This window comes from Oreochromis niloticus, linkage group LG3 (assembly GCF_001858045.2).
Source record: "Oreochromis niloticus isolate F11D_XX linkage group LG3, O_niloticus_UMD_NMBU, whole genome shotgun sequence".
Taxonomy (NCBI): domain Eukaryota; kingdom Metazoa; phylum Chordata; class Actinopteri; order Cichliformes; family Cichlidae; genus Oreochromis; species Oreochromis niloticus.
In genome coordinates, this window is record NC_031967.2 from 69,961,840 (window position 1) to 70,033,928 (window position 72,089).

Below are 72,089 nucleotides of genomic sequence, written 5' to 3' on the forward strand. Positions count from 1 at the left end.
TAATGGTATGATTTACCCTCCTGAGATGAGGAGCATGTGTCATGACTTAACGAGGCCTTTTTATTTTGATACTTTCACAGTGCACTGAAAGTTTTATTGATAATCTCTGTTTGAGCAGATCTGCACGATTAGAACGGAAGCGCTATACGACACGTCGTCGAGAAAATTGTTGCAAGTGAGTTTCTCCACATTAAAATGGGCTCAGGAGAAAGTCACTTATCTGGGACAATTAGAAAATGAGTCCCTGCCCAAAAAGGATTCAGCGAGATAATCCGATCTAAAAGTTCTTCTTTTCTTTTTTGAAATGACGTCATTTTGCTGAGAAGTGGAAGTGAAAATGCGACAATAATTTCCACTGTCAGCAAAGAATGAATGAACGAGTGAGAGAAAATAAAACTGACTGACTGGTAAAAGCGGACGGAAGCTGACAGACTGACTGACATCACTGTGCGAAGTTAACCCCCACCTGACAAAGGTGCAGATGAATCTATGTGTGTTTCTTTTTACAGGAGCAGAAAGAGGACGGCAACATTTGAGGTTGCGTGAGCTTTGGCCATACCGATTTAACCTTTTAAATGCCACTTTCTGTGTCTGTGCATCTACCAGGGGTGTTATTCACTACCTTGTGTTGCTCACAGAGGTGACTGTGAGAAAGTGTGTATACACCTGCGCAGCGCTAACTTTTCTACAGCATTACAGTTCTTCGTGTGATTTGATCATGTGATTTATACCAGGACAGCTGGTTGATGTTTTCTACAACAGGATTTCTGGGTTTATGTGTGAAGAAAACTGTGTTTACAGGTTATGAGTTGGTGATGCTGTTACACTGTGTTGTTGGGGAAATGTAAAGGTTACTTTGATGATATGAATAACATGTGAGACATTCCCGGTGTTGAAACTAGTGTCACTTCTTTCCACGGCTATGGATGGCTAACTTTATGGTCTTTTTGTAGCACCTCTGGAACCTGTCAATTTGTGCCTGACCTCCAGGATTGTCCATGTGTGTTGCTAATGTTTGTTTTTCTTTAAGAGTGCTTGTAAAGGATTCAGCACGGACAGACAAGTGACAATTGAACAAATGTGCAGTGGTTACAGAATAGTTTAATATGGGGCTCATTAGCTGGCCACTACTGAGCTCCTAGTGTTAAATACCTGGAGTGACTTTGCTTAAGGGAAGTCACCGATTACATTAATGTTAACTGAGTACATGGGATGATCCATGTTTGGGGCGAATTATGCCGATAATTGTAGTTTACTGATTTGAGAAAACCTGCACATGATACTTGTCCTGCTGATGCTGAGTGCTTTATTACTCTAAAGATTCAATTGTTTATAAGTGTGAAGGTTGATTTTACTTCCAGATCTTGTTTTCCAGGCCATGATGGTGTGTGTGCAGGCTCCAGGCGGAGCCAGGTTTTGAGCAGACTTACTGTGCAAAACACACTAACGTCTTTTATTGCAGGGTTACGGAGCTGCTCCAGAGGAGATGCCCTGATGTTGCCTGGGACATGATCTAGCTAACCTTTTTCTTTTAGACAGGAATCTGGTTTTGATGAGTTGACTCATGGGAGTGTCCATGCGTCAAGGGGAGGGGTCCAGAATTATAGAGTTACATGAAACTATCTTTTTTATGTTTTCTAAACTATGGTTTTATGATTTTTGTGTGATTAACAGTTCATTTACGGGTATTAAACTTATGTAAAGTGGTGCATCTATGTTCAGATGAGGCTTTGATGGTCCATAGATGAAGCTCACTGAACTAAAGAATGTGGTTTGATGATGGTTTACATGCTTTCCAGAGATAGGTTTTTCCTCCTAGCAAGGAAATACAGGTGCAGCAGTCAGAGTATTGCTGAAAGGAACCTCCTGAGAAATCTTCAGAGGCCCAGTGAGAAGCAAGAACCCATTCCAGGCAGAGCTGACAGTCCAGGCAGTGGTTGAGGTCAAAGGTCGAGCTGTTTGGGGCCCATCATGAGATCAGACTTTGGAGCCACAGCAAGAACCACGAAGCTGTGTTGGAATGAGAGCTGTGCCAAGGGGGCTTTCCAGAGGCCAACAGAGGAGATTGTGGACGACAGATGAGCACCTGAAGGATGAGGGGAGCGTGCCAAGCTCAATTGACAACGCAGGGGGAGTCCAAGGATGGCATCATGATTCTGTGAAAAGCACAGGAACCAGAAGCTATGGTGGTGATGACAGCAGTTTCCTATGAACATCACCTAATGCTGTGTCACTGTACTGTGCATACGATGGCACACTGAAGACTGCTGGGATCATAGCAGCAGTAAGATAACTGGATCCAGCACCCTTTCCACAGAGGGTTTTTCCTGCAGAGGATGGACAATGGAGGAGTCATAAATATCCCCCACAGGACGGAGGCCTGAAGTGAGGTGATGGGGGTTGGCAGAGAGGCCATAAAACTAAAGTGTTGACGAGGTCTGCAGCTTTGAAGATGAGACCCATGTTGACAAGCAATAAAACCACCTGGTATGTTTGACTGTTTATTCTACATACATTTGGACTCTGGTCCTATGAACAGTGATGGGAACATCTGGAAGAGACAATTATGACGCCCTATAGAGCTTAAACCACTCTACAGAGAGACATGCTCTTTACATGTCTTGCGGAGGAGCACCACCAAGCTGGAGTGTTTTTGAAGTGTTGCTTTCTTATTTTAACTATTAAAGTAACAATTCATTTGTTTGCTTATGTATAGGATGCATTTTGCCGTGTATAAGATCAATGTTAACTAAAATGATTTCTGATACATTTGTTAATTATGTACTTTTACAACAATATGAAATGACTGAAATGAATGACATGACAGAGGCCTGTGTATGAATGACGCCTGCACTGAAAATGTTAAGCAAGAGGTGCATGGCTGAGAATATACTACATAGGAATAATTTGGAGCATAAAAATCACAAAACAGGAGGGAAATGTTAGAGTGAATTGTTAAATGTTTGTCATTTTTATTCTTACCATTTGTACTTTAACTGTGTGTTGAAAGGAATTCTTTTGTTCTCCCCTCCCCAGATTCTCGAGGTTCTGAGTGGGGGGCTGTAGTGTTTTATCACAGGCAACATCCTTGTGAAGGTCTGTTTGATGTGGTAAAACTTCCTGCCCTTTGTATGGCTTCACTGTGTTATCTAGGGTGACCATAGATTGGGTGTGGGGAGGTTACCCTCTTTATGACCTAGGATGTTGTTCCTGCTTTATGACCCTTTTGGTCAGCAGCTCACACACACACAAGGTATTCCTTGTTCACATGTATACCTATAAGATGTCATATGTTAATGAACCTATGCATATTCATGTAACCACAATAAAAGAGCAGTGTTACGGGGGAACGGACGAGAGTCTGATGGAGGTCAAGTAGGTGGAACGACACTTGGCTCCAGGCAGGCCTCCCTCATGCATGAGTAACCCAAAGAACTTTGCCTACTTCGTGTCTTGCTTGCTGTGTTATTACATTGCCTTTAACGTTCCAGCGAATAGGTTCAAGCTACAAACCTATCAGTCTGCAAGAAGGCAAAGGCAAGAACCTGTAAGCAAGTGATGGGAGACTAACCTGAAGAGAGGTCAAATCCTGCTGCACCATTTGAATTCACATCTGTCGACCTGTTTGGACCCTATCATGTGAGGGATGAAAGAAGTACAAACCATGGTCAACAACTTCTGGAGGTCCTGGAGCCAACTCGCTGGACCAAACCTGTTCATCCGCGAGGGATCATTCGAGATGTGAATGTGAGGGTCTCTCCAAGTTCCAGCATTGCAGTCAAGAGTCCAAAATCCGCTACCAGAAGTCCTGAGCTGAGCACCATTTTACATCGGGACATCCGGCGTCTTGTGGTCCTTTTACCGGTGGGAGATCAAGCCAGGGACCAGCCCACCTGAGTGTGATCTTTCCATGCAGTGCTGAGAAAAGATCGAGTGGGCGGTGTCGCGCTGACCTAGTAGGTGTGGCTGTTACTCCTCTCTTCCTCCTGCCCACTACCTGCTCTGTGCTGCTGCTGATTAGACCTTGTGTGCAATCTATAACTAAGCGCGGCCTGGTGTGCACTGCTCCACCAGGTGAGCTGAATTAGAGCAATCAAGGGCGGGCATGCCTAGTAAGCCTTAAAATGCATGCAGCAGTCATTTGACCTGGGTGCGACATACTGAGAGGACAGCAAACAAGGCACAATCCACTTTCCACTGTGAGGAAGACTTTGAGCTAGACGGGCTATCGGTTTTTCAGCTACCTATCTATCCAGCAAAAGCTACCTAAGAAACTGGTCAAAAAATAAATTGAGTGAAATTCAAAGTCTGGTCTTTTTCAAGTGTGGGCACCTCACAGACACAGAACACTTGACAGGAATTGTGTTGCCAATGGCATTAACCGCATATACAAAAGGCGACCAGTGAACCTCTCTCCGCTGATGTCGTTGCCCCAACTTGTTTAATATAAGTTAAAGTAATAGTGTGGCAAGTTGTAACATTTGTATTATTGTTACAACTAACCCAGACTGTTGCTGTTACAACTGACCCAGACTCCTATCCGGTTGTTCAGTCTGACGTCACTGGCCGTGTCTGGGCCTAAACTCCGCTGCAGGTCTATATATCAAACGATCACTGTGGCATTACTGAGAGTTGAAAAACTGTCTAAAGTCTTTCATCTTTAATAAAATGATCAGTGTTCTGCTCTACCAGGTGTAACAATTGAGTTTAACATCCAGGCATCCATGAAAATGGAATTTATGACATTTAACGGCGTTAGAAGTTAGCAGGAAGTTAGCTCACTAGCTTCTATCTAAATACAATATAGCATGTCCTGACTGCGGGGTTTTGGAAACAAATTTAAACGTACAGCTCTGCTATCATTCCAACATAAATGAAGACAGAAAACTAAACAGCAGTGACGTTTGTAGGGTTACTGAAGTTTGGCTAGCTGGTATATAATGATGTGCTACGTGACCGCTAGCGACACAGCTATGTTAGCATAACATAAAAAAAGCTAACTTTTTTTCCACTCGATAAAAGTTAACGTGAGTGTTCTCAGTGGTCAGGAACAAATGTAATCGCATGGCAGGATGCTGTAAAAGGACTAAACTTCAGCCAGGAGAACAAGTGAGATAATCCATCCACAATACGAGGTTAGTCATTCATATACTGCTGCATGGGCTGTGCTGTAGTTACATCGTAAGGTTTTAAAAACTGAACTTAAATAAATGATTAGCGGTAATAAAAGCCGAGGGAGGTCAACAGTGATCACTGTCTGTTTTTAGGAGCTTTTTGAGATTAAATAGAAGAAAATACAAAACATTAAACATGTTAACAACACAAAAGCCATATTAAACGCAGACTTCTTTAGACCCGGAAGTAGGATTCGTCACATCATCACTGAACAACCGGATAGCCATGAACTAGCTAACATTACAGCCAACAGCTAAAACATTAGCACTAAAGACCTACACAGAATATATCCCCATAAACATACAAATAACATAATTTAAGTTTGATTAGTTTAACTGCAAAGCAGATAATGCTATTAGAAATTGAAATAAAGTAGAATAATTTACTTTTTGGCATACAAATTACTTTTTTTCTTCTTAAATTGTCTGTGTTTGACAAAATGTGCTGATTTTTCACATGTGACAGCAGAACTGAATTGGGCATGCACAAGATGAGTCACATCATTTAAAACTTAGCCTTGATTGGAGAAATTGGAAGTGTTACAACTAGAGATGTCACGATACCACTTTTTTATGTCCGATACCGATATCATAAATTTGGATATCGGCCGATACCGATATGAATCCGATATAGTGGTTTTTTTTTAATCAATAAAACTGTTTTTTTTAATATATGGCTGCATTTTGTATAAGTTCAAACTCAAGTTTAAAAAAAAAAAAAAACACTAAAGCTATTCTGTTATACCTGTATGTTTCTGCAGTCCCCTTCAGCCTGTTACCCACTACTCTCTACCTCACCTTTGGAGGTAGAGAGTAGTGAGGGTGGTTCATGAGGTGGGGGAACCACCCCCCAACCCCCACCTCATGATGTTTAATCGACGTAATCAACTTTAATTTGATGCAGTGTGAAAAAAAATGCACAGAAATCAATTATTTTTCAAGAATAATTAAATAGATTCAACATCTTTCTTCAACAGAATAGCAGACTGCACAGATGGTATCTTCCCAAAGGAAAAAGTACTATAGCTTACTAGGGTATATTAGACTTAACAGTTACTATATACAGTAATGGACTTCTATACATTTTACATCAGATTAAAATTTTGGGTGTAAGATTCAGATATTTATTTATTAAAAGCTAGACATTTTAAATGAGAATAAGAAAGAAAAGTATGTCTTTGTGCCCCCTTTTCCCTGTTAATGCCCTATCGGCCCCCCTGGCTAAACTTTGCTAGATCCGCCCCTGCACAGTTACCAGCTGTCAGCTACATAGAAAAGGATCCTGGTGTAGAAAGTAATATTAAATAAATTCTAACAACAGCTTATCAAGCTTAAACGTGCTGCTGTTGTTCAGCCGCTGGTTTCCTCTTTCTGGTGCAAAGTGGGCCAAATACAAAGAAGAGAGACGGAGTCGCGACAGAAAAGCCGATCAGCTGATCATTTATCAGTTTCATGATTGAAGTAGCAGCAGGAAGGGGAGGGAGAGAGAGAGGCAGTCGCTCCATATATCGGTTGTTAAGCTTAACGTGGGAATGCTTTACAAACATTCAGAGATGAACTTACACACTTGCTTTACTTCTCTCTGGGATAACTTTCTTGGAGATGAAATGCTGGTTTGCTAGCGAGGCTACAAATACACACAGCCGCTCTATCACGTGGTGCATACTGCTCCAACGTGCTACGGTTATGAGCCGAGTTACGCCATGTCGCAAGTTTTCTGAGGTGCTTTTTTGATATTTAATGGATCGGATTAGGTTTTTTATTTCTCTCCGATATCTGATCAAGTAATTTACGTCAGTATCAGACCGATACCGATACTTAATATTGGATCGGTCCATCTCTAGTTACAACTATCCCCGGTCTCCCCTACATGTGTAATTTGTAGAAATGTGAGTACGGATAAATTGTAATGCAGAAAAAACATATATAAAAATAAATATGAGTGTATATAAATATAAATATATAAATGGTAACATATGTAGATTATCATAACCACACATCTGAAATGCAGTTTTCTGAGTCTCACCTTCAGGTTTCCTGTGAACACATCGTCTCGCCAGCAGAACCAGTAACACCAGTAGAACCACAACACAGACTGATCCAACACATGACAACACAGAGAGAACAGGAGGAGAGAGTGATGGAGGAAGATTGATGGAGGTGGAACCAAGAGGAGAGGTGGATGTAGGTGGAGGTGTGGTGGGTTTGTCTAAAATAAAGCAAACACAGTCATTAAGTTGTCGTCACATTGTGAATGTTGAAAGCTGCAGAAACACAGACAGGTGAGTGTGTCACCTGTGACAGTGATCCAGCTGGATGGAGACTCTCCATGACCGCTGATGTCACACTTGTAGAGGCCTTCATCAGACCTGGAAACATGCTGGATGGTCATGTGACCTGTAGGCTGCTTCCTGATGAGGGAGCCATCTTTATAGAAAGCAGCTGGGAGGTTGGAGGGAGTGGTCTTTGTTTTACAGAGCAGAGTGACGTCATCTCCCTCCATCACAGGGAGGACAGGACTCTGCAGGATCACTGATCCACCTCAACACAGAGACAAACTACAGCATTTCATCCATTTACACACAGCTTCATCAACACTAACTCCACACACTCAGCTTACCAGTGACTGTCAGGTTAACCATGTTACTGATGGGACCCTCTCTGGACTCACACCAGTAAACTCCACTGTCATGATGCATCATAGTGATGTTACAGGAAGAACCAGCTGGTTTTCCCCACACATCTCCACACTGAGTCCTCTGTCGTTTACTTGTGTTTCTCCTCAGAGTCCATCCAGTAGAGCTGTCGTCCTCCTCACAGCTCAGAGACACAAAGTCTTCCTTAAAGAACTGAGAACTGCTTGGACTTACAGTCAGACGAGCTGTGAGGGTTAAAATGGAAAAACCGATGTCTGTGTAATTAGTCCTTCACATATAAAACTGATCAAATGAGCTCCATTTTGAACCACGAACCCAATCAGGTCATATCAGTGAGCATTTCTCAGGTTTAAACTGTGACAGAAGAAGGTTACTGACCTTGGTTTGTTGTGCAGCTCAGCAGTGAGATCAGAACTAAAGAGAAATGACACTCAGGTTACTGTGTTATTTACATTATCTCAAAACGTAAAATTTTCGGAGGAACTTTGTTACTGACATGATAGTATTCACGTATACCTCAGTTTTTATTTAAAACCAACACATAGTAATTATTATGCACAGGGACTAAGCTTTGAGTATACACACAGTAACCACTACTTTTAATTATCACAGTACAGTCATGTGTCCACTGTGCAGCTGTGTTGATATAATGAGTGAATGATTTGATCTTTTCACTGCCTGCTGTGTTTCCTCGACTCCTGAGCAAAGATAAAGAGTCAGTTCAGACCTGCAGTTGGTCCTCGTGGTGTTTTGAACTTGAATTCAGCCTGATTTGTTTTTCATGTCTTCTCCTCCATCATCAGTTATCAGGAGAGCAGACAGTCAAAGTACAAGAATTCAAACAAACACAGAGATTCTACTTACAGAGCAGACACAGCACAGATGTTTCCTTCATCGTCCTTCTCACTCATTTGAGCTTTTTTTCATTTCTCTCACTGACACCAAGTAAAGCCCGCCCTCTTCCTCTGAGCACCAGCTTTTCTATTGGTTCGAAGACAGTGGTGAAATCTATTTTTCTAACGATTTCTGCTTTGCATGCGATGTTGCAGTTCCACATTCCCACAAGAAGCTCTTGGAGGGAAGTCCTGCTCGTTTCAATCAACTTATTTTTGATTGTTTTGCGACATAGCCCAAACAAAAATACGGTCCTATGTGATTGGTCACTTTGATGGCGTGCGTGTGTGTGTGTGTGTGTGTGTGTGTGTGTGTGTGTGTGAGTGAGAGAGAGACTCAGTGACCTGGTCAAACTTGTTCAGCTGGGAGTGCTTGTTGTTGGACTGACTGTGATGCCACATGAAAACAGAGCTAACATAGCTGGTTGGATGTTAACAAGGTGGTTATCTCAGCCTGTCTAATAGCAATAAAACCACATAGTTCAGAAATCTTACAATGGAACATTAATATTATTATTATCTACACTTAGACTTCAGTGACTTTACAAACTATATATCTTGCCCACACTAGACATACGGAGATTAAATATAACATACAGTCAGTTTTTAAAGAGGTAAAAACAAAATAAACAGACAAAAACTGCAGCTTCCTTGAATGTAAATGTTTATGATTCTGCTCCTGAGGTGATGACAGAGACGGAGATATGACTTAAAGACATTAGGACACATGACTAAAAAGCATAAGAGAGTTGGATCAAATCAAAATCATCAAAATGTTGATTATTCACTGTGACAACACTGCCACCATGAGGTGAAAGTGATAAATTACAATTGCAGCTGTACATACAAACTTATGCCTATGTCATTTCCTGTAACCTCAATCAAAACAATACTGTAGGAACATAAAATCTCAGAGCCTTTTATAAAAATGCCATCCAAGTGTGAAAAGAAAAGACTAACATATGAAATTAAGGAGCTCATGAAACATGGAAACACCAAGGATGTTCAACTCAAATTAGAGAAACAGACTCAGTTGTTTGAGCATGCAAAGGCAGCACATAAATAATTTAATTAATTTGAGTTCTATGGAGGCACGAGAGTCACAGAGTGCCTGGTTTAAACCTATAACCAATGCAATACAGATTTTATAAATGATGTGAAACAATAGAGTTTTGGCAATTGGTAATAGGAGCTGGGCCATGTAATGTTTTGTTTTTGTTTCCTTTTTCGGCCCAGGTAGACAGGGCAGTGATTGGTGGGATCCCAGGCAAACCTGCGGCACATCATCATCATCGCAGCATCAGCTGGACCTTTTTAAGGAGCTGCATGGCTGATATCTAAGGTTAGGTCATGGAGACTTTGGCACAGATACCACACAAGATTTAACAGAGCTGTGGAACTCTCCCCAGGTTAAATCTCAGGTTGAATTGTGCTTCATTACCCCACACAGTTGATCTGATTGAGCTGATGCATCCTGACCCACTGCCTTCTTGGTTTTAATCCAACTCAGTTCCCTCCTAATCTGGATGGTTGAGAGAGATAAAACCACATAGTTCAGAAAAAAAAAACAAGCTGTTCTATGGACATGAAACATTAAACATTAAACAGAGGGAGCACAGAGTTCAGGGACCAGAATGACATGAGGAGCAGAGGAACCAAAACCTAAGAACTGAAAAGTAAAACAGAAACCAAAAAACTAGTAAACATGAACCAAGAAGAACCACAGAATAATAAAAAAAATAATAAAACAAAATTAAAACACTTAGTCACAGACCCAGGACCATGACAGGTTTTATCTTTTGTTTTATTTCTTGTTTTATTTTTGTACAACACTTTGGCCAAACTTTGTATTTTGAATGTGCTATATAAATAAATTGGATTTGTATTTTGTACTTGTACTACTCATTAATCTATAAATCAACATTAAACTTTCCAGGTGAAGCTTATCTGATCATTTGTGACCTCTAATTGCAAATTATTCAGAAACAGCATTATTTCATATATTTGACGAACAGCTCTTGAATTCTCTCTAAAACATTCCCATCTTAAGTAAAAAACAAAACCCATTAAACTCTGACATGTTAAAGAAAACATGGGAAAAATATTCTGTATGGTGTGGAGGGCAAAATATTACTGAATTCAGTGTGAAATTACTGCCACCGTGAGGTAAAGGTGAAACATTACACAATTAAAAGAAATATAACTATTTAGAAAAGAACAGACACATTTGTGGGATCATAAATTATGCTTAATGCAGTGGGTATAACTTGGCAAGTGATTAATTCTTCCCGAGATGTAATTTTTGTTAATTTCTTCCATTGTGCAGGGCACTATACCAAAAACAAAACAAAATCATGTTGTCAATTTTATGATTAAGCTCCAAACTCATATTTAATAAAGTTGCAATTTGGCCCACAGTCGCTTCCAGCTGAACAACTGCAACATATAGCCTCTACAAAATGCCTTGTGTAGATGAGCTAGTGAAACACATTGGTCTTATTGTGTCTTGTGATGCATCCTTGCATCCACTTCCAGCTATTTCATTTTGCAGAAATCTGGCTAACTCTTTCATGTTTGTGTGTTTTTTCCTTTTAACTAGATGTAGATTTGTGCGCCATCTCTTCTAACTTTGTTATACTTATCACCACATTGTGTTGGTTACTGAACACATTCTGAATAATGATATCAATTCAATTCAATTCAATTTTATTTATATAGCGCCAAATCACAACAAAAGTCGCCTCAAGGCGCTTTATATTGTACAGTAGATAGCACAATAATAAATACAGAGAAAAACCCAACAATCATATGACCCCCTATGAGCAAGCACTTTGGCGACAGTGGGAAGGAAAAACTCCCTTTTAACAGGAAGAAACCTCCGGCAGAACCAGGCTCAGGAAGGGGCGGGGCCATCTGCTGCGACCGGTTGGGGTGAAAGAAGGAAAACAGGATAAAGACATGCTGTGGAAGAGAGAGATTAATAACAGATATGATTTGATGCAGAGAGGTCTATTAGCACATAGTGAGTGAGAAAGGTGACTGGAAGGGAAAAACTCAATGCATCATGGGAATCCCCGGCAGCCTACGTCTATTGCAGCATAACTAAGGGAGGATTCAGGGTCACCTGGTCCAGCCCTAACTATATGCTTTAGCAAAAAGGAAAGTTTTAAGCCTAATCTTGAAAGTAGAGATAGTGTCTGTCTCCCGAATCCAAACTGGAAGCTGGTTCCACAGAAGAGGGGCCTGAAAACTGAAGGCTCTCCCTCCCATTCTACTTTTAAATACTCTAGGGACAGCAAGTAGGCCTGCAGAGCGAGAGCGAAGTGCTCTAATAGGGTGATATGGTACTACAAGGTCATTAAGATAAGATGGGGCCTGATTATTTAAGACCTTGTATGTGAGGAGCAGGATTTTGAATTCAATTCTGGATTTAACAGGAAGCCAATGAAGGGAAGCCAAAACAGGAGAAATATGCTCTCTCTTTCTAGTCCCTGTCAGGACTCTTGCTGCAGCATTTTGGATTAACTGAAGGCTTTTCAGTGAGTTTTTAGGACATCCTGATAATAAAGAATTACAGTAGTCCAGCCTGGAAGTAATAAATGCATGAACTAGTTTTTCAGCGTCACTCTGAGACAGGATATTTCTAATTTTAGAGATGTTGCGCAAATGGAAGAAAGCAGTCTTACATATTTGTTTAATATGTGCATTGAAGGACATGTCCTGGTCAAAAATGACTCCAAGGTTCCTCACAGCATTACTGGAGGCCAAGGTAATGCCATCCAGAGTAAGAATCTGCTTAGATACCATATTTCTAAGATTTTCAGGGCCGAGTACAATAACCTCAGTTTTATCTGAATTAAGAAGCAGAAACTAACTAATCTACACAGGATATAGGTCCTTTGTACATTACTCATTTAGCCTCAAATGCAAAACATTCCAATAAAACAAAAAAAACCAAAAAACAAACAAAAAAAAACAAAACAAAAAAAAAACAATGACATACAAAATATAAAAATGTGTTTTATTTTTTTTTTCCCCCACTCTGGTCTGAGGTGCTGGGGGGGGACCAGTTAGAGACCAGCAGCTGGACGTCACTGGTTGGACTGGTGGACTACTTCAGTGAAGAGTAGACGACGTCTGGCTCTGGTTTAAAGTCTGAACACAAACACACACAGTTCAAACAGGAAACATGATTACAAGCTTTGCAGTTCAATCAAGACCTCCAATCTCCACCTCTCTACATCACACAGTTCAGATGTTGCTGAGAATGACATCTTCCATACTGCCCACACTTTAGTGGCTTGTTGATGTTTACAAGAGTAAAACCTGGAACAGAGCTGAAACAGTTGCTGTGACAGTCCCAGTGTGAACTGGGTCAGAGTTTGATCCAGGATGAGGTTTGAGCAGCTAGCTTGTCTCTATGCAAAGTGAAAGATAAAGAGCAGCTGTACCTGGGCCTCCTTGTTCTCATGCTTGTTTGTCCATAACTGACGTCTTCATTTCTCACTGCTGTGTAGACCACAACTACAAAATAAATATCTGCAAAATAAAACAAAACTCATTGAAGGTACAACAACTACACCAGTGCAGCTACACACAGCAAAACATTTTTACTGTTTCATCATAAGAGTACATGATAGTGCCAGCCATTGCAAGAGTCACATTTTTAACCAGATTAATTTGTGTGACCTCTCATTGGAGTTTTATTGCCTAAGACAGCAGACAAATTACCAGAACATACATGTTAGCAGATACATGTAAGACTAATCAGAGCTGGTCTAAGCTCCTACTGCTCAATTACAACACTGATAATATTCTGAGTGTCACAACGCACCTGACATCTGGACCTGAGGCTGAGTCATTAGTTAAAATCAAAGAGTCCCTAAAGAAAAATGCTGATCTGTCACATTTCTGCTTATTTAGAGCCCAGTTGCAGGGAAAGCAGCTTAAGAAGAGAAGCCCAGCCCAGCCCTCCCCCTCCTTGGCCACCTCCTCCAGTTTGTCAGGGGAACACCATATCATTCCCAAAGACAGCTGAGAGATTATCTCTACAGCATGTGCCATACTCCTTCCATTTCTGAATGATGGCTTGAACAGTGCTCCGTGGGATGTTCAAGGCTTGGGAAATCTTTTTGTAGCCTAAGCCTGCTTTAGATTTCTCAATAACTTTATCCCTGACCTGTCTGGTGTGTTCTTTGGACTTCATGGTGTTGTTGCTCCCAATATTCTCTTAGACAACCTCTGAGGCCGTCACAGAGCAGCTGTATTTGTACTGACATTAGATTACACACAGGTGCACTCTATTTAGTCATTAGCACTCAGCTAATTAGCACTCACTTAGCTCTGTTCTCTGTTGGACTCATTACTTCAGAGTGAAACATCCTTGTTACAGACTCATCTGAGTGTGATCTCTCAATCTGCTCCAGGACAGAGACAGCCTCAGGATTATTTGAGTCTTACTCTTGTTGATTTCTGCTCAGAGAAAATCTGCTTCAACAACCCAAAGAAACAGATGACCAAAGACTAGTATTTTATTAGTAAAATTTTATTAGCAAACTTAAAATAAATAAAACAAAAATTTGTGACCACCTCTTGAAATATTTAAACTGAAGTAACATCCAACCAGAAGAGTCTCCTTTACTGAAAGGTAAATTTAAAGAGAGTTTTGCAGTGGGGGGAAACACCTGAGCCCTCATTGAACTCATGAATACTGATGAGAAAGCAAACTATGAACAGAGTAAATTACTGACATCCATGGAAATAAAATTTAGCTTCAAACAATTTGAGTCAGAAACAGTATATTTCGTTGCTAATGCCTATTCGAGAGAAACATACATGGAAAAGTGATATAACAGCCGTATATAATGTAACGGAATATTTTGTTTGGAAATACTCTTAAATAGTTAAAATGTGGTTTACTTACTTTTGTTTGAAAATATGAGCTCGTGTGTCTTCCACACAAATGTAAAGAGTAAAACAAGTTAAACTGATATGAACGGCTAATGTCACAAACACAAATCTGACATACAACTTTTCTCTCTCTAATTTAACAAACATACAATCAAATGATGAAAACCTGTGTGTGCTTAAAACCACATCAAAACAGAATACTACTACTGATAATAATAACAATAATTTGCAATATTACAATAGATCAGAAGCCAAAAATGCTCAGTGTTAGCAGTAAATTCATAATAATAGATGTACAGAACATGAAATGCTAACAGTAAAGTGTAGACAATAAGATTTTTTCAACACCTTCCATTATTCAGTATCTTCTAAACTTCTCACCTTGCAGATTAAAAAATGTCTTTGATCTTTCTTGGATCACTTTGGGTTTATTTCCTGGGAATTACCCACAGATGCTGGAGAACATTTTTTTTTTTTAAATTGTGGTTTCCAATTTTCAGTTGATAGATTTGCTGCTCCTGGTCTTTCACTGTGTTCCTTCAGTTGAATGTCTGTTTTATTTGTTTGTTTTTTCCCTTTTACTTGAGGAACTGTTAGCTCCTTATTTAACCATTGTCTCTGCTGTGGAATCTATTTGAAATTAAGCAACTCTTTTAGTTTTCTATTTGGACTCTATTGTTTTACTTTCTTCAGTCAGGCTCACTTTTGCTTTTCTGCCTTAAAGATGCTGCCATCTTTAAGCATTCTTATGTAAAATCTCTGAGACATTTCAGTTCTACTGCACTTCAAGAGGAGACTAGTATGAATCCTGACTCTGAGTTTAGTCATGTTTTCTGTAGAACAAAATTCCAACAACAGCAGCAACAAGAATCACAGCAGAAACCGACAGACCGATGATCACTGAGACATTTCAAACTTGTTGATCATCAGGATGCTAGTTTAAAATAATTTTCTGTTCTTTATATGTCTGTAGATGAAAAACCCAGCAGCAACAATCAGACCGATGATCACTCCAGCAGAAACTCTGAGGCATTTCAAAGCTGCTGCATGTCACTAGGATGCTGGATTGAATCCCGACTCCGTCGTTGTTTATATTTTCTAAAGATCAAAAAACCAACAGGAGCAGCAACAAGAAGCACAGCAGAAACCGACAGACCGATGATCACTCCAGCAGATGGTCCTGTCTGACCTGCAGGTGAGAAACAGGTGTGAGGTGTCAGCTGTCAGGTAGGTGATGAGTGAAGAACAGAACAGAATCCATTTCCTCTTCAAACTGCTGTCAGACATTATCTACTGCACTCTGATCACATCACTCAGACCAGCTGCTTTCTACAAAGTCTCATCAACAACATCTTTAGAAACAAACATCAACAACCAGGAAGCAGCTTCACCTCTGATCACACACACACTCAACTCTACTCACTCACCTGGAGGAACAACAACACTCAGGGTGATGATGCTGATGGGTTCACCACTGAGATTAGCTCTTTTCCTGCGATTATTTCCTGTCTTGACACGGCACTCATATGATCCAACATCATTAATCGTCACATCCTTCAGAATCAAAGACACGTCTCCATCCTTCATCTGTCTGTCCTGCAGATCCACCCGGTTCTTAAAAGATGGATGCTGCTCATCTGGATCAAACTGCCCATTCCGGTACAAAAGAACATATTCATCTCCCAGGTCAGCTCTGCTCCACTCTACAATTGAGATGCTGCTGCTGTTTGGAGCTCGACATGTCAGAGTGACGTCCTGTCCAGACTCAGCTGTGATGATTTTCTGGTCTGAAAGAGGAAAAACGTCAAAGTACACACACACATTATGTTTTGCTATCATTAGAGTACATACACATAATAATACATTACAAACATAATAATTAGTGGCTAATATACAAAAATATGTTTCTCTTATTGTTGATGAAGGTCTGTCAAGCAAAAGAAACCAGAACAACTACATCCAGCAATTCTGTATGTTCTCTCCCTCTTTTTCAGTGTTTTATTTTGTTATCTATTTCTATTCAATTCAATTCAATTCAATTTTATTTATATAGCGCCAAATCACAACAAAAGTCGCCTCAAGGCGCTTTATATTGTACAGTAGATCGCATAATAATAAATACAGAGAAAACCCCAACAATCATATGACCCCCTATGAGCAAGCACTTTGGCGACAGTGGGAAGGAAAAACTCCCTTTTAACAGGAAGAAACCTCCAGTAGAACCAGGTTCAGGGAGGGGCGGGGCCATCTGCTGTGACCGGTTGGGGTGAAAGAAGAAAAACAGGATAAAGACATGCTGTGGAAGAGAGACAGAGATTAATAACAGATATGATTCGATGCAGAGAGGTCTATTAACACAGAGTGAGTGAGAAAGGTGACTGGAAAGGAAAAACTCAATGCATCATGGGAATCCCCGGCAGCCTACGTCTATTGCAGCATAACTAAGGGAGGATTCAGGGTCACCTGGTCCAGCCCTAACTATATGCTTTAGCAAAAAGGAAAGTTTGAAGCCTAATCTTGAAAGTAGAGATAGTGTCTGTCTCCCGAATCCAAACTGGAAGCTGGTTCCACAGAAGAGGGGCCTGAAAACTGAAGGCTCTGCCTCCCATTCTACTTTTAAATACTCTAGGAACAACAAGTAGGCCTGCAGAGCGAGAGCGAAGTGCTCTAATAGGGTGATATGGTACTACAAGGTCATTAAGATAAGATGGAGCCTGATTATTTAAGACCTTGTATGTGAGGAGCAGGATTTTGAATTCAATTCTGGATTTAACAGGAAGCCAATGAAGGGAAGCCAAAACAGGAGAAATATGCTCTCTCTTTCTAGTCCCTGTCAGTACTCTTGCTGCAGCATTTTGGATCAGCTGAAGACTTTTCAGTCAGTTTTTAGGACATCCTGATAATAAAGAATTACAGTAGTCCAGCCTGGAAGTAATAAATGCATGAACTAGTTTTTCAGCGTCACTCTGAGACAGGATATTTCTAATTTTAGAGATGTTGCGCAAATGGAAGAAAGCAGTCTTACATATTTGTTTAATATGTGCGTTGAAGGACATGTCCTGGTCAAAAATGACTCCAAGGTTCCTCACAGCATTACTGGAGGCCAAGGTACTGCCATCCAGAGTAAGAATCTGCTTAGATACCATATTTCTAAGATTTTCAGGGCCGAGTACAATAACCTCAGTTTTATCTGAATTAAGAAGCAGAAAGTTAGCGGCCATCCAGGTCTTTATGTCTTTAAGACATTCCTGCAGTTTAACTAATTGGTGTGTGTTACCTGGCTTCATGGATAGATAGAGCTGCGTGTCATCTGCATAGCAGTGAAAATTTATGCTATGTCTTCTAATGATGCTGCCTAGGGGAAGCATGTATAATGTAAACAGAATTGGTCCTAGCACTGAGCCCTGTGGAACGCCATAATTGACCTTAGTGTGTGAAGAGGACTCTCCATTTACATGTACAAATTGGAGTCTATTAGATAGATATGATACAAACCACTGCAGTGCAGTACCTGTAATACCTACAGCATGTTCTAATCGCTCTAATAGGATATTATGATCAACAGTATCAAACGCAGCACTAAGGTCTAGCAGGACAAGCACAGAGAGGAGTCCACTGTCAGAGGCCATAAGAAGATCATTTGTAACCTTCACTAAAGCTGTTTCTGTGCTGTGATGAGCTCTGAAACCTGACTGAAACTCTTCAAATAAGCCATTCCTCTGCAGATGATCTGTTAGCTGTTTGACAACTACTCTTTCAAGGATTTTTGATGTGAAAGGAAGGTTGGAGATTGGCCTATAATTAGCTAAGACTGCTGGGTCTAGAGATGGCTTTTTAAGTAAAGGTTTAACTACAGCCAGCTTGAAGGCCTGTGGTACATAGCCGATTATTAGAGATAGGTTGATCATATTTAAGATCGAAGAATTAATTAATGGCAGGACTTCTTTGAGCAGTTTTGTAGGAATGGGGTCTAAAAGACACGTTGATGGTTTGGAGGAATTTCTATCTTTCACTCTCTCTTTTGACAGAGATTTAGATTTAGACCTTAATCTATTCCTGCTGAGATCAAAGGCAATAAGATGAAATATACACATTTATACAGTGAAACATGTGCTGATAATAAGTGACCATAATGTGTGAGAGAAAGCAGCCTCTCATTATAAGACACTGTGAGTCTCTGCATGCTGCCTTTATGGAGCTACAGCTGTTTGTATACACTGAACAAAAAGCTTTGTAGCTGTATACTGACTCCTGACACTACAACACATCACACTGACACACACATTACACTTCTTTGTCTCTGTGCTGGAAACTGCACCGCTGACCAAGCGACTCCACCCAACATCGTGACATCTTCCCACAGATAAACTGAATCAAAATGAAAGTAAATGTTTAGGAAGTTTTGGTAACCTGCATTCCTCTTTATCTCAGAGGGAAACACCGTTTGGTTTATAAACCTCACCTGCAGAGACAAACACGAAGACACCGACAAACAGCAAAGTCGAGCAGAGCGACGCAGTTACAGGAAACATTTCCGTGTTCTCTGTTTCTGATGATCTGACTCTTAGATTATTGTAAATGTCTGAGTTTGTTGGTATTTTCAGTGAATACCAGATCTTCAAATTAACACTTGACTACATGAGGTTACATTTAAGGTTTATACAGTGCTGAAAGTTTTGGTTTTCAGTCACTCGTTCAAATTCCACACTTCCGATGTGTCTTCAGGAAGTCGCATTAAAGTGACGTTGGGTAGGTTGGACTGTGGGACGATCATAAAGTGCGTCATAAGAAAAGTGCTGAAATTTAATGTAATGATTTCTTTGAGACATAATAACTTGATTCTCTTTCACAGAGAAAAACACTGTTTGATTTTTAACAACTAAATCTCTCCTGCAAACACAAAAACTGATCAGAGTAAATCAGACATCCGTCTGTTATCTACCTGTGATGATCTACTTTGTTCTAAATCTCTGAGTCTGTTGGTTTTTTCAGTCAATAACAGAACATGACTTTAACACTTTACTACGTGAGATTAACCCTTTCACACATACTGGTCACTACAGTGGACAGCTATTCAAAGGCTGTTTTCTTGTATTTGTGTCAGTGTTGATGATATACTTGCACATAAACCACTGCATTGAACACTGATGTGTCCATATCCTGCCACTCACTGATTGTTTAATGTTACTATAGATGTATGATGTGTGCTTCATTGTAATTATTGTTATTTAACCCTGTCATGCATGAATTATGACAACTTCAATCAGGATTTTTTCTTAAGTATTTGTATTCATCTTTTCATACCTAAAGATGAATACAAATACTTAAGAAAAAAATCTGTCTGAGGCTGTCACAATTCATGTATGAAAGGGTTAAATTTAAGAATAAATAAAGAGCTCTCTGTGCCATGTCCACACCTCCAAGGTCTCTTAGGGAAGTTGTGTTAGTGTGAACGTTGGTAGATATTATTGTAGGACGATCATAAATGTAAAGCTGAGTGTTTAACAGGTTCAGTTCTTGAATGATCTCCACAGAACAACACAAACATAACTTATCTCATCATCAATCATCAGCTACATACTAAAGACCATCATCAGCCAAAGGACTTCAAAATGACGTCACTGTATAAAAATGTATATTGTACTATGGAGGAGGCAGCATTTAGCTGTAGCCTCCATAAAACCACAGACAACTTTGTCCACCTTTGTCCCTAAAAACTCTAAAATATAATTTTAAACACTTACTGTTCTTCTGAAGGAATCTCTGAAATCCTCAAAGTCTTTTCTGATCATCATGATGGAAAAAAAGAAATAATAAATATTTTAAAAACGTAAAGAGCAAAAAAAGGTACAAAAAAATTAAATAAATAAAAGTAAGTACGGACCTCTGTACTAAACATCCAGAGAACAAACTGAGCTGTGTTTCCTGTCAGCTGTTTTTATACAGACACACCTCAGATCTGTGACATCAGCGCCCACAGTGTCACCTTAGCAACCACATTCCTCCACCTATCAGCTGTGAGTTCACATATTTGACAAACAAATACCACAAAAACAAAGTCACAGCTGACTCTGAGCCCTCACAGTCAGCTGATCTTTCTGTCAAATAACTTAATGAAACCCTGAAATACAATAAATATTTTCAGGTCCTTGAAGTACACACAGGTGGAGGGAAACCCACTCCACCTGTCACAGTCTGAAGACAGAATGTGGTTTCTGTTCAGTGTGTGAGGATCAGTATGATGTATAATAATGTGAGTAAACTTCAGCAGGTTCATGTCTGTGATGTAGAGAACAGGAACAAGCAGAGGTGCCCTGGATGTTTGATCTGTGCTCTGATAATTCAGCGTATCACCATGTGGGACAGGAGACTGTCCAGTACAAGTTACAGCCTGTCAGAGTGTCGCTCACATTTACTGACAAACAACACATGCATCTGTTACTGTTTCTGTCTGCTTTTATTCTAAGAACACCTTTTATTTCCTGTCCTCTTCTTGTTTTGTGCTCATGGAATTGATGGAAGATTGTGTGTCTCAGTATCCTGGTCAGACTGGTTCAGCAGTACAATCATGTGTCTGTCTGTGAATCATATCAGATTTCCTCTTTGGTGTTCAGCACATTCATCAGCTCTATTTGAACTTGGAGCTCCATTATTTTTTTTTCTGTTGTTTTGTTCTCGTCTCGTTTGGATGTAAAGTCATTTCAAAGCTTCATAAGTAACATACCTGTGGTTAGCTGTGCCAGTCTAACAGACTGAAAGAGTTTAAAGAGTTTAATCCTCTTTGGCATGAATTAAAGTTTTTTAGAGAAAAAAATATTTCACTGAACTTTCTTGGAGTTTGGAGCTGCTGGTTTATATTTGAATCAATAAATTTGCAATAAATAAATGTGCAATGCGGCTCCCAAAATGTCACAGTTTCTCTAATTCAGGACATTTATGAAAAAAAAACAACTAACTGATTGAAAATTGTAATTTTTTTAAACAAACATCACGTTGATTTTCATAGAAGTTTTTTATAAAACAATTAAATAAATGGTAAAATGACTGTTTTTATATAGCACGTTTATATTGTACTTGAGTATCAAAGTGCTTAATGCAACATGCCTCATTCACACAAGCACCTTTTATCCATGTTTTTCCCTCTAACATTCACACTCTGAGAAACACTTCAGGAGCAACTTGAGTTCAGTATCTTGCCCAAGGACACTTTGGGATCAGGTGGGCACAGGTTGTGTGCAATATCATGCATGATGCAAGGGTCTGTATGTGTGATCGTGTTTGTCTCTGTGTTTCTGTGTGTCTGAATGTGTGAAACTTTATCAATCAGAGGTGGACATCACATTTCTGTTGTTTGGAGTACCATTACATCCTGGGACTTTACATCTCCCTTCATTCTGTCCTCCTATGACATGTTCTTGTGCTCATTTTCTGCAATTTGTACAGGCTTGTTTTAGTGCATGGTTTGATTGCTACATATCCCATCACTCAGTGCTCTCAAAACTGGTCCCCATACCTGCTCCAGCACACCTGATTCAAATGCCCAACTGGGTATTATGAGCTGCAACTGCCTGATAACACACTGATCATTGGAATCAGGTGTTTTGGAAACACGTAAAAACCTAAAATGCGGCGTACCAAGGACCAGCATTTAGAACCACTGTTTTACTATTATTGCCCAAAGAAAAGTGGCCTAAATGCACATTGTTGCCCTCAGACAACAAACCAAAATGTTTTGTTTTATAAATAAATAAAATCAGAATCTGCTTTTTGCTTTATTCTGTTTTTAATGTACTTCAATTTAAACATGCAGAAAAATACCATCAGCTAGCACTGTGCCTCATGCAGATTTGGCACCTGAAAGGATTACTCTGCTCACAGGTCAAAGGTCAAATCATCTGTTACTTCTCATTTCACTGAACACTGAGATGTTTTGAGTCACAAAATAAGTGAATTAATAAAAAATACATTTAAGGGACAGTATAGTCACCAATTTTCCTGTATATTTTTCTTCCTCTGAGGCAAGAACAGAGACTGAAATATGTCATCATGATCATTTAAAAGACTCCAGAGCCAGTTTGATGAAAGCTCAACAGAAGTTAAAGTGAGACCAAGAGGAACCATTAAATATTAACTTATCATTTATGTGCGACAGCGAGTGAAGATTAAATAGGAAATTGTTTATTTTCATCTCTATATTAGTGCTGTCAGTGTTAATCTCGTTAAAATGACGTTAACGCCCTGACCGCATTAACCTCCGCACTAATCTCCATTAGCGAGTTAATGCGGATCGGCCCGTGCGTGAGGCTGCACGGCGTCAACGTGTTAGCGCGGTTAGCTTGGTAACGCGTTAGCACTATTCTATATATTATGTATACATTTTATATGATTGCTCTTTCATAATAAAGCGTTTTTGTATGAATTTATGCTCCATGTTAAGGACTATGTTCACATATGAAAAGAAAAACAATGTTTTTATATAAAATTAAAAGTGAATTATTTTAATAGTTAGAAACCTTCTAAATTACCTTTGTGGACATTAATGAGACAGCACGATCTTGATGTCAGACTGAAACATAAACCTTAAAACCTCCACACCTTTCTGATGCAAAAACTTTTGAAAGAAAAAAATTCTATTTGTGATTTATTGGAGAAACATTAACTTGTAAACCAGGCTGATTCTATTTTACAGAAACAAACACTGTTTGGCTTTTAAAAGTTTGCCTGCAGACACAAACACAAACACACCGACAAACAGCAAAGCTGATTAGAGCAAAGCAGACATTTCTCTGTTATCTGGTTGTGATAATCTACTTTGTTTGGAGTCTGTTGGTATGTTTAGAGAATCTGAGTTTCATAAATCTAACTAAGATTAAATTCAAGGTTTAAATGAAGTCACTGATTACGAGAAGTAACTTTGAGCTACTTGTTTGACTTTCCCATAAGTGTTGAAGAAAGAGGAAGTTATAACTACATATAAATGTGTCATAATAAAAGACGTGAATGATGGAGGAGGCAGCATTTAGCTGTAGCCTCCATAAAACCACAGCTGTTCTGGAGAACTTTGTCCACCTTTGATTGTCTTTAAGTTGTGTTGGAGCCACAGAGAGCAAATCTTTGTTCTTTATGGAGAACCAGTGAGGCTGTTTGGACTTTCCTATGAAACATCAGTGCAGGAGTCTCTCAGTACATCTGTTTACAGTGAGGACGAAGAAGCAGCAGGAACACACACAGAGAAAACATGGAAAAGAAGAGCAGCAGCAAATAGTCTGCAGGGAGAGAGAGCATGCAGCTGCTGCAGCACTTCCTGGGAATCACATGACTGTAATCAGAGTACAGGAGAGTAACTGAGTACATTTCCTCTTAGTGATTGAGGGGATTTTCTTCTTGATATTGTGTCAGATAAAGTCTGAGAGGTTTTGGTTTTTCAGATGATAAAACACACTGAATTAATTTAATATGATGTGATGTAGATCAGCGGTCCCCACTCCTCCGGGCCACGGTCTGTGAGTCGTTTGGTACCGGGCTGCAAGAGTTGAGGCTCACAACTCTATGGTTTTCAGGGTTTTTATCGTTAACTCAGTTTCCCTGGGTCTTTTCCCATGTTGTAGTTGTGCGTCTTTTTTTGAAAGAAATATTTACACATTACCATAGCGACCAGGAAACATTAAGGGGCAGAGAGGAGGACGTTACTCTCAGTGTTGTTGGCGCATTTCAGGAGGATGCTGCTAATAAAGTTACACAACTACACAGTAAATTTGTGTTTAGTATTATATTTACAAAATACCACCGTTTTTGTCTTGGTCGTATCATTTTATTTTGTTGTATTTATCTGGGATACCTTAAAGGCTGCTCCAAATATTATCTGTGGCACAAAAAAGGTTGGGGACACTGATGTAGATTACAGAAAAGGCTGAAAAACATCATTTTTTAACACTTAACTGTTGTTCTGAAGGATCTCTGAAACCCTCAAACACTCTTCTGATCATCAGGATGGAAAAATGATCCACTTAAAACAACAAGCCCTTCACCTCTGTCACACCATAGCAGCCATGTTCCTGTCCACTCCTGCTTTACATACAGATATTTGACAAACAAATAGGTTTTTTTGTTGATCCTTTACACAATACAAAAAACATAGGAGAAAAAGAAAGTTCAAAATATATATTAAAATTGAAAAGTTATAAAAACACTGATCACAAATCCAGCAGGTCTGATCGCTCAAACAACATGAAGAAATAGTTCATGAAGGCAAAATGTAAAAAAAAAACAAAAACACTTACTCTGTTTAAAACCAACAAACTTGACTCTGGTGTCGTCTGTCTCTGGCACTTTGTTCCCTCATAACTTCATAAGATATGAAATCTTCAAGGCTAAAACACACATGTCACCTTAACTAAATGAATACATTTTACAGCACCTACTACAGCTGTCAATACCTATAGACAAAATCTTCATCACAATATCGTCTGTGAGGAATAGAAAGAAATGCAGGTTAAAACAGTGCATTCAGGGGAAACAGGGGAAGACTCACATGACCATGTGGGAAATGTGGCTGCTCAGAACAAGTTTCAATTTAGAGTAAAAGAAAAAACAGCTGATGAGTTACTGATTACTGTGAGTTTTCACTGTTGAAAGGTTTGAAGGAATCTGTAAAGTCAGCTTTGTGTCTGTGGAGAGACTTTGAAAAGTCCTCACCTTCAAAATAATTATTTGATATTCTGATTATTCATCGAGTCCTCAACAATCTTGTGTTGATATAAAACAGGTGTGTGTGTGTGTGTGTGTGTGTGTGTGTGTGTGTGTGTGTGTGTGTGTGTGTGTGTGTGTGTGTCAGTATCCTGGTCAAACTGGTTCAGCAGTGAGTGTTTGCTGATCATACAAATGGGCTCTGTTTTGTTTCATATCACATGATCTGTTGGTATGTGCAGCAAAAGTAAAAACACTCAAAGCATCTTTCCTTCTCCAGTTTTATTCTTTTTATAAAAGTAGAGCTGACATAGTTGCTTAGATGTTAACAGGGTGATTATCTCAGGCTGTCTAATAGCGATAAAACCACAGTTTAAAAAAATCTTGAAATGAAACAATTATCTATGCTAACTTAGATTTTACTGACTTTAAAAAACTATATTTTGCAAACATTACTCATATTGTTACGACCCGGCTCAAGGCCGCAACAAAAAAAAAGATGAATACCAGGTTGTGGGTGAGAAGAGGCTTTATCTTAAACTGGACAACCAGGTTGGCTAAAAAATGGCTGGTGCCACTAAAGCAAACACAACAAAAGAGATGGACAAAATGGTGAACGGAGAACTAAACTATACTGGGAAAAACTAAACTACTGACCCTGAACACAAATAACAGCCAGCAGAAAACAGATGACGGTTGGGCAGCAGGGAAACACACGGATGAGACATGGTGGATACACAGACGGACCAGCCCAACTACAAAGACAGAGGACGCGACTTAAATACACACAGGGAAACACAGGGAGATTGCACACAGGTGGGGAACACAGCTGGGAATAATCAACAAGACGAGACAGAGGTAAAACTGAACACACTCACATGAGACGCAGACCTTCACAATAAAACAGGAAACGAGAACAAATCCTTAAACATAACACAAAACAAAACACTGACAACATTAAAGCGTAACAATATACAGAGTTTAAATATAATTTATTTTATTATTATATTTTAAAATATATTATTTATTTTTTTATTTACTTGTCAAAGAGGGAAAACAAAAATAAACAGAACTGAAAACTGCAGCTTCCTTGAATGTAAATGTTTATTATTCAAATGCTGAAATGATGACAGAGATGGAGATATGACTTGAAGACATTAGGAAACATGACTAAAAAGCATAAGAGAAGAAATGTGGATCAAACTGTGACCAACAGGAACCATTAAATAGTCATTTGCTTTCTTTGTGCTGACAGTGAGTGACCACCAGAGAAGAAGCCGTCTGTGGTCATCAAGCAGTCAGAAACCACTGTGGATATTAGTCACTGGAAATAAGACAGGAACAGTGCTGGATTCAGGGCTGTGGGAAGAAAGATGCTGAAATGCACCCGTGGTGGATCGTAGAGACTCCGCTCGAACTCAAAGACAAATGAAAAATAAATAAACATTAAACTTTTCCTTTATTTATGTATATCTGATTCTAATATCTAACTTTAATGAACAGGCTTTGAATCAGATTTAAATAATTTCACCGTGAAAACCATCAAACTCTGACGTTAAAAGAAACGTTAAGTGTTCTGTGGAGAGATAAATATTCATGTTTCATTGTAACAACACTGCCACCATGAGGTTAAAGTGAACAATGACAATGACAGCTGTGCAGACATAATCTATTGACTGGAACACAATGATTCAGATGTATGAGCTTTATAAATGGCTGCATTTTATATAACTGTGGATGAAGATTCCTTTATTTTCACTTTACTTGTATTCAGGTTAATCATGAAATAGTCAGTGAAATAAACATGACTGTACTCATGATTGGACAGTAATACTTCTAATATGAACCAAAGAACAACATATTTATTTAACAGTACAGTGAAAATATTTAAAATGTGTTTAATATTTCTGTTGGAAAGGTTGTCAACAGTGTGTGAGAGCACCCTTGTGGCGAGAGAGCTCAATTGCACTATTGAGCACGTGGTCCAGAGCACAGAGGTTGAGCTAACATATAGCAAAGGCCACTTTGCACACTGGCTCAACAGTGGATGTCTAGGCATGGTGTGAGTTGTGTGCGTTGCTAAAGAACTGTGGGTAGACATTGATCCCTGCTTAGAAAGACAGTCTTGAGCCTTTTATGTCATTCAGGCATTAGGTTTATGTAAAAAAAAAAAAAAATGTGTTGCATCTTTGTTATAATTTTGCATTCTGGTCTGAGGTGCTGGGTGGACCAGTTACAGACCAGCAGCTGGACATCAGTGGTTGGACTGGTGGACTACTTCAGTGAAGAGTAGATGACGTCTGGCTCTGGTTCAAAGTCTGAACACAAACACACACAGTTCAAACAACAGGAAACATGATTACAAGCTTTGTAGTTCAGTCAAGACATCCAATCTTCACCTCTCTGCATCACACTGGAGTTCTGAGCTTGAGTCAGGATGTGTTTTGATCAGCTTATCTTAGCATGATGGATGAAAACAGCATGAGCAGCTAGCTTGTCTCTGTGCAAAGGTAAAGAGCAGCTGTACCTGTTCTGTCATCTTGTTGTAATGGTTGTTTGTCCATAACCGATGTCTTCAGTTCTCACTGCTAAGTAGACCACAGTTGAATAAATGTCTATAATAAAATAAATTTAAAAAACTTCAACAAACTGCAACTACACCAGTGCAGGTAAACATGGCAAAACATTTTTACTGTTTCTAATGTTCCATCACGAAACTACATGATTGTGCCAGCCATTGCAAAGGTCAGGTTTTAGTGAAGCCAGATTAATTTGAATCTATTCGACTGTTTTTGTGACTTCTCAGTGGAGTTTACTCTTTTTAGATTTCCTTGCAATTTATTGTCTGTACTGGACAGAATATATCTTTCTTTCTGTTCTTCACACGGTTCAGTAACCTGAGAACTGTGATGGATCATGAACAGGAGGAGCTACATGTCACTGATGTTCTGCTTTATAAACCGCAGCATCTTCATAGTTTTTTTTTCTCATCTTAACACCTCTGCTGTGAAACACTGAGTGACCACAAAGAACTGTGTTTCTGAGAAAGATGCAGGTGGACGACCACAAAGCTGCCATCTTTTTCCACTGCAGACTGACACTCTTCACCACAGAGCACAAAGCAAACACATTCTCACAACATGATCACTGTTATTAGACAAACCAGTAAAAACTGTGGTTAGAAAGTTCATGTGTGATGATGGATGAACTGTAATCAACAACAGGAAGTTGCTGCTGAAGTTTTACATGAAGAATTTCAAAATAATAAACGATTGTGAACTTTTTAAGAAGACATCTTGTCCATTCATGCTTCTTTTATTTCTCATAGTGAAAATAAATTCATGAGCACCAAAAACCAGACAACAGATACATGTCAGACTAATCAGAGCTGCTCTAAGCTCCTACTGCTCAGTTACAACACTGATAATATTCTGAGTGTCACAACACACCTGCCATCTGGACCTGAGGCTGAGCCATTAGTTAAAATCAAAGACACCCTAAAGAAAAATGCTGATCTTTCACATTTGAACCAAATTTCTATTTAATTTTTGACACAATTAAATAAATATTTGTTTCAGCTGTTGATTGACTCTTTTTGGGGCATGGGAATCATAATGTTTTTTACAGATTTCCATTCAAGATTCAATTCTCTTTGAGATGTCTCTTGGTTTACACGTTTTTCCAAATCTTTTTTTTTTTTTAAGTATTGCTGTTGAAAACGTGCTTCACAAAAGCGTGGAGTCAAGGAGGCCACTTCCCTGAGCCTGGTTTTCTGCCTTTTGACTGTCAATAAAGGTCTGGTTCATGGGGGGTTATGGTAAATGGTAAAAGGCCTGTATTTATATAGCGCTTTTCTAGTCCCTAAGGACCCCAAAGCACTTTACATATCCAGTCATTCACCCATTCACACACACATTCACACACTGGTGATGGCAAGCTACGTTGTAGCCACAGCCACCCTGGGGCGCACTGACAGAGGCGAGGCTGCCGGACACTGGCGCCACCGGGCCCTCTGACCACCACCAGTAGACAACGGGTGAAGTGTCTTGCCCAAGGACACAACGACCGAGACTGTCCGAGCCGGGGGTCGAACCGGCAACCTTCCGATTACAAGGCGAACTCCCAACTCTTGAGCCACGATCAAGAGTTGGGTTATATGATTGTTGGTGTTGGATTTTTTTTTCTTTCTTTTTGTTTTCTTTTTTTTTTTTTTACAATACAGCCAAACAATAGAAAACACCTTGAGGCAACTGGTTTTGCAATTGAACTCAACTGAATTGAATACATTTAGGAAACCAGTCAATGTAAACTCAATGCCTTTGAACTTCTGCTGAAATTATCAAAAATGAACAATAACAAAAATAAAACATGTAAACAAATTTACATTTACAACTTGTTACTGTGATCATAATAAATGTGAACTTTACTCTACTAAACAAACTCATACATGAAATATCAGGAATTCTGAGTCTCACCTTCAGGTTTCCTGTGAACACATCGTCTCACCAGCAGAACCAGTAACACCAGTAGAACCACAACACAGACTGATCCAACAAATGATAACACAGAGAGAACAGTGGGAGGTGTGGATGTAGGTGGAGGTGTGGTGGTGTGTTTGTCTAAAATAAAGCCAACACAGGCATTAAGTTGTCGTCACATTGTGAATGTTGAAAGCTGCAGAAACACAGACAGGTGAGTGTGTCACCTGTGACAGTGATCCAGCTGGATGGAGACTCTTCATGACCGCTGATGTCACACTTGTAGAGGCCTTCATCAGACCTGGAAACATGCTGGATGGTCATGTGACCTGTAGGCTGCTTCCTGATGAGGGAGCCATCTTTATAGAAAGCAGCTGGGAGGTTGGAGGGAGTGGTCTTTTGTTTTACAGAGCAGAGTGACGTCATCTCCCTCCATCACAGGGAGGACAGGACTCTGCAGGATCACTGATCCACCTCAACACAGAGACAAACTACAGCATTTCATCCATTTACACACAGCTTCATCAACACTAACTCCACACACTCAGCTTACCAGTGACTGTCAGGTTAACCATGTTACTGATGGGACCCTCTCTGGACTCACACCAGTAAACTCCACTGTCATGAAGCATCATAGTGATAGTACAGGAAGAACCAGCTGGTTTTCCCCACCAATCTCAAACACTGAGTCCTCTGTTGTTTGCTTGTGTTTCTCCTCAGAGTCCATCCAGCAGAGCTGTCGTCCTGCTCACAGCTCAGAGACACAAAGTCTCCTTTAAAGAACTGAGAGCTGCTGGGACTCACAGTCAGACGAGCTGTGAGGGTTACAATGAAAAACTGATCATTTCTTGTGTACGCTCTCAGCTGTCATTTGAGAGTATCCATATTCAAGTTGGATGAAGGGTTTACGAGTTTCAGCTACCCAACATCTGCCACCGTCTTTATTGAGCGACCAAAAAATTAACTAGATGATTTGAGTTGTTGTGCTTGCATTTAGAAGATTTTGCTGTGGACCAACAACATGCTGTTAAAGCAGCTCTCAATGCAGGTGAATCAAACCACCCTTAAGCTGCAGAAGGAAAAAAATAAAAGCTTCTGAGAAATTACCTTGAACTGAGAGATTCAAAAAGACCTGGATATCCATGGAAAACAACAGTGGTGAATGGTTGCATAATTTCAATACTGATGAGAAACAATCCTTAATACAACTGACGGAACAATGCATTTTCTACCATTCTCTTTATGTCCACCACAAAGAGAATACTGCATGAAAGTAAATCCACAGGGTTCACTGAAAGGTGAAAGCCACTCATGAGCCTCAAGTAGGAAGACTAGATTTGACTTTACTAAATTTAAAAAAAAAAAAAATCATCTAAAAAAGCCAGCAGAGTTGTAAAAACGTCCTTTAGACTCATGAAACCAAGATCAACCTCTACCAGAATCATCCAAAGCGTAGTGTGATGGCTTGGGAGTGCATGGGTGGCAGTGGCACTGGGAAACTAGCATTTATTGATGATGTGACACAGGATTTACATTTATGGACCTGACTGTATGTTTTTCCTTATCCTTCATTTCATCAGTTTTATATGTGAGATCCATTGTGAAACATGAACCCAATCAGGTCATATCAGTGAGCATTTCTCAGGTTTAAACTGTGACAGAAGAAGGTTACTGACCTTGGTTTGTTGTACAGCTCAGCAGTGAGATCAGAACTAAAGAGAAATGACACTCAGGTTGATTTGAGGTGAACATAAAGAACAACTCCACACAAACAGCTGACAAACACAGAAATGACATTGACACAGTGTTTTGAATTTTGTGGTGATGATTTATTTTTGGATTTATGAGGTAACTCACATACTAGTGTTTTATTATTTAGTCATTTTAGTTCAGTATGAGTTTCAGTGCTTCTGAGTTTTGTGTCTGTGTTTGCAGTTCTTAGTTCCTTGTTTGCTGATGTTAGTCTGAGTCGGGTCTCTGTGCATCTCCTGTGTGAAGTCAGTCTTGTCTCTTGTGTTAGTGTTTATTTCTTTATGCTTGTGTCTTATTGTGTTTAGCTTTTTCTTCCTCTTGTCTAGTTACTTAGCTTCGGTTCACCTGTGCCCTATTTTAACCAGCTGTGGCTTTTCTCTCTAATTGCCTCATGTTTTTATTTAAGCCCTCAGTTTTCTTCAGTTCCCTGTCCTGATCGCCTGCAATCTGTTTGCTTGCCTGCTTGTCTGCTAGGCAGTCCATGTTAGTTTTTTTTTTTCTCTCCCCGGTCATTTAGTGCCAAAATTCCTCTGATTATGTTTTGTTTAAAGAAAACATATATAAAACTGTGTTTTCACACGAGTCTTTCTGCCCAGTTCTGGATTTAGCTCACACTTTGCCTGTATCACAAAGACACTAACCACTGCACTCTCTGCTACCTGTGCTGTTAAAACTAATTTAAATAACATTTTTATACTGTTTTAATCAACAATTCTGGAGGAACTTACTGACATAAGTATTTACAGAGTGCGGACTCAGCTTTTACTGCGATCATTATGTACATGCTGAGTATATACTTTACAAATTATCTACTACTTAAACTTATTCAAACAGTCTGGCATCTCCATCTGCTATCCCAATTTTTATCTAAAAAGCAGCTCTTACTGTGATCACTTATACACTGACTACTCCGAGCATAAATATCCACAACTTATAATAACCCAGTGAAGTCATGTGTCCAGCTGTGCAGCTGTGTTGATATAATGAGTGAATGATTTGAGCTTTTCACTGCCTGCTGTGTTTCCTCGACTCCTGAGCAAAGATAAAGAGTCAGTTCAGACCTGCAGTTGGTCCTCGTGGTGTTTTGAACTTGAATTCAGCCTGATTTGTTTTTCATGTCTTCTCCTCCATCATCAGTTATCAGGAGAGCAGACAGTCAAAGCACAAGAATTCAAACAAACACAGAGATTCTACTTACAGAGCAGACACAGCACAGATGTTTCCTTCATCGTCCTTCTCACTCATTTCAGCTTTTTTTTTCATTTCTCTCACTGACACCAAGTAAAGCCCGGCCTCTTCCTCTGAGCACCAGCTTTCTATTGGTTCAAAGAAAGTGGTGGGGGGCTCACTTTTTTCTAATCTAACTAAAATCACAGTATAGCCCCTTTTTAAAAATTAAAATTTCAAATAACCATTGTTTTAATATGATGCTGTATTTTATATAGACAACTTATAAAAATCTGAGGAATAAGATGCCCTCTGTTCTCAGTGATCTGTAGATTGGTTGATAATCAAATCCATGTCCATGTAGTGGATGTCCTCCTCAGTGAGAGAGGCTGAAACAGGAATCAAACCAGGGACGCTGCTTTTATGGAGCTGAACTGGAACCATTCAGACACTGAGGCCCTCTGAACATATTTTAATTACATGTGTCCAAAGACACAGTGATTTACTTTTTTACAGACATATGTCTTCCTGCAACTGTTAGCAGCACTTCAAATGAGCCATAATGTGCAAAGGGGCACAATTTGTCATAGCTATATTGAGACTCTCTCTCCACTCCATTACATATTCCATATGTATGGGGTAACTCTGTAAGACACCCCGTGAAGAGACAGTGCAACCGAGCCCAGAATGAATGTATCAACGAACTATTTACAAATGTACATAGATGCATGCCACCCTGTCCAGGGCCTTGCCAGATGCAAGTCCAAGTCAGGGGGCAGAGGCATCAGTCCACAAGATTGGCCTGAACCGGTCCTGCAAGATGCAAATACCAGGCAGACCAGGGAATGACAGCTCCCACCAATGGGCACCCAGCACCCACTTCCCAAAGAGGGGCTGGCTGCCACGTTCAAGTGGAAAAACCACGTAAAGGTGGTGGCTGAGGACCACGTGGCAACCACACAAACTGCGGAGAGGGAGGCATCTCTCCAGAAGGCCCAAGAAGTGGCCAACCCACGTGTTGAGTGTGTTCGCACACCCGAGGGGAGAGAGATTCCTGCTGAGAAGTAAGCCTGGCGGATGGCCTTTACAACCCAACGGGACAACTGGGACTTGAACAGGGGCCTGCCCAGGATCCTGGGATGGAACAAGACAAACAGTTGTTCCGTTGTCCAAATTGAATGAGTACATGCAACGTACAGTGCCAGTGTTTGTATGGGGCACAGGCCCCGGAGACGCTGTGCCTCTTCCCAGTCCAAGACTTCTGTGGGAGCTGACCGCAGCTCAACCGACTGAGGACTTACGGCAAGAAGGTAGGGTTCGGCCAGAGGACCACCCCCTGACCATCTGGCAGCCACCTGCAGCATTCATCATGGACCGACAGCACCTGGAGCTCACTAATTCTTCTGTCGGATGTTATGGCCAGAAGAAAGGTGGTCTTGAGCGGGAGCCACTTCAACTCTGCCTTTTCCAGAGGCTCGAAGGGAGAGCGCTGGAGGGCACGCAGGGCAGGTCCAGATCCCGGGGGGACTGGGGATCCTGGCCTATGATCTGGGCACCCCTCAGGAACCGCAAAATCAAAGCAGTGTCGGCGTCGCTGAGTGCTGAGCGACCAAGATGAATGGCCTTAAACGCAGCCACCAGCCCACATAGGGTAACATCGGCTTTGCCTGCCTTTAGCTGGGACTAACTTTCACCCCAACCGGTCGCAGCAGATGGCCGCCCCTCCCTGAGCCTGGTTCTGCCGGAGGTTTCTTCCTGTTAAAAGGGAGTTTTTCCTTCCCACTGTCGCCAAAGTGCTTGCTCATAGGGGGTCATATGATTGTTGGGTTTTTCTCTGTATTTATTATTGTGCTATCTACTGTACAATATAAAGCGCCTTGAGGCGACTTTTGTTGTGATTTGGCGCTATATAAATAAAATTGAATTGAATTGAAACTAACTGCAGCCATTAGGCCCACGAGGCGGAGACACAGGCCCCAGTTCACCCAAGAGTGGAGGCTGAAGTGGTCCAGGCACACCCTGAGGACCCTAAGCCCCTGACGGAGTCCAGGTACATGCCTAGAAAGGTGGTACTCTGAGATGGTTCCAATCTGCACTTCTTGGGATTCAGGCGGAGTCCCGGAGCCTGAACATGGGAGACCAGAAGGGCAACATGGCTGCGGCACTGTTCTGTTGAGGAGGTGCAGACCAGCCATTCTTCCAGGTAATTAAAGATCCTGAGGCCCTGCAGCCTCATAGGAGCGAGGGTGGTGTCCACACACCTGGTGAAGGTTCGGGGTGCCAGGGAGATTCCCAAGGGGAGGGCGCAGAAATCTAAGATCTGCCCCTCAAACCCGAATCTGAGGACCATCAACATCTTGCACTTCAGGGGCCGGAGATAACAATTGAGGCCCCTGTGGTCCAGAATGGGACAAAGACCCCCATCCCGCTTGGGGGACCAGGAAGCAGTGGGAGAAAACCCCCGACTTGCGGTCCCCAACAGCCACCTCCCGTATAGGGGGCCAGTTCCTCCCGCAGCACCAGGGCCTGCTTCAGGTTGCTCAAGGGGTTAAAGGTTGGGACATTAGTTACAGGGGGTCTGCGGAAAAACTGCAGGCGATAACCCTGGGTCATGGTAGAAACACCCAAGGGTCCGCCTCCAGGGCTGACCAGGCCACCATGCGCTGCTCTGGGGATAGGGAGGCGGGATGGGTGGCCTGGCTCCAAGAGATGTTAGGAGGGAGGGGGCAGCTGGAGGACTGAGAGGCTGCACATCCTTCGCGCCTGTCCTGGGTGTGACTGCCGTGTCTACGAAAGAGCTCCGGACCTCCCCACCATGTCCAAATGCCTGCGCAGGACTCGTGACACCTACTAAGCGGTACGGTGAGTCTCTGTAGCCTGCTGCAGGAGCCAGGCCGCACCTGAGTTGAACATGGCTGTAGGGTCAACCGGCAGCCTCATAAGGCAGTCCCGGTCGTCCGACCTGGAGCCAGGACTGAGATAGCCAAAGGTGGCGACGTGCTACCCAGAACGAGGTTAAAATGCAGCCCATAGCAATGGCCTGCTCTTTCATAATACTGTCCAAGATAAAGACAATGTTGGATAACACCTCCCACCCACTCCATGACATGCTGGTCAGTCACAGGAGCACGTTCAGTGAAAGACTGAGAGTACCGAAAAGCACCACTGAACGACACAGGAAATCATTCCTGCCTGTGGCCATCTCCCTGTACAACTCCTCCACCTAACACACTATTTACTGCAACAGCTACAAGTTTCTTTTTTACCTATTTATTAATATATGAATAAATAGCTAAAATAAAATAGCTCTATCTATCTAGTGCTATTCTTAGTTAGTGCATTGTCTTTCTTTGTGAATGTCTGTTTATAATGGAGCACTGTAACAAAAAATAATTTCCCCTGGGGTTCAGTAAAGTATTCTGATTCTTATTCATAAGTGAGGCTAGGTGAGAGGAGGCAAACAGCAGCTCCCCTACACTGTCTAGGTCCCCCAAACTAGCCTGCAAGTGGCAGGCCAAATGTCGTACATGAAGCGACATAATGGCTGTCTAATTGGATTGGCAGGCCTGCGTTACCATAGCCCTGTTCAACTTAGCCAACAGGACATCTATCACCTTCACATCCCTGTTAGGGCATGCAGCCCTCCCCAGGAGGGAGCCCGAAAGGGCACCAGAGGGTCCAGGGCCTGCATACCAGGTCCTGAAATTCAGGAAGCAGTGGAACCTGCAAGAGACTGCGTGGCATCATCAAACATTAAGGGTACTGAGACGGGTTATCCTTAAATCTAATGGGGAGTTTGAGAGTGCCGATTGTACATGTATGGGGGGTGTGGCAGAGAAGTGTGTACATGTGGCAGCTCTCCTGTACAAAATTGACACTGCAGTGCATCTACGAGGGAACATCACACATACAGATGTCCAGGCTTACTGGATGATGCCCTCAAATATGAAGAAAATGCAAGGAGTCCCAGGCCAGCATCACTGCGTCAAACATACATGCGGTTGTGTCCACCTCCAATGCCACCCCTGCGTTATCAACTGTGAAGAAAGTGTGCTACCAACAAAAATTGTCACATCAGCTCTCAGACACTGAACCACAACAAATCAAATGGGGAAAAGAAAATGAAGACAGAGCTACAGAATGTTATACCTCACAGAGTAGGCTGCAGCACAGAGAGCTAAAGTGGAGAAGTGTGGTTTCATCATCAACCCCTCATTTCAAGAATTGGGTGCCACTCCTGATGCTCTCATTAACTGTGAATGTTGTGGAAAAGGCTGTGTGGAAATCAAGTACCTGTCCAAACACAGCAACCACAACCTCCTGCAGGCCTGTGAAGATGACAAGTTCTGTCTGAGCTTAACTGATGGAACGGTGGATTTGAAACAGACACACATCTACTACAACCAGGTCCAAACCCAGATTTTTGTCACACTTTTGTGACTTAGTTGTGTGGACAACCAAAGCTTTTTGTAATTACACATGTGATGCCAGATGTAAACATGTGGGGTAAAGTTTTACCAGTGGCTCAGAATTTCTTTTAAAAAGTTGTCATGCCAGAGCTCTTAGCCAATCACTACACTGATCCAGAACCCAGCGTTTCACGAGGACAACCTTCCGTGGATGTTGCAGTGACAATCAAAAAAAGAGAGAGAAAAAAGCTTGCTAAGAAAACTAAGGAGACAGTAATCCAGTTACACCCGTTTCGACACAACTCTAATATTGCAGGTCTGTTTTAAGATTTCTGGTTCAGTGTCACATTAGGGTGGACCCATCTTCCTGTACTCTGCACTTCATGTTTTATTTTACCTGTTTTTCTATCAGTCACTGTGAATTAGTAGATCATGTTTAAAATACTACAAATGTCATACACAACATACATACTTTGGTGTATCTATTTTCTGATAGATAAAAGGACTTCTTTAAGTTGCTTAAAGATGTTTCACCTCTCATCCGAGAAGTTTCTTCAGTTCTAAGGATCAAATGGTGGAGAGTCCCAGATTTAAACCCAGTGGAAGTTTCCCCCCAAAGTGGGACTAAGGGCCTAATGACATGAGCCAAGGACTGAAAACAGGTGTGGGACCTAATCAGCCAGGGTTTCGGGTGAGCTCATTGTGAAACCTGGCCCCACCCTATCATGTGATATCCTGAGGTCAAATGGCCCAGGATGTGAGTGGGCGTTAAGGCGTCTGGGGAGGGATCTCAAAACTGGATTATAGATGGCAGACAGTTGGTGTCGTAAACCACCGCCTCTGTTCAAAGATGGTCGCTCACAGTGGACGTAAATGGCTTCTTTCACTCCTCTTTCAAACCATCTGTCCTCTCTGTCCAAAATGTGAACGTTGGCATCCTCGAAAGAGTGACCTTTATCCTTTAGACGCAGATGAACTGCTGAGTCTTGTCCCGTGGAGGTGGCTCTTCTATGTTGTGCCATGCGCTTGTGAAGTGGCTGTTTGGTCTCTCCGATGTAGAGGTCTGAGCATTCCTCGCTGCACTGTACAGCATACACCACGTTGTTCAGTCTGTGTTTAGGAGTTTTGTCTTTCGGGTGAACCAGTTTCTGTCTGAGTGTGTTGCTGGGTCTGAAGTACACTGGGATGTCGTGCTTGGAGAAAACTCTCCTGAGTTTCTCTGATACACCGGCTACATAGGGGATGACAATGTTGTTGCGTCTGTCTTTCTTATCCTCCCTCGCTGGTGTCTGATCTTCTTTTCTGTGCCTCTTTGCTGACTTTATAAACGCCCAATTAGGATAACCACATGTTTTGAGTGCTTCCTTTACCTGTGTGTGTGTTCCTTCTTTTTCCCTTCAGGCTTAGAGGGAACATGTTCTGCTCGGTGGTGTAGGGTCCTGATTACTCCAAGTTTGTGTTCCAGAGGGTGATGGGAGTCAAAGAGGAGGTACTGGTCCGTGTGTGTGGGCTTCCGGTAAACTTCAATGTTGAAGTTGCCATTCTCTTCAATGTGCACAGTGCAGTCCAGGAAAGGCAAACAGTTATCCTTTGTGTCTTCCCTGGTGAACTTGATGTTTTTATCCACGGCGTTAATGTGCGCAGTGAAGGATTCCACTTATTGTCTTTTGATTTTGACCCAGGTGTCATCTACATATCTGTACCAGTGGCTGGGTACTCTCCCTTTGAAAGAGCCAAGAGCTTTTCTTTCCACTTCCTCCATGTAAAGGTTGGATACAATAGGTGACACGGTGGAGCCCATGGCACAGCCATGTTTTTGTCTGTAGAAGCCTTCGTTGTATTTGAAGTATGTTGTGGTAAGGCAGAGGTCTAACAGTGTGCAGATCTGATCGGGTGTGAAGTTGGTCCTGTCTTCCAAGGAGCTGTCTTCTTGTAGTCGTTTCCTGACAGTCTCCACTGCCTCTGTGGTGGAAGTGAAGAGAGAAACTACATCAAAGGACACCATGGTTTCATCTGGGTCCAGGGTGAAGTTGGTCGAGTTCTTGATGTCTAAACATAACATACAGAAAAAACTGACAAGGTGACATCTAGCAGCATACATAAGGTATCAACCTAAAAGTGGCTCCTACAATCAGGTAAAAAGAAAAATCTTTGTTTTTACATTCATCGGGTCCCAATCAGCCAAATATTAAAAATGCATGACATGAAATAGTTTGGGTCAGGAGGAAAAAACTACTTTCTGCTTTCAATCTGTACTCTGCTGATCAACACAACACCATTATAGAGTTCCGGAACAGAACAGGGAATGATAGTGGAGTTCATCAAATCATTAAATGAAGTATGAAATTGACATTTTTTTTATCACTCTGTTTCATTTCAGCTCTTTGTATGTTAGAATTTCACTCTCCTTTGCAGCTTGCTTATGGACCAACAACAGGAGCAAGAGGAAGCCCAGACCTCCCTCAGTCTAGGAAGTCTGGGCTTCCCAGACTGAGGGAAGTAGCCTTTTCCGATTTTCAATTCCTTCAATTAATTTTCAATTTTCCAATTCCTTTTACAATTTCCCTGAAACACCTCACCCATTAGACATCATAGTCAGATCTCCAGATCACCTCAACTGGCTCCTTTCAATGTAAAAGATTAGTGGTTTACATCAACTACAACTCTAATGGCCGAGTTCCTCACCTTATCTCTAAGGTAGAACCAAGCCACCTTTCAAAGCTAACTCGTTGCTGCTTGTATGTTCAACTTTATTCTTTTGGTAGCTACAATCAGCAGCTCCTCTTTAATACTAACTTTTCTCTTTAGTAGATTGGTACCACTCCAATCCATCTGTAAGTCGCAATTTCACGCTCCACTTTCTCATCGCTCATCAACATGGCCCTGAGATTTGGGGCAGCAACTTGCCATGGGTTTGTAGTGGCCATGTCGCCCTTTTTAATTTGAGAACCATGCTCTCAGACATCCTGATCCTAATCCCCACCACTTCACACTTGGCTGCGAACTTCAGTGGAATCTTGAACTTACCACCTGATGAAGCCAATAGAACCACATCAGCTGCTTAAAGAAAAGATTAAACCTTTAGGCCATGAAAGGGGAGACCGTTCACCACCTTGACATACCTAGATTTTCTGTCCGTAAAAACTATGAACAGAACTGAATGAGTCCAACACCTAAGGGAAACAAGTTCAACTTACTGCAGTAATGCAGACCAAGCTCTTTCTATCCTTAGCACCCCCCTCAGGATCATTATGACTTGTTTTCTCTGTAAAGCATCAACTTTCTGTTGATGAATCTGATTACTCTTAAGCTGATTCAACCAATTACAATATAGTCCATTGGACCCTAGCCCTGAAGAGGACAATATGACTTCTGAGATGCTAGTTTTCATCCCAGAGTGCAAACTGTTCCCTCATCAGTGTTGGACGGCACTGAAATCACCAGGTGCGCATCATCACTAACAATCAAGGATTTGATTGTGAGGTAACAGAGCCCTCCTTGATTAAACTGAACCACCGCCAGGAAATTCTGAACACGTACACCAAAAATAAAGGTGAAAACCATTGGAAACAGTTGGAGATTTATATTTAAATTTTTCACAGCAGATTCAAAACAACTTTCCACTTGCTGTCTTCTTGTTACAGTAACAACCACAAATCTCAGTTTCATCTCTGTCTGATGCAGTTAATCAGTTTCTGGATTATTTAAGGTAGATTCTTGGTTTTCTATGATCCGTTTGGTCTGGCTGTAGATGAGATTAAATCTGCATCAATTGCTTCAATAGAGAAAGAGAAAAGAGGGAAAAAAAACATAGCCACAAAAAACACATGAATAGACTCAAATAAGACAACAATAAGGCAAAAAAAAATTATAAGTAAAAACATTCAAAAAGAGTAAAATAAATGAATAACAAAATGTGACCAGCTCTTGAAATATTTGAACTGACAACCAAAAAACAGAATGAAAAGTTCAAAAAGCTTCACCGATCAGAGGAAACATCTAACTGTTACAGAAATCATTTCTATCTTTGGTTTTATGACACTGTCAGAACATTCATTCAGTTATAGTTGGTAAATAGATCCCAAACTCCGTCAGATTGTTATTGATAAACTATAATGCACAGTAATTCATATGTTCATCATCACATAGTGTTTCAGTTCTTAGCTGGTTCAGTTACTGTCTGTATTAACAGCTACATGAGGATCAGTCTGTGTGGTATAAACAGCTGCTGAAGATTCAGATTCATAAGGTACAAGACACTACAGTCCAATTTTCCAATACATCAGAAGCCAAACATCACCTGTGTTGAAATTAAGCACACAACAATATATGTAAAGAACATGAAATGCTAACAGAAATGGTTTTGTGTTTTATTCCGTATTAGGCAGCATCTAGTATAAACTTTGCCTGTTGATTAAAATGTCTTTGATTTGTCTCGGATAATTTTGAATCTAATTTCTTAGGTCTCTCCCACAGATGCTGGAGAATTTTGAATTGCACTGTGATATTACAGTTAAAATAACCGACAAAATAACCTACAAGTAATTGCAGTTTCCCATTATGGATTGATTTACTGCTTCTTGTCATTTTGTCTGATACTACTACTACTACTACTACTAATAATAATAATAATAATAATAGTAGTAGTAGTAGTAGCAGTAGTAAAATAATGTCTTTTTTTATCCTATTAAGAGACAGTTAGCTTTTTATTTAACATCGTTTCTGCTGTAAAATCTTTTTTTTTCTTAATTAAAGCAACTCTTTTGGTTTTGTAGATGTTCTTGTTTTAGGTTCTTCAGTCAGATTTACTCCTGCCTTTGTTGCTTTAGTGATACAGGCTTATCTTACCCAGCATCACCATGTAAGAAGCTCTGAGGAGTTTCAAAGCTGCTGCATTTCACTAGGATGCTGGATTGAATCCCGACTCTGTCGTTGTTTATATTTTCTGAAGATCCAAAACCCAACAGCAGCAGCAACAAGAAGCACAGCAGAAATGCACAGGATAACGATCAATACAACAGATACTTCCTCCACTCCTGCCTCCTTCTCTCCTTCATCCTTCCCTCCATCCTCTGTGTGTCCTCCTGTCTGACCTGCAGGTGAGAAACAGGTGTGAGGTGTCAGCTGTCAGGTAGGTGATGAGTGAAGAACAGAACAGAATCCATTTCCTCTTCAAACTGCTGTCAGACATTATCTACTGCACTCTGATCACATCACTCAGACCAGCTGCTTTCTACAAAGTCTCATCAACAACATCTTTAGAAACAAACATCAACAACCAGGAAGCAGCTTCACCTCTGATCACACACACACTCAACTCTACTCACTCACCTGGAGGAACAACATGAAGGCAGATGATGCTGATGAGCATCATAGGTTGTCTGACTCCCTGGACGACACGACACTCGTATGTTCCAGTGTCATTAATTATCACATTGTTCAGAATCAAAGACACGTCTCCATCCTTCATCCGTCTGTCCTGCAGATCCACCCGGTTCTTAAAAGATGGATGCTGGTTGTCTGGAACAAAGTGACCATCTCTGTACAAAACAACATATTCTTCTTTATGGTCAGCTTTGCTCCACTTTACAGCTCCTTTGTTGTTGTTTGGAGCTCGACATGTCAGAGTGACGTCCTGTCCAGACTCAGCTGTGATGTTTTTCTGGTCTGAAAGAGGAAACAACACCGTATTGGACACATGAATAAAGTGACATACAAAAAAGCACTGAAAGTCAGCAATCCTCGAGACCATTCCAGCCTAATTGTAGTTTCCCTTGACAAGTTTCTCCACACAGGAGGTGTCGTAAAGCTGTCATCACTAACAAAGGCTTTTGTACAAAGTATTAAAGAAATTGTAAGTACTTCTAAGACCCTGTGTTATTTCTCATTATTACACAACTTCTTTTATGGATGCCTATAGAATGATTTCTTTACGTGTGTGGATTGGATGAGTCTTTACAGACATCCGGTGAAAATGTAATGTCAGTAGCACATATAGGAATCTATATCATTGGAAAATTGGTGATGTAATAAGTGGACATAATGTGTGAGAGAAAGCAGCCTCTCATTATAAGACACTGTGAGTCTCTGCATGCTGCTTTTATGGAGCTACAGCTGTTTGTATACACTGAACTAAAAGCTTTGTAGCTGTATACTGACTCCTGACACTACAACACATCACACTTCTCTGTCTCTGTGCTGGAAATTACACTGCTGATGAAATGAGCAAATCCACACCACCAGAATTCACGATGCCATCACAAACAAACTGAAACAATATGAAAATAAGTTTTTGGGAAGTACCATGTAAACCAGACTAATGGTTATTCCTCTTTATATCAGAGGGAAACAGTTCGGTTTATAAACCTCACCTGCAGAGACAAACACGAAGACACCGACAATCAGCAAAGTCGAGCAGAGTGACGCAGTTACAGCAGACATTTCCATGTTCTCTGTTTTTGATGATTCGCCTGTTAGATTATCTGAGTCTGTTGGTATTTTCAGTTAATAACAGACTTTGAGTTTAACACTTGATTGCATTAAACTTTAACTACTATTAAATTTAAGGTTTAAATAAAGCTGAGAGATTGATTCTCAGCCATTTGTTTCAATTCTACACTTCCGATGTCTCTTAAGGAAGTTGTGTTCGCATGAATGTTGGTAGGCTGGACTGTAGGACGATCATAAATAAGTCATAACTAAAGCGGTGAAATCTAAAGCAGGTCTGAGTGTTTAACAGGTTCAGTTCTTGAATGATCTCCACAGAACAACACAAACATAACTTATCTCATCATCAATCATCAGCTACATACTAAAGACCATCATCAGCCAAAGGACTTCAAAATGACGTCACTGTATAAAAATGTATATTGTACTATGGAGGAGGCAGCATTTAGCTGTAGCCTCCATAAAACCACAGACAACTTTGTCCACCTTTGATTAAAAGACAAATATATTTTGTACATTTTAAAATACTTAGCGTTTATCTGAAGGAAATCTGAAATCTTCAAAGACTCTACTGATCATCATGATAAAAAAAGAAGAAAATATACAGAACTAAAGAAAAGACAAAGAAAAAAGAAAGCAATCTGTGCACTCAACAGCTATAGAACAGACTGACTTGAATTTCTCTATCAGCTGTTGTTGTTTTGTTTTGTTTTGTTTTGTACAGACACACCTCAGGGCTTTGACATCATCGCCCACAGCAACACTTAGGTGTGGGTACACCTATTTGACAAATATTACAAATGTAAATTAACAGCTGAGTCTAACCCCCTCACAGTCACCCACTCCACCTGTCACAGTTTAGAGACAGAATATGTCTTCAGTGTGTGAGTGTCAGTATGATGGGACACGTCATAATTTCAGTAAGCTGCACGTCTTCTGATAATTCACCATACAATGTCATTAGGTAGGAAACCGTTGTTACAAGTTACAGCATGTGAGACTCTCTTGAACAACAGATGCATCTCCTTCACTTAGCTTCATCTTCATGTGAGTCATTTTTAAAGGCAAAATATATGTCCAGCTTCTTTGAATTTGACAGTTTTCTTGTTCATTATCCTTCTACTGAGAAATAAGTATGACTCTGAAGAATCCCATACAGGTGACAACACAGCAGAAGAGGAGGAACCATTAATTAGTCACTTTCTTTCTCTGTATTTTTAACTCACTGTGAACACAAACACTTTTGGTCACCAAGCTGTTGGTAAACAGGAAAAGTGTTGATTCAGGGGGTTTTAACACTTTTGATGAAGACTGTGGAAAGAAGTGAAGAAGTTGTAGCACGACCTGATGGATGGTACAGGACATGCAACAGAGGCAACAAAAACCAAAAGCAAATGAATGAAGGTTTGACCCAATTTCCTTCAGCACTTTTTTATATTGAAATTATAGTTTTTATTTAAAACATAGATTTATTATGTTTAGTTAGTCCCTCACTAAAGTATAGTCACCAAATTTGTTGCAAACAGCAACAGCAAAACACATTTTTGGACGTCTCTGATTCCATCAAAAAGGGCAAAACTGAGCAGACAGCTGCACCTACAGTCAACCTGATGACACCTCTGCTAACTAAGACAGCAATGTATCGTAGGCTACAGACATTTACTCAGTCCTTTTACACTTGCATACATTTCTGAGAAGCTTTGATGCTGGATGGGCATGCTGGGAAATATATCACTTGCACTTCTTCACCTTACTCTCCATCATTTGTTTAAAATCCCTAAGCATCAACAATTCTCCAATTCTCTTGAGCACTCAAAAAGCTCTATACAACATGAGCACCAATGATCATACAATGAATGAGAGTCTTTGTTACAGTGACTGTCCAGTCAGTCTGTAAGGACCTGATGTTAATGGGCTTGTCTCGTCACAGCTGTCTTTATGTTATTTTAACAAAGCTGAATCCATTTTGGGGCTTGTGGTGGTCTGGCTGAAGAAGATGGTGTGAGTTGAAAGCATGAACCTAAATGAAAGCATCTGTTCCCCTGATTTCTGATCAGCTGCAGCTGTCCGTGGTGCTGGTCAAAAACTGAAACACTCAGCAAGGAATTAGAAGAAAACTAGGTTTCAGAAATATAAAATAAATCACACGTGAACCGAGCTGACCTGGGGACAAAATTTCCCTTTGTGACTTTTCCACAACATCTGCTGCATGAGGACGGTAAAAAAATAGAATAAAACTATCAAGCACTCTTCATATTATGGGATGGGTAGGACTACAGCGGAGGAGTAAGAAGGACGAATATTATCTTTTAACAAACCCAATTTAGGTGTGAAGAAGAGTTTTCTGTACAACCCAAACATGTGACACATTTACAGGATGAGCAGAAATGTTTTTGAAATGCATCGGGACTGTTAAAAGTTTATATTAGGCCAGAATAAAAACAGGCAAACACAAAGACAAGAATGAATGCTTGATTTTAACACAACAATAAGCATAAGTATCTCCATCTGACAAAAAGGAATGAACCTGAACTTACTCGTTCATTTCTACTGATCACTCATTTTTGACCGGGAACACTAAGCGTGTAAAAATGTTGAATAAAACACACAGAATTGTAAGCAAACTAATACAGTTTATTTTGTGTGTTGAAATCCTCTTTGATGCACAGCCATGAAATCTCAGGTCAGTCTGATCAAACTACATTTTTCAGAGAAAACTTTTTAATTATCAAACTGAACTAAAAAACAACATGAGAGTCAGACTGAGAACAAACAAGTCAAATCAGCTCCTGTTTTATTTCTATAAAGTTTGGATGCAAACGGTTTGTCTGTTCTTTAGCCGTTAAAGCAGTAGAAGAAAAGGTTACACGGTTAGCATTTCAAACAGTGGAACTGTAATACCTGGATATAACAATAGGTGGCAGCAGATGTCAAATGAACTAATTGGCTAGCTCAAGCTTCAGAGTAGTTTAACTCAAGAGGTGGGACTCTGTGCGGTGTCAGGGAAAATGAGTCAGCCTGAGTGACATGTTCATGTGTTCGTAGTTTATCAGACACTTTGCTGAGAAGGTGAGATTTAATTTAAAAAAGAAGAAGATTTGAAGTGACTTTAAAGTGTTTTAGTTTACACCTTACAAACAAATCCCCAGTTCAGTCTCAGAACGAGACACAAATCTCCTTTGGGGTTGTATCAGAAACTGCATATGGTGGATAAACTCAAAGTTAGCTTTTAATTCATGAAAACTGTCAGCTATTGCTGGGTGGTATAGAAAATATAACTTGTTTTCTCAAACGTATACATCCTGCACTGAAGCTATTCTGTTTTCAGCTACTGAATGATCGAAATGAGGTACATCAATTAGCTGCAACCAAGTAAGTCAAATTATATATCTTTTCCAAGACCACACACAAACATGTGAGAATAATACTGCTGCAGAGAAACTAAACAGATCGAATAAGAACAAGAACAAAAGGCAACAAACATGAATAAATTATACATAACAACAAAGTTACTGAGGACATAAATCATATTAATGTAGAGGGAAAAACCCTTAAAACTCAAGTTAAAATACAGCGTGAGTCATACAGGTTTAAAATTCAGTGAGAACAAGAGGAAGAAGGAAATGACCAGCAGTGGTTGGACTGGTGGACTACTTCAGTAAAGAGTAGATGGGGTCTGGCTCTGATTTAAAATCTGAAAACAAACACACACAGTTCAAACAACAGGAAACATGATTTTAAAAGTCATTATCTCGTGTTTTTGTTGGTTGTAATACACAATTGGACAGTACGGGACTGTATTTATATAGGAAGGAGCCATTGCAGGTTTTGGCCACTGGAGGAGCTCAAGAGTTTACATTGATATTTCTATAGCAGGTATGAGAGCAGTGACTATGTTATGTAAAGGGTGCATGATTAATGCTGAAGAACCAATAAGATCAATACAACATAGTGTGTCTGTGAACAAAGCAGCAGCAGCAGCACAGCTGTTTGGACTTGTAACTGTTTTCAGCAAACAGCTTTCAAGGTGTATGAAACATACAAACTGTAACACAGAGTAGCAACTTTTAGGAAAATTGTTCCACTGATCAGCAGCTAGCTTGTCTCTTTCCACAGTTAAAGATAAAGAGCAGCTGTACCTGGGCCTCCTTGGTCTGATGGTTTGTTTCATGACATCTTCAGTTCTCACAGATGGAGAAACTGCAGCTCGATCAGCGTCTGCAGAATAAAGCACATTAAAGTTACTCAAGGTAAAACAGCAACAGTACAGCTATATAGAAAAACATGGTTATTGTATGTAATCTTCCACTATAAAGAAAATCTGTGATGATCATTATAAACAACAACAACACCTTTTCACAGACTTCTTAACACCTCTGCTGTAAAACCAAATTGACTACAAAGAACTGAGGGGGAGTTTATGTGAAAAACAAGGTGGACGACCACAAAACTGCCATCGTCTTTCAGTGCAATCTAACACCTTTAACCACAGAGCAAACAAGTTCTCACAACAGAAACTCGGCCATTGGTCAATTTGGAAAAGACTGCAGTAAGAAGTCTCACCAGCTGCAGGCTACAACTACAGTTAACTGGTATCATCATCAAAGGGATGAATGTTCAACATGTCAGGATGTTACAGAAACTACAAAATTAGATTTTATTGAACTGCTTTTCCAGATGATGTCTCCGCGATCTTTCCTGTGTTTAAAATGAACAGTCCTGTGTTGAAACAGCTGCAGCTGAAGTGTTTTCTTTCTATCAGAAACAGGATGCTGGACGACTGCAGAGCTGTTAGCTTCAGTTAACCACAGACCACAAACACACAGTCCAGCTCACAGTGAACAACACTCAGTAAGTACAGAGTTAAACACACGTTACATCTGATTGAAATGATCACATTTTAGATCAACGACACAAATAAAATAAAAAAAATGCAAATATGAACATTAATCGTTCATCCCCCAAACCGGCTACTCTTAATAAATCTGCAACTTATGTCAAGTCTTTTCTTGAAGATTATAGTCTTACGGATCCCTGGCGGTTTCTGTTTCCTACTGGTAGAGACTATTCTTTCTTCTCACATGTACATCACAGCTACACTAGAATAGATTATTTTTTCATTGACAATTTGCTAATTAATAGTATAAGATCCTGCAGCTATGAAAGTATTACTGTCTCGGATCATGCCCCCCTTGTGCTCAAAATAGCTTTTCAAGGCTGCGACTCTGTGAGAAAGCTCTGGAGATTGGATCCATTGCTGCTCACGGATGAACAATTTGTTTCTAACATCTCTTCTAAAGTTAAAATTTTTCTTAACGAGAATAGAACACCTGGTATGCCAAACAGGACGGTGTGGGAGGCTCTGAAGGCATTTCTGAGAGGAGAAATCATCTCAGTGGCAGCATTTAGAAGACAGTGTGCACAGCGGGAACAGAGGCTTATTTCAGACCAGATTTTAAACATCGACAGGCAGTACGCTCAGTCACCATCACCGGCACTATATAAAGAACGCTTAAGTTTACAAACCAAACTCAATCTACTTTCCACTCGACAAGTGGAAGGATGTCTGATTAGGAATAAGAGCGATTTTTACGAACATGGTGGAAAGACCGGTAAGCTTTTGGCCACTCAACTGCGTGGTATTAGGGCTAAACAAATTATAACTGGCGTAAAGGCGGACAATGGAGTGGTGACTAGGGATCAGAAGGCGATTAATGACATTTTTTCTTCATATTACTCTAAGTTATATACATCAGAGTCTACTGTTAATACAAAAGATTTACATGGTTTTTTTGACTCCATTGATATGCCCTTGCTCTTCCCAGAGCTCAGACAGACTCTGGAAGCCCCTATCTCAAAGGCGGAAATTCAGGCGGCAATAACATCTATGCAATGTGGGAAATCTCCAGGTCCTGATGGATTTTCTGCAGACTTTTATAAAAAATTCTCGGACGATTTGGCTCCTTTTCTTTGCGAAGTTTTTACAGAGTCGCTAGACTCTGGGGCACTTCCTTCATCATGCTACCAGGCCTGTATCACAGTGTTACTTAAGAAGGGCAAGGACCCGACTGACTGTGCTTCTTATAGGCCTATATCTCTGTTAAACACGGATGTTAAAATTCTGTCTAAGTTACTGGCGCACAGACTGGAAAAAATTCTACCTGCTATAATCTCTCCCGACCAAACTGGCTTTATTAAAAATCGGCATGCCTTTTTTAACATACGGCGACTTTTTAATATTATCTATGCCCCTGGCCATGTCGTGCCTGAATGCCTTATCGCTATGGACGCGGAAAAAGCATTTGACAGGGTGGAGTGGGAATATTTGTTTTTTACTTTAGAAAGGTTTGGAATGGGCCCCTTATTTTGCTCATGGATTAAACTTCTTTACGCAAGCCCCACAGCTTCAGTGGTAACTAACTGTCGCTACTCTGATTATTTTAAGCTCCACCGCGGAACGAGACAGGGCTGCCCTTTAAGCCCTTTGCTTTTTGCCCTCGCAATTGAGCCATTAGCAATTGCAGTCCGTGGTAGTGGGGACATAAAAGGCATATGGAGGGGGGGGTTGAACATAGAGTTTCACTGTATGCTGATGACCTTCTCTTATTTCTTTCCAACCCGCTTACCTCCTTACCTGCTGTACTTAATATACTGAACGGTTTCAGTCAGCTCTCTGGATACAAAATTAATATGAATAAGAGTGAACTGTTTTTGATTAATGAGAGGGCTCGGAATCTGGATTTGGTAAATGTTCCCTTTAAAATAGTCACAGATCACTTTGATTACCTTGGGATATGTGTCACAAAGCAATTTAATTGTTTGTTTAAGAAGAATCTCCTCCCCCTGCTGGAACAGTGCAAGTATATGTTGTCTAGATGGTCCCCATTATCCTTATCTTTAATAGGTAGGATTAACTCAGTGAAAATGATGCTACTTCCAAAATTCTTATATGTCTTTCAATGCCTCCCTATCCTGATTCCAAAATCCTTTTTTAAATCTTTAGACTCACTAATCACTTCATATATTTGGAATGGTAAAGCTCCCAAATTGAAGAAATCTATTCTTCAAAGGCCCAAGTCGGTTGGAGGTTTAGGCCTACCCAATTTCCAGTACTATTATTGGGCCGCCAATATTAGGTGTTTGTTATATTGGAGACACTATCATCTCGAACCGTCACCACCAGTTTGGGTTGCCATGGAGTCATATTCAAGTGGGAAAATTTCTCTACCTGCGACTTTGGGTTCATCACTCCCTTTGGCATCGCCTCTACCCAGTAACAATAGAGTTGTCCAGCAGTCTCTTAGAATCTGGTCTCAGTTTAGGCAGAGTCTGGGTCTCCGGGCTTTCTCACTTCAAAGCCCAGTTGCAGCAAACCACTTATTTGTTCCCTCAATGGCAGATAATGCTTTTCATATCTGGCATAGAAAGGGCCTAAAATCCTTTGCAGACTTATATGAAGACAGACAATTTGTAAGTTTCTCTCAAATATCCACCAAATTTGGCATAGCTGCAGCTCAGTTTTTTCGCTTTTTACAGGTCAGACATTACGTGCAGAGTGTGACAGCAGAATTCCCCCAAATGCCTCCATACAATCCAGTAGATGATTTTTTAATGCTCAAACCAACTTCAAGGGGTATAATATCAGCCTTGTACAGTTTAATTTCCAATTTACAATGCTCTTCAATAGCTGCTATCAAATCTAAATGGGAAGAGGACCTTACCTTTCATATTACGGATGAACTGTGGGACTCTATCCTTGGCCAGGTTCACAATATATCAATGTGTGCTCGACATACACTTATCCAATTTAAGATAGTTCATCGGGGGCATTGGTCCAGGGATAGGCTGGCACACATATACCCAGGGGTGGACCCAGCCTGTATAAGGTGTGGGGGTGCTCCTGGTACATTGTTTCATATGTACTGGTCCTGTCCTTCGTTGTCTACCTTTTGGAAATCTGTTTTCCATACGATGTCTGAAGTCGTGCAGCATCAAATTGAACCAGAGCCACTCTGTGCTATGTTTGGTGCGGTCCAGAATTTGAATCTGTCCAGTTCCAGACTCAGAATATTAAACTTTTCATTACTGCTGGCTAGGCGAGCTATATTGCTGAAATGGAAAGACTCTTCTCCCCCTTCACACACACAATGGCTAAAAGATGTATTGTCCTGTATGGATTTAGAAAAAATTAGATATACAGTTCGAGGGTCTAAAAATAAATTTTATAAACTGTGGTCTCCCTTTCTGGACTTTTTTGAAAGGCCCACAACTACTGTTACCGAGTAGTCCAAGGAAACACCCCCCCCCCCCCCCCCCCCCTTTTTTTTTTCTCTCTCTCTTATATGAGTCTATTTGTTGTTTTTCGTTTTTGTCTGTTTTTTTTTTTTGTTTTTGTTTTGTTGGGCCGCAGGCAGCCAACTATTTGTTGTTTTAAGGGTTAGGGTGGGAATAAGATTGAAATTTTGGAAAATTCTGAAGCATTTTTTTTTGTATACATTATATTGAAACCTTTGTTTAATAAAAAGACTTTTGAAAGAAATATGAACATTAAATATTGTGATTAAAGATTTTGAACATCAAACATTTATTACATTTCTGATCACCCCCCCCATGCTATGTAATGTCCTCAAAATCCATCAAAGTCAGCAACAGTCCTCATGAACCTCTGACCTCATACCCTCAGTTTTTTTTCCTTTATATCTTCCCACACTCTAAAACTGAACCAGAGTACTTCTAGAGGCAAATTTAACATCTTTGTTATGATATACAATATAAACAGTACTACCTTTGCTTTCTCTGATTAGCTGTACTTTACAATTTGATGTTTTGATGATGTTGTACATGACAAGAGTGATGATGTCATCTTCTCCAGTTTCTTCTTGATCTGCTGAAATGATTCAAAATTAACAATAATATAAATTAAATACCTAAAACAGCAATTGCATTTAATAAAGTTGTTACTGTGATCATAATGAATGTGAACTTTATTCTACTAAACAAACTCAAACATGAAAGATCAGGAAGTCTGAGTCTCACCTTCAGGTTTCCTGGGAACACATCGTCTCACCAGCAGAACCAGTAACACCAGTAGAACCACAACACAGACTGATCCAACACATGACAACACAAGTATGATAGAGGAACCAGGGTTAGAGGTGGATGTAGGTGGAGGTGTGGATATAGGTGGAGGTGTGGTGGTGTGTTTGTCTAAAATAAAGCAAACACAGTCATTAAGTTGTCGTCACATTGTGAATGTTGAAAGCTGCAGAAACACAGACAGGTGAGTGTGTCACCTGTGACAGTGATCCAGCTGGATGGAGACTCTCCATGACCGCTGATGTCACACTTGTAGAGGCCTTCATCAGACCTGGAAACATGCTGGATGGTCATGTGACCTGTAGGCTGCTTCCTGATGAGGGAGCCATCTTTATAGAAAGCAGCTGGGAGGTTGGAGGGAGTGGTCTTTGTTTTACAGAGCAGAGTGACGTCATCTCCCTCCATCACAGGGAGGACAGGACTCTGCAGGATCACTGATCCACCTCAACACAGAGACAAACTACAGCATTTCATCCATTTACACACAGCTTCATCAACACTAACTCCACACACTCAGCTTACCAGTGACTGTCAGGTTAACCATGTTACTGATGGGACCCTCTCTGGACTCACACCAGTAAACTCCACTGTCCTGAGTGAATAGTGTACTAATGTTACATGAAGAACCAGTCCCTCTTCCCCACACATCTCCACACTGAGTCCTCTGTTGTTTGCTTGTGTTTCTCCTCAGAGTCCATCCAGCAGAGCTGTCGTCCTCCTCACAGCTCAGAGACACAAAGACTTCCTTAAAGAACTGAGAGCTGCTGGGACTCACAGTCAGACGAGCTGTGAGGGTTAAAATGGAAAAACCGATGTTTGTGTAATTAGTCCATCACATATAAAACTGCGCAAATGAGCTCCATTCTGAAACATGACCCCAATCAGGTCATGTCAGTGAGCATTTCTCAGGTTTAAACTGTGACAGAAGGTTACTGACCTTGGTTTGTTGTGCAGCTCAACAGTGAGATCAGAACTAAAGAGAAATGACACTCAGTAAGCACAGTAAACTCATGTGTCCACTGTGCAGCTGTGTTGATATAATGAGTGAATGATTTGAGCTTTTCACTGCCTGCTGTGTTTCCTCGACTCCTGAGCAAAGATAAAGAGTCAGTTCAGACCTGCAGTTGGTCCTCGTGGTGTTTTGAACTTGAATTCAGCCTGATTTGTTTTTCATGTCTTCTCCTCCATCATCAGTTATCAGGAGAGCAGACAGTCAAAGTACAAGAATTCAAACAAACACAGAGATTCTACTTACAGAGCAGACACAGCACAGATGTTTCCTTCATCGTCCTTCTCACTCATTTGAGCTTTTTTTCATTTCTCTCACTGACACCAAGTAAAGCCCGCCCTCTTCCTCTGAGCCTTTCTATTGGTACAAATGCAGAGGTGAGAACTATTTCCTTTCATATAGTGGATGTCTCCCTGCGCCTTATGGCCACTAGAGGTAGATGTTGGACTTTACAAGCAGATCATTAGTTGATAGTTCCTCGGTTTTATAAATAACATTTTTCTGTGGGTTGACAGTGTTCATTTCTTAACAAACAGACTTGTTTTGTGAAAGTACTGCAGGAGCATTAGTTGGAAAACATGATCTGATGTCAAATAAAGATCTTGTAGTTACAGAAGTTATCTTTGCGTGCCACATTGAACTCTAACCACAAGGTACTGAAGTCAATGTTATCTTTTCACATCAGAGAATAAAAGAGAGAGAGAGGCGGAGATATTTGGCTGCATTCATAACAACATGCCTCACTCTGAGGGACAGTGAATGAGCCAGACACACAAACACATACAGGGAGTGCAGAATTATTAGGCAAGTTGTATTTTTGAGGAAGAATTTTATTATTGAACAACAACCATGTTCTCAATGAACCCAAAAAACTCATTAATATCAAAGCTGAATGTTTTTGGAAGTAGTTTTTAGTTTGTTTTTAGTTTGAGCTATTTTAGGGGGATATCTGTGTGTGCAGGTGACTATTACTGTGCATAATTATTAGGCAACTTAACAAAAAACAAATATATACCCATTTCAATTATTTATTTTTACCAGTGAAACCAATATAACATCTCCACATTCACAAATATACATTTCTGACATTCAAAAACAAAACAAAAACAAATCAGCGACCAATATAGCCACCTTTCTTTGCAAGGACACTCAAAAGCCTGCCATCCATGGATCCTGTCAGTGTTTTGATCTGTTCACCATCAACATTGCGTGCAGCAGCAACCACAGCCTCCCAGACACTGTTCAGAGAGGTGTACTGTTTTCCCTCCTTGTAAATCTCACATTTGATGATGGACCACAGGTTCTCAATGGGGTTCAGATCAGGTGAACAAGGAGGCCATGTCATTAGTTTTTCTTCTTTTATACCCTTTCTTGCCAGCCACGCTGTGGAGTACTTGGGCGCGTGTGATGGAGCATTGTCCTGCATGAAAATCATGTTTTTCTTGAAGGATGCAGACTTCTTCCTGTACCACTGCTTGAAGAAGGTGTCTTCCAGAAACTGGCAGTAGGACTGGGAGTTGAGCTTGACTCCATCCTCAACCCGAAAAGGCCCCACAAGCTCATCTTTGATGATACCAGCCCAAACCAGTACTCCACCTCCACCTTGCTGGCGTCTGAGTGGGACTGGAGCTCTCTGCCCTTTACCAATCCAGCCACGGGCCCATCCATCTGGCCCATCAAGACTCACTCTCATTTCATCAGTCCATAAAACCTTAGAAAAATCAGTCTTGAGATATTTCTTGGCCCAGTCTTGACGTTTCAGCTTGTGTGTCTTGTTCAGTGGTGGTCGTCTTTCAGCCTTTCTTACCTTGGCCGTGTCTCTGAGTATTGCACACCTTGTGCTTTTGGGCACTCCAGTGATGTTGCAGCTCTGAAATATGGCCAAACTGGTGGCAAGTGGCATCTTGGCAGCTGCACGCTTGACTTTTCTCAGTTCATGGGCAGTTATTTTGCGCCTTGGTTTTTCCACACGCTTCTTGCGACCCTGTTGACTACACTGTTAAAAAAATCCGTAAATATAGGGGTCCCTTTACCGTGGATTTGCTACGGATTCTCTCCGTTTTGCGAAATACGGAAAGTTTGCTGTTGCGCAAGGCAGAATTTTCTCCCCCATCCAGAATATTCCGACGCCATTACTTTCAGTGCGGTCAGTGCCTACCTAAATTTCTGCAAGTCACAAGGAAAGTTGGAAACAGGTTGGTTGTGTGGAATGAGAATGAGAATGTAGTGCCACCTTGTTCCCCCTCGTACATTAAATTGGTCTCGATAGGCAGTTGGTAGTGGTGTGTATGTGAGTGGACGTTTGCTGCTAGCTGCGTTAGCATTAGCCAGCCGCCTGCGCTTCGTAAGTACGTCAAAAACCATTTTTTCCCTCCCTCTTACATGAAATTTGGTCTCGATAGTCAGTTGGTAGCCGTGTGTGTTTCATGGTAACATTTGAATGTGTGGGTTTTGCGTTATTTTTAAGCGTGGTTTGCCCAACTAAAGTTAACGTTAGCCCATACGTTGGATGCGCGCGCGCGCGTGTGTGTGTGTAAATTAGCCACATGTGTGTATTGTTATAGCTCGCTGTGTTACGCTAGCATGCAACTGAACATGGTAATAATTAAAAGGGGTGATAGTTAAGTAGAATCAGATTTCATTGCAGAAAACATTGCAGCCCAAAGAGAGTGGCCCATGCAGCCCAACGCAGATTACTTATTTGAAGGTACCTGAAAAGTGAATGTGCTTCACTGTGCTGATATAAATTTATTGTTTTCATATTGATTCTGTTCTGATTCTGGCTATCCTTCAATTGGCAAATTCAATCTCTTAAAAATGTTGACTTGTAACATTTGTGGCTTTAACGCTCGTTCTTCGACTGATTACTTGAAACACTCATGGCTAAACTGGAGGAATTAGGAGTTATCTCTGTAGATGACCTGAGCCTTGTGGACCCGGAGGACATTAAAGACACACTGCCATTCATTCAGTACAAAAGATTCGTCAGAGCTGTCAAAGCATTGGAAGCAGGTGAGTTTTTGCCCCTCTGTTTTAATGCAAGTTTTCTGAAACTACAAAGGTTTATTCCAAAAATGCAAAAAAAAAGTTGCCATCAGCTGTACATGGCAATAATTACTCTATAATTGGTTTTCATAATTAGGTCCATTTGTATTCCTGGTTGACCCAAACTGGACATTGAGGACCAATGTATTAATTGATTTGCAACAATTGTGATGTGTTTAATTTATGGAGATGTTTGTCATGTCATCCATAGATTCACAAACTCCACCGCAGTTCACCCGGCCTGGCCCCTCATCAACACCTGAACCACAGAGGTTTCAGCTGCCCTCAACACCACCTGAGACAGCCGACTCCCCATCCCAAGACACATATTCTGTACCATGGCACAAATTTCCCTCAAAAGTCATGGATGAGTTGCGTGAAAAAAAGTACATAATGGGGAAAGACAGACGAGAGATGGTTCGGATCGTCCCTGAAGATTACCTCCATAAACACCCAGGAAGACCTGGTAGACAAAAGCTGAGGGAACTCGCCAGTATGATTGTAGGACAATATCCTGCCTCCTTCAAGCTGACAGAGCCGTTTGGAAACAAACCTTTTGCAAAAGATGGTTCTGAAACTCTCTTTCGTCAGCTGGAACACAGAATTGAAAATATGAAGAGGCCACAAAGCTCACTGAAGAGGCAAGCAGGGGGTGAAAATTCAACAAAGAAAAGGCCCAGGAATTCAGATCTGTATGGATGTGTGGCGTGGGATCCAATCATTGAGGGGGCCGTGTGTAGAGAAGACCTGCTGTCTAAACGAGATGAGTTGAAACGTGCCTTTCAAACCCAGGATCTTCAGGTGGGTCTGCAATCATCCATTACAGATACAGAAAGCTTTATTAATCCTCGAAGGGCAATTCGGTTCCTACAGTCCACCATCTAGACATACAACCATTCACACAGCAATAGTATATAGCAGGAGTAATGCGATAAGGTCTGGGTCCAAGTACAATTTAGGACACATTGTGAAATTGTAGATCGTCTGTAGATCACTATGCCCATAGTCAATTGAAATTGATACCCTGTTTTATTATTTTAATTGGTTAGTTTGACTAACTGTTCGACTGTTTGTCTAACTGCCTCATATCTTTAGGAGTCATCTGTTCGAAAATTGATGACTGAAACATATCCCATTCAGCGTGAAATCCTCAACGATGATGATACCACTATTGCCGTTGTAAAGGACGAGTGGCCGTTCCTGTTTGAAGTTCCTCACCTGTTTGATCATGCATCTAAACTCCTTGGCTTCTCTGTACAAAACAAGCTGGCACAGGTGTGTTGTTATTGTTATTATTATGATTGTGCTGTGCTGCTCCATATGGAGAGAATTTTGTCTTTATTAATCAATCAAAAAAAGATTTGCAACCAAAAAGAGAGTTGAGACCAAAAAAGATAAACTGGCAACCAATCAAATAGAATAACTTGGATGAACAATCAAATGGAATAGATTTGAGACCAAAAATCAGGAAGTGACAACCAAAAAAGCAGGACATTTGAGATCAAAACAGAACAGGTTGCAAATGAAAATGAAATAATTCATTTTTATTTTAATTTTTTTCAAAATTCTCTCCATAGCTCCAAACGAAAATGAGTGTTAGTCTTATGTACTTGTACAAAATTAACACCTTGAACCTTGAACAGGAACTTTCCAAAAAAGAAAAGGGGATCAATGACTTCCTTGACTCCAAAGGGATGAAGACGGGCGAAGGTCCAATACAGCTCATCTGTGGCATTTCAAAATACTTCAAGGAAGACTCTTATAAACTCTTCCACAAAAAAGAGGTAGATGTTGTAGATTTTAAACTGTGTGCAAGATAATTATTTGCATCCAGTGGTGAACCAAGTAACCAACCACAGTAGGAAGTATAGATTCCCCTAATTGTGCTGCTGATATTCTCTATAAACTCTCTATCTATAAACTATTTACATTAATGTTTATGCATAATGGCTACCTCTGTCTGATGAAGACACTAGCAGATAGTCAATTTGCCAGCAGGTTTGTGTGCACTGGAAACATTAATTCATGTATCATGTCTGTCACCAAAACAGATCTCTGCAGATCCTGAAGTCGAACTCCCAGTGCATGCATCCTGATCAGAGGTTTGTAGTTAAATCTTTTTTTGTATCCCAGCAAGCTGTTGTTAGCTGTTGTTATAAGCTGTTGTTGTGTCATATTTATTAAAGAAATGTTTTGCTTGCCTTAAAATATAGGATTTTTTTTTTTTTTTTTTGTAAATCGTACATGATTTTTATCTGTGTTTAAGGTGACCAGCAATTCAAGATTGCTGTTGATGGGTTACTTGTCAATGACCACATCACCTCTCCCATTGTGGCCTTGAGCTACGTCTTCTCCATGTTTTATGTCTGCAACGTCCAATACCCACCGGAGATGGCTTTTACTCTCGAATTCATGCAAAGGTAAGCGCTCATTGTTTGGAAATACTTTGTAAATGTGACTTTGCCGTGCCTTTCTGCACCTGACCTGCTTTTTGTCAATCTACACTAAACCCGTTTGTCTGAGATGTACAAGCTCAAAATGTGTCGCCACATGCTGTGAGCTTTTAGATCAGCTGTTATTGGCTTATGATCCCCCTGAATATGGATTTGTTCGGAGATTTTGTAGCTCCCTGTTGAAGACTATTGTTGGAATAAATGTGTCATATCTTTTTAAAGGGCAGGTAACATGCTTTTTGCTTTAAATAGTGTCCTAAGTCAATCAATAACAAAACAAACATAACATGATTCTAGTTGGGAAATGGAGCAAAAACATATTTTTTTCAGAATGGTTTGTTGACACAAAATTCGTTTGAGCTATCTCTTTAAAACCATTAGCACCTGAGACCAGGTTATGTCAGTGGTGGTCAAACCTTTTCATGTCAAAGACACACAAACTGAAATTTATTTGGCTGCAGACCCCAAACTCAAAATATGTTGTTCCAGGGACCCCCCCCCCCCGAAAGAAAGACTAAACATATTAATTTAAAAAATACTACATAGTGGATTCATGCCCAAATGTTAATACTTGTACTGATGTGTAACGTGCACTGAATGTCACAGTTTCTCCACTCCATGTTTGAATAACCCCCAGGACAGTCCGTGTTCAAATGTGCTGTTACACCTTTTGATAGGACAATGTCAACTGTGTTTTCTATCCCCTTCTGTGTTCTGTGCATTTATAATATCCCTGCATACACATTGAGGATGCATGCTGTCATGTGTTGGTGATAAGCAGACTTCTCGCCCTTGCAAACATTTCTGTATATGCGCAGTGTGAATGCATGTGTCTTGAAAACACAAAGGAAGAGATAAGCTTAGCCACTGGCACCAGCACCACAACAACATTGGGTTCTAGACAGATGGTCAATTAGAATGATAGAGAGGTTCACACATAGGGGCATATTGAAGAAAACAAATGTAGGATTTTATTGAACTGCTCCACTCCTGTCAAGCCACACTACACGTGCAAACTTTGTCTGCATATCACTATTGTTTTTTTTTTTTCCTCAGAGTTTTCTTTGGGGTCAATCCTGAGCGAGGCTCCAAGGCAGAGAAGAAGGGGAAGAAACGGCACTTCATACCTCCACAGGTGTGCAAGCTGGTTTCTCAGCTGAAGGAATTTGAATGCAAGCAGAAGGAATCTGAATGGGCCATTTGAGCTGTTCTCAGAGCTCAGAAAATACCTTTTTGGACTGAATGTACACACACACACACACACACACACACACACACACACACACACACACACACACACACACACACACACACACACACAAAGGCAAATCCAAAAACATGGGGCTTGGGAGTAGAAATACAGATTTTTACAGTATTAGGTGAGTTCAGATGTTTTAACTAGATGCCCACAACACACATGCTGCAGTTTCAAATCCCCCATGTTAAGGGGAAGGGAAGGTGGGCGATATTTGTCATTCCGGTTAAGCTTTTCCTGTCATTGTGGAGTTGGAGGTGTAAGTTTTAATTTTTTTTTAGTTTTAAGTTGTTTTAAGAGTTTTAAAAATCTCTTTATGGCATGTTGCACAGTCATCCTTCTAAGGTCATGGTTGTTATTGCTGCACTGATGTTTTATAGAAAAGTTGTATAATGTAATACTTCTAATGTTCTATTTGTTTTTTGTAGAAAGGTCAGCCACTGGTTGCAGAGCTCTGCCTGTCGGTGTGATATGTGGAGTTGGAGGTGTAGGTTTCTGCATCCTCCTGGAGGGGGCTCCTCATTTTGCACTGACAGGTGAGACAGCAACAGCAATGCTGGCAGTTTTATTGTCTTATTTTGTCATTGTCTTTAACAAATCAATTTGTTATTAATGCCTGTCAGCCTGTGGATGCTAAAAAGTTGCTAGATTTGGCATCTCCCTGTTAAAGGACATGGCTGTACTTCTTTGAGAGAACAGCTGGTTTATGTATGTAAAATTTCTCTGAATGTGAAGGTGATGTTCTGAATGTTTTAATGGTTGTAATGTAAATATTGCAAATCATTCACCACAAAAAGTGAAATCACTTTAAAGCACTGGCAGCTGTTAAAGGAAATAAATAATTGCTGTGATTCTACATTTGTGCTTTATTGATGGTAAACGGTATAGAGAATGGTACAGAATTAAACATTTTAGGATGACTGAAGTGTCCGTAAATGGTATGGATTGAGTACTTAAATAATACGGAATATTCCATTTTAGGTTTGATGGAACTGTCCGTAAATGGTAAAGAAAAACTCGGGTAAATCTACAGAAATATCCGTTTTAAGGTTTACGGAAGTGCTCGTACAATAACGGAAAAAGTGCTGGTAATTAATTACCAGCACTTTTTCCGTTTTATAACGGAATTTTTTTTAACAGTGTATTTTGAATGAAACGCTTGATTGTTCGATGATCACGCTTCAGAAGCTTTGCAATTTTAAGACTGCTGCATCCCTCTGCAAGATATCTCACTATTTTTGACTTTTCTGAGCCTGTCAAGTCCTTCTTTTGACCCATTTTGCCAAAGGAAAGGAAGTTGCCTAATAATTATGCACACCTGATATAGGGTGTTGATGTCATTAGACCACACCCCTTCTCATTACAGAGATGCACATCACCTAATATGCTTAATTGGTAGTAGGCTTTCGAGCCTATACAGCTTGGAGTAAGACAACATGCATGAAGAGGATGATGTGGACAAAATACTCATTTGCCTAATAACTCTGCACTCCCTGTAGTTTGTTTCTCCTGTGTCTGCATTTGGGTCCACTTCATCATCACACCTGCACCTCCAGCTGTGACACTCAGACTGCAAACGTGCAAGGAAAAATACAATGAAAAAATTTCATTTCACAGGGGCAATAAAATTCCTTGCTCATACATTCAACAGCCATGTGCTTATAATTTAGCAGCCATATCTACAACGATTTCTGCTTTGCATGCGATGTTACAGTTCCCCACTCTCGCGAGTAGCTCTTGGAGGGAAGTCCTACTCGTGCCAATCAACTTATTTTTGATTGTTTTGTTGCATAGCCCAAACAAAAATACGGTCCTAATGTGATTGGTGTGTGTGTGTGTGTGTGTGTGTGTGTGTGTGTGTGTGTGTGTGTGTGTGTGTGTGTGTGACTCAGTGAACTGGTCAGACTTGTTCAGCTGTGAGTGCTTGTTGTTGGACTGACTGTGATGCCACATGAAAACAGAGCTAACATAGCTGGTTAGATGTTAACAAGGTGGTTATCTCAGCCTGTCTAATAGCAATAAAACCACATAGTTCAGAAATCTTAAAATGGAACATTATTACTATTATTATCTACACTTAGACTTTAGTGACTTTACAAACTATATATTTTGCCCACATTACACATACAGAGATTAAATATAACATACAGTCAGTTTTTAAAGAGATAAAAACAAAATAAACAGACAAAAAATTCAACATCCTTGAATGTAAATGTTTATTATTCTGCTCCTGAGGTGATGACAGAGACGGAGATATGACTTAAAGACATTAGGACACATGTCTAAAAAGCATGAGAGAAGAGAGTTGGATCAAATCAAAATCATCAAAATATTGATTATTCACTGTGACAACACTGCCACCATGACGTGAAAGTGATCAATTACATATGCAGCTGTACATACAATCTTGTGCCTATGTCATTTCCTGTAACCTCAATCAAAACAATATTGTAGGAACATAAAATCTCATAGCCTTTTTATAAAAATGCCATTCAGTTGTGCAAAGAAAAGACTAACATATGAAATTAAGGAGCTCATGAAAATCTATGGAAACAACAAGGATGTTCAACTTGTTGTTTGAGCTGTAAAGACAGCACATGAATAATTTAATTAATCTGAGATATATGGAGGCACAAGAGTCACAGAGTGCCTGGTTTAAACCTATAACCAAATGCAATACAGATTTTATAAATGACGTCAAACAATAGATTTTTGGCAATTAGGAGCTGGGGCGTGTAATGTTTTGTGTTTTTTTTTTCCTTTTCGGCCCAGGTAGACAGGGCAGTGATCGGCGGGATCCCCGGCAAACCTGCGGCGCATCAGGCAACATCAGCTGGACCTTTTTAAGGAGCTGCATGGCTGATATCTAAGGTTAGGTCATGGAGACTTTGGTACAGATACCACACAAGATTTTACAGAGCTGTGGAACTCTCCCCAGGTTAAATCTCAGGTTGAATTGTGCTTCATCACCCCACACAGTTGATCTGATTGAGCTGATGCCATCTGGACCCACTGCCTTCTTGGTTTTAATCCAACTCAGTTCCCTCCTAATCTGGATGGTTGAGAGAGATAAAACCACATAGTTCAGAAATCTTAAAATGGAACATTATTATTACTTTCTACGGTAACTTAGACTTTCGCGACTTTACAAACTATATATTTCGCCCTCACTAGACATACAGAGTTTAAATATAATATATAGTCAGCTTTTAAAGAGAGAAAAACAAAATGAACAGAATAGAAAACTGCAGCTTCCTTGGATGTAAAGAAGAAGCTGTCTGTGGTCATCATGCCGTCAGAAACCACTCTGGATATTAGTCACTGGAAATAAAGAACAGTGCTGGATTCATGAATTTGTTCTGTAGTCAAGGCTGTGGGGCAACAGATGCTGAGAAAGACTACGTTTGAACTCAAAGACAACTAAAAACAAAGAAATAAAAATTAAACTATGTGATTCTAACATCTAATTTTAATAAACAGGTTTTGAATCAGTTCTGTTTCACTGTTTGGTTAAAAACCACGAAACTCTGACACTTAAAAGTGTTCTGTGTTGTGTGGAGAGCAACATATTGATGATTTAGTGTGACAACACTGCCACCATGAGGAAAAAGTAATAAATTACAATTGCAGCTGTACAGAGACACACTCGACCGACTGGAACACCAGTGATACAGACTGTGTAAACGTGACTTTACTTCCTGATTGGGCAGCAATACTTCTAAAATGAACTGAAGAACAACAAATTTATTCAAAAGTACAGTGAACATATTTCAAATAAATTTTAGTTTCATCTATGTCAGCTTTTTTTGTTTTAACTAGTGAAGAAAAAAGGGGGTACAATGTGGCCCCTGACTGATTCCCCAGATTTACTTTTTGTTAGTGCTTCTATTATCCACCAGGGGGCGCTATAGCACCATCAGGATCCTGTGAATATCACTGTAGTACAGACATCATTTTTCCCTCAACGTTTTCCACATCCTCTGAAGATGCTCCTAGCCAAGCCAGAGGAGATCCTTTATTTTGTGGCAGTAACCACAGAACATTCTCCAGATCATGAGTGAATTGTTTAAATTTAGTCTTAGGTTCTCATTTATCCCTGTATATGAGATTTAACCCAAAAGCACATCCACTAGTTTCTGTTTGTATTTTGATTGATTTGTATGGATGTGTCATTGCTAATTTTGTCTCAAATGCATACATGCATGCACTCCTGTGCTCCAGTGAATAGGTTAGCAGGTTAGCAGGTGGACGTCAGTGGTTGGACTGGTGGACTACTTCAGTGAAGAGTAGACGATGTCTGGCTCTGGTTTAAAGTCTGAACACAAATACACACAGTTCAAACAACAGGAAACATGATTACAAGTTTTGTAGTCAAGTGCTCTAACAGTGGGAAGAAGGAACTGCAATCACAACACAAATGCTATGGCAAGCACGTCAGGTCAAAGGGGAGATATCATAACCAGCACCAGAGATTGGATACCAAGCCCCAAATATGACAGAAGAAGCATTGAGTGCAATGGCAGCTGACCTGAAAGATGGGATCATGGCAAAGCTGGAAACCTGTACCCTCTGTAGCTGGTTAGCAAGACTAAGTGAAGTACCCTCTGAAGGTCTACTAAAAGATGTGAATGCAGCATTATGAAGCAGCTGATCTACACTATGGCAGCAGTGATCACAAACATGCTTGACTACAAGAGGTATCTTCCATGCAAAAGGAGACTAGAGGCCAAGATCAAGGTAGCAAGAAGGGAAGTTAGCCAACTAATTAACTAAAGCATCTTTAGGAAAACTTATGACCTATGCTGCAGCAAAGTGAGTGAATACTTTGAATATAATTAGCAGCCAGATAAGCTACATAAGACAACACTGTGTGTTGTAACAGGAACAGGAAGTGAGACTGTCCCACACAGAGAAAGCGAATTTAACACATATGAACTACTTTGTTTTTGTTTAGCAGAAGTACCAATGGTAAAGATTGACATTTAAGAAGCTGCTACCAAATAATTTTCAGGTTATTATTATTATTTTTCCTGTAAATTGAACAGCCTGCTGCTGGGTGGCTTCCCAGTGAAGATCAAGGTAACTTTTCCTATACTGAAGTTGTTCGATGAAGTTTACAGCAACTGAAAAGGTTTCTGCTGCTGTGGTTTAATGCTTTTTTAAAAGAGTGACTGCATCGATTAGCTACAACCAAACCGTAAGAAGTCAAATTTTCCATGTGACATCTTGGTGAAACCCACAGAACCATGTGAGAAAAACATGAGAACAAAAGTTTATTAATATTGCAGAGAAACTAACTTACTGCTGTGAGAACAAGAGCAAAGAGTTTGAGAATTCATATTTGTATTATAAACAACAATTAATTTACTGTACCTATGGAATATATTAACATATTTTTTAAAAATCATATGAGTCTATATAAATGAAAAAATACAAAGAAACAAAACATAAAAAAAAATATGTTAATGAATAGTTGTACTCTTGAGGTGCTGGGGTGGCCAGTTAGACGTCAGTGGTTGGACTGGTGGACTACTTCAGTGAAGAGTAGACGACGTCTGGCTCTGGTTCAAAGTCTGAACACAAACACACACAGTTCAAACAACAGGAAACATGATTACAAGCTTTGTAGATTGGAGGTTCACTCCAGTCTCCACCTCAGTTCCAGTTCAGTTTATACTTTAAACCAGCTCACATAAATCACAGACCTTTCATACTGCGTGCACTTTAATTACATACTGAAAAAAAATCCTCAAAACTGGAACCCACACAGCTGAAACAATTAGCTCTTAAACTAAACACACTTAATGACACACTCTCACTCTCTAGAACACTGGAAAATAACTCAAAATATTAGAAATATTCCAGTGTTAGAAAATCAGCGCTGCTCAGTGTTAGCCATTGTTAATCTTCAAAACTGACTATGTTACTGTTAAAAAATATAACAATGTCAAAAGTGTTCAATTAACACTCAACAGTGTTATATTTAACACTCAGAGGAGTGGACCCATAGACACTCTGTAGTGTTAATTTAACACTGGAGATTTTGCTGTGTACGCTTCAGTGTAGGAACAGCTTTAGTTTAACTTCACCCAAGTAATATGTCTTAAACCTTCACGCTCACTGTGTGGCAGAATATGCTATTTCCACATTTAAACCAGAGCTCTTCTGCTTATTTTGAGAACAGCTTTTGACTCATTTGAATGAAACTGTGATTTCGTGTGTTTCAAGTTACATTTAAGGTAATTTAAGTAAAATTACCTTGAATTAATTTTAATTCATTACTGGCTTGAGGATTTGTTTTGTACTTTAAATGAATAGTGCAAGTTTATAGGAAAAAAATATTTTTTTCCAAAGTCAGATATAAAGAGCAGCTGTACCTCTTTTCATCTTTGGTGTGATGGTTATGTGTCCATAACTAACATCTTCAGCCCTTATTGCTGAGTAGATTACAGCTGGATCACTTTCTGCAGAAAAAAGCACACACAAATTACAACAATTGCAACATTATCAGCACTGTTATCCTATATCATTACAGCTGTGGTAAAACTTTTTTCTTTTTAAATTTTCATTTTTCCACTTCTTTGTGTGAAGAAGGACATGCACAACCACAAAGATGCCACCTTCTCTCAGCAGAGTCTGACATATTTCACCGCAGAGCACCAAGCAGAAAGGTTCTCACAACATGAACACTGTTATTGGGCAAACCAGAACTCTGTGGTGAAAAGTCTCATCAGCTTCAGACTACAATCAACAACAGGAAGTAGCTGCTGTGGTTTTACATACAGACCTATAAAAAGACAAAAGGACCCATTGTCTTACAGTTGTCTCTTTATACACTTCAATTAACCAACACAATCACCCAGCCAAAAAGTTGTACATAGGTCAAACTCAGGTAGCACACACATCTGTGCTGCTGTCTGCCCATCTTGGGTTATTTGTGGTTCCTAGAGAATTTGAAACTAGAATATGAGGCAGAGCCTTGTTCTTTAGAATCAGGTTCCAGTTTAGATTCAGGAGACGACACGATGTCCACTCTTAAGATTAATCTGTCATAGTCCCTGGACGTTATGTTCTGTGTTTTGGAATTTTTGGGTCAATTCTGGTTTTGTGTATTTGATTATCTTTGTTTCATTTAAATTTTATGTATTGATTTTTCATTGTTTTAATATTGATGATTTTGGCATACATAACTCATGAAAACCCAAAATTCCTGTCTCAAAAAATTAGCATATCATGAAAAGGTTCTCTAAACGAGCTATTAACCTAACCATCTGAATCAACGAATTAACTCTAAACACCTGCAAAAGATTCCTGAGGCTTTTAAAAACTCCCAGCCTGGTTCATTACTCAAAACCGCAATCATGGGTAAGACTGCCGACCTGACTGCTGTCCAGAAGGCCATCATTGACACCCTCAAGCAAGAGGGTAAGACACAGAAAGATATTTCTGAACGAATAGGCTGTTCCCAGAGTGCTGTATCAAGGCACCGCAGTGGGAAGTCTGTGGGAAGGAAAAAGTGTGGCAGAAAACGCTGCACAACGAGAAGAGGTGACCGGACCCTGAGGAAGATTGTGGAGAAGGACCGATTCCAGACCTTGGGGGACCTGCAGAAGAAGTGGACTGAGTCTGGAGTAGAAACATCCAGACCCACCGTGTACAGGCGTGTGCAGGAAATGGGCTACAGGTGCCACATTCCCCAGGTCAAGCCACTTTTGAACCAAAAACAGCGGCAGAAGCGTCTGACCTGGGCTACAGAGAAGCAGCACTGGACTGTTGCTCAGTGGTCCAAAGTACTTTTTTCGGATGAAAGCAACTTTTGCATGTCATTCGGAAATCAAGGTGCCAGAGTCTGGAGGAAGACTGGGGAGAGGGAAATGCCAACATGCCTGAAGTCCAGTGTCAAGTACCCACAGTCAGTGATGGTCTGGGGTGCCATGTCAGCTGCCGGTGTTGGTCCACTGTGTTTTATCAAGGGCAGGGTCAATGCAGCTAGCTATCAGGAGATTTTGGAGCACTTCATGCTTCCATCTGCTGAAAAGCTTTATGGAGATGAAGATTTCATTTTTCAGCACGACCTGGCACCTGCTCACAGTGCCAAAACCACTGGTAAATGGTTTACTGACCATGGTATTACTGTGCTCAATTGGCCTGCCAACTCTCCTGACCTGAGCCCCATAGAGAATCTGTGGGATATTGTGAAGAGAAAGTTGAGAGACGCAAGACCCAACACTCTGGATGAGCTTAAGGCCGCTATCGAAGCATCCTGGGCCTCCATAACACCTCAGCAGTGCCACAGGCTGATTGCCTCCATGCCACGCCGCATGGAAGCAGTCATTTCTGCAAAAGGATTCCCGACCAAGTATTGAGTGCATAACTGAACATAATTATTTGAAGGTTGACTTTTTTTGTATTAAAAACACTTTTCTTTTATTGGTCGGATGAAATATGCTAATTTTTTGAGACAGGAATTTTGGGTTTTCATGAGTTATGTATGCCAAAATCATCAATATTAAAACAATGAAAGGCTTGAACTACTTCAGTTGTGTGTAATGAATCTAAAATATATGAAAGTCTAATGTTTATCAGTACATTACAGGAAATAATGAACTTTATCACAATATGCTAATTTTTTGAGAAGGACCTGTATATATTGTTGCAGACTGTGAAGGTGCTGCGTGGAAAACAAATCCTTTTTTTTTTGTCTCGCCACTTTTTGCGTGCACAGCGGTGGGCCTGAGTGAAGATGGCACTGAAGATTTGCCTTTTTCTATAGTGTCACTGTTACTTTTATTTTGTACTAAAAATTAAACTCTCTTTAACTGACTGTGCGCCTACGGCTCTGTCCTATTTTAACCTCTTAAGACCCGAACTCTTCCACGGCATGCATTTTTAATTTCTCTTTGATATTTGGGCTGATTGGGACCTGATGAATGTAAAAACAAAGAATTACCAGATTTTTTTTTTAACCTTATTTTTGTTTTTAAGAAAAGTAAGAGCCACATATGAGGATATTCGTTTAACTTTTTGATAGAACAGTAGCAGTATAATGTCCTCGTAAGTGGATATCAGGCCCTCGTAGAGCAAAATTGAGTATTTTGGTCTAAATAACCCAAAATGTGATGTCCACATATGTGGACCCCAGGTCCTAGGAGGTTAAATAGGTACCTACCATGGGTCACATATCCATGAAGCCAGGTAACACACACCAATTAGTTAAACTGCAGGAATGTCTTAAAGACATAAAGACCTAGATGGCCGCTAACTTTCTGCTTCTTAATTCAGATAAAACTGAGGTTATTGTACTCGGCCCTGAAAATCTTAGAAATATGGTATCTAAGCAGATTCTTACTCTGGATGGCATTACCTTGGGCTCCAGTAACACTGTGAGGAACCTTGGAGTCATTTTTGACCAGGACATGTCCTTCAACGCACATATTAAACAAATATGTAAGACTGCTTTCTTCCATTTGCGCAACATCTCTAAAATTAGAAATATCCTGTCTCAGAGTGATGCTGAAAAACTAGTTCATGCATTTATTACTTCCAGGCTGGACTACTGTAATTCACTATTATCAGGATGTCCTAAAAACTCACTGAAAAGTCTTCAGCTGATCCAAAATGCTGCAGCAAGAGTACTGACAGGGACTAGAAAGAGAGAGCATATTTCTCCTGTTTTGGCTTCCCTTCATTGGCTTCCTGTTAAATCCAGAATTGAATTCAAAATCCTGCTCCTCACATAAAAGGTCTTAAATAATCAAGCCCCATCTTATCTTAATGACCTTGTAGTACCATATCACCCTATTAGAGCACGTCGCTCTCGCTCTGCAGGCCTACTTGTTGTTCCTAGAGTATTTAAAAGTAGAATGGGAGGCAGAGCCTTCAGTTTTCAGGCCCCTCTTCTGTGGAACCAGCTTCCAGTTTGGATTCAGGAGACAGACACTATCTCTACTTTCAAGATTAGGCTTAAAACTTTCCTTTTTGCTAAAGCATATAGTTAGGGCTGGACCAGGTGACCCTGAATCCTCCCTTAGTTATGCTGCAATAGACGTAGGCTGCCGGGGATTCCCATGATGCATTGAGTTTTTCCCTTCCAGTCACCTTTCTCACTCACTCTGTGTTAATAGACCTCTCTGCATCGAATCATATCTGTTATTAATCTCTGTCTCTCTTCCACAGCATGTCTTTATCCTGTTTTCCTTCTTTCACCCCAACCGGTCGCAGCAGATGGCCCCGCCCCTCCCTGAGCCTGGTTCTGCCGGAGGTTTCTTCCTGTTAAAAGGGAGTTTTTCCTTCCCACTGTCGCCACAGTGCTTGCTCATAGGGGGTCATATGATTGTTGTGTTTTTCTCTGTATCTATTATTATATGATACACTGTACAATATAAAGCGCCTTGAGGCGACTGTTGTTGTGATTTGGCGCTATATAAATAAAATTGATTTGAACTGAGTTTCTAAACAGGAGCTAGCTCAAACATTAATCAATATCAGCTTCTGTAATTCTTTGTTTTTCTTCACTGAGTGAACCTTCCCTGAATCCCCTGCATGTTTATAAAATGCTGCTGCTAGGCTGCTTACTGGGTAAAACAGTCAGCAGACATGAGACAAACAAGAGCAGCTGTACCTCTCGTCCTTGACCTTGCTTTCTTGTCTTTGATGATAATTTGTCCATAACTGACGTCTTTTGTTCTCACTGATGAGCAGACTGCAGGGAAAAAACAAAGAACATCACTGACATGAATGCAATTTAAACCATTGGTATCATGTAAATATAAAACAGTAGTTGGTTAAAAAGTGGGCTGAGTAAAACTAATCAGTAGAAGTTCACGTAATATGTTTTTAATCATTATTTATTCCTAACAACTCTTTGAGCAACACTTGCATTTGATTTTTAAAAAATCATAAACAGGAAACGACTGCAGAGGTGTTAGCTTCTGTTAACCACAGACAACAAACACAGAGGTCAGCATGCAAAGAACAGAGCTCAATAAGCACAATGTGAAAGTTTACGGAATTTAAAAACTTGATTAAGATTATCGAGTTACTAAAGTTTGGAGAAATAAATCAAATAAAAACATATCATTTAATGAACTGAGTATACATATAAAATTTAAAAAATGATTTCAGGGTTAAAGTCCAGTGTCAGACTAATAAAATGTTTGTTTTTCTATTTCAACTAATAAACAGATGAGCTACTATACCTTTAAATTGTTGTAGCACATGGTACAGTTGGCTGCTCACAAGCTGTTAAAACTTGTGAGAAAGTTATATTGCACATGCTTGATTTGGCAGAGTTCCACCCAAATAAACTTTTCAATTGCCAAGTGAATGTATGAAATACAACACTATGGTCCCACTCTCCCTGTTTGAACTGTATTAACTCTTATACTTGCTTTACTAGCAGTGTAACCTCTTTGACTGATGGGTGGATGCTGACACAGGCAGCTGTAGCTGCTAGCTGTTTGCTAGGCTTCACCTAAGATAACTGGAGTCCCTGATCTGGACATCTGAACTTTGTATTGTTGAAGCCACTGGTATAACCTCTGTTTGGTTGTTGAGGATTTGATATTTTACATCTCTGTGCCTGTTGTCATTTTCTGCATTTTAATCATGATCTGGTAAAATGCTTTAAATTTAACAGTAAAATGTTTTAAAGTAAGG

General features: G+C 40.3%; 2 protein-coding genes and 3 long non-coding RNA genes across 10 annotated transcripts; 2 read left to right on the forward strand and 3 right to left on the reverse strand.

Moving 5' to 3' along the window:
• Window positions 1-7,911: 7,911 nt before the first annotated feature.
• Window positions 7,912-8,711, reverse strand: LOC112846087 (uncharacterized). Its single transcript, XR_003218911.1, has 3 exons — window positions 8,696-8,711; window positions 8,210-8,245; window positions 7,912-8,055 (listed from the first exon to the last, which is right to left on the reverse strand). It is a non-coding gene; the product is annotated as an uncharacterized LOC112846087 (long non-coding RNA).
• A 4,140-nt stretch (window positions 8,712-12,851) lies between these two features.
• LOC109201281 (uncharacterized) lies at window positions 12,852-13,654 on the reverse strand. The gene is made up of 3 exons (XR_002061311.1): window positions 13,559-13,654; window positions 13,176-13,263; window positions 12,852-12,879 (listed from the first exon to the last, which is right to left on the reverse strand). It is a non-coding gene; the product is annotated as an uncharacterized LOC109201281 (long non-coding RNA).
• Window positions 13,655-15,099: 1,445 nt separating this feature from the next.
• LOC109201255 (coxsackievirus and adenovirus receptor-like) lies at window positions 15,100-43,582 on the reverse strand. Of its 6 annotated transcripts, none has more exons than XR_003218864.1 (4): window positions 24,915-25,419; window positions 24,574-24,702; window positions 16,062-16,421; window positions 15,100-15,823 (listed from the first exon to the last, which is right to left on the reverse strand). XR_003218864.1 is itself a non-coding variant. In XM_025905339.1 (4 exons), exons 1-4 carry the CDS (start codon window positions 43,571-43,573, stop codon window positions 15,455-15,457), a joined length of 540 nt encoding a protein of 179 aa, XP_025761124.1. In that variant the 5' UTR covers window positions 43,574-43,582; the 3' UTR covers window positions 15,100-15,454. The 6 variants fall into 6 exon arrangements, 3 of the variants coding, with proteins under 3 accessions (XP_025761124.1, XP_025761123.1, XP_019212420.1); XM_025905339.1 differs by lacking the exons at window positions 24,574-24,702; window positions 24,915-25,419 and adding an exon at window positions 43,498-43,582 and having other exon boundaries at window positions 15,100-15,536; window positions 15,802-15,823; XR_002061270.1 differs by lacking the exons at window positions 24,574-24,702; window positions 24,915-25,419 and adding an exon at window positions 20,379-20,556.
• A 12,745-nt stretch (window positions 43,583-56,327) lies between these two features.
• Window positions 56,328-58,819, forward strand: LOC109196510 (uncharacterized). Its single transcript, XM_019350563.2, has 5 exons — window positions 56,328-56,690; window positions 56,935-57,524; window positions 57,819-57,998; window positions 58,367-58,507; window positions 58,775-58,819. Exons 1-5 carry the CDS (start codon window positions 56,558-56,560, stop codon window positions 58,817-58,819), a joined length of 1,089 nt encoding a protein of 362 aa, XP_019206108.1. The 5' UTR covers window positions 56,328-56,557.
• A 137-nt stretch (window positions 58,820-58,956) lies between these two features.
• Window positions 58,957-60,487, forward strand: LOC109201264 (uncharacterized). Its single transcript, XR_002061287.2, has 2 exons — window positions 58,957-59,143; window positions 60,233-60,487. It is a non-coding gene; the product is annotated as an uncharacterized LOC109201264 (long non-coding RNA).
• Window positions 60,488-72,089: the final 11,602 nt, after the last annotated feature.

Coding starts and splice junctions, on each gene's coding strand:
- LOC109201255 (XM_025905338.1), bottom strand. CDS start 43,573: ATGGAAATGTCTGCTGTAACTGCGTCACTCTGCTCGACTTTGCTGATT. Junction 16,422..43,497: donor CTTCGTGTTTGTCTCTGCAG/GTGAGGTTTATA, acceptor TTCCTCTTTCAG/ACCAGAAAATCATCACAGCT. Junction 15,824..16,061: donor GAGTGTTGTTGTTCCTCCAG/GTGAGTGAGTAG, acceptor TCTCACCTGCAG/GTCAGACAGGACCATCTGCT.
- LOC109196510 (XM_019350563.2), top strand. CDS start 56,558: ATGGCTAAACTGGAGGAATTAGGAGTTATCTCTGTAGATGACCTGAGC. Junction 56,691..56,934: donor TGTCAAAGCATTGGAAGCAG/GTGAGTTTTTGC, acceptor TGTCATCCATAG/ATTCACAAACTCCACCGCAG. Junction 57,999..58,366: donor TACAAAACAAGCTGGCACAG/GTGTGTTGTTAT, acceptor AACCTTGAACAG/GAACTTTCCAAAAAAGAAAA.